Raw genomic sequence first — 70,530 nt, forward strand, 5'->3', positions numbered from 1 at the left:
CAATTTTTCCAGTCATAATGAACACTTACTGAATACTTAGAATTACTTAGATGCTGGTGGTAAGTATTCATGAAAAAGGTAACATTAGTGAATGGGCAGCATGAATTCTGGGAATAAACAACTAAAAATTTCACACAGTGTCCCTTTAAATGTATCTTTTTAGATTAATTAATTTGCTTTTTACACATTTACCAACAGTATAAGATTAAAATTATTGTATAAATTAATAATTAAAAAATATGTTTGTTTATAGGTTAAATAGGTTACAAGAGGCTACTAATAATTTTCAAAAAGTAAAAAAAATAATGATGATTTGAAGCTTGGAAGCACTATCATCATGTCTTCTGGATTGAATGGTAATACAACTTTGAAAGGTTGCATCACAATACTGCCTTCTTGTACCGCGATACATCTTGACTCTGCATTTCGCGATTTCTCGGTTCGATACAATATCGTTACAGCCCTAACACGACTATCAAAGAGAGACGAGACTTGGCACGGTGCACAGCACCCCCCACCCATCCACCTACACACCAGACGTTAGCACACAACACTGTCCCTCTGAACAAGACAAATTATTGCTTGAATGATAACATGCTACGAGTCGGAATACAAGGGGAAAGCAGGCATAGTGACAAAATCCCCTCCTGTTATTGTACCGGCATGTGGCTTACAAGGGAGTCTCACTACAGCCACACCAACTCAGACCACGGATGCAGACGACCCGAGCGCACAAAACCCACTACCCCGAGCTCAAACCGACGTTAACCACACCACACTGTCCAAATGTAAGAATGAATAAGAGATGTGCAAAATCCAAATGTTGAAACAAGCATTGATCAATCAATGCCCCGAGCTCAAACCAGACGTTAACCACACCACACTGTCCAAATGTAAGAATGAATAAGAGACGTGCAAAATCCAAATGTTGAAACAAGCATATTCTCAATATCACCCTATGATATAAGCCCTATAAGCCCTATGTTTTTGTGTGTTTTTCTAATTCTATCAATAAAATGAGGTCCTCACTACAGCCACACCACCTCATGGAGAGGACTTGCGCTCACAAAACCCACTGCCGCGATCTCAAACCGGACGTTAACCACACCACACTGTCCAAATGTAAAAATGAATAAGAGTGAGACATGCAAAATCCAAACGTTGAAACAAGCATAGTCACAATATCACCCCTAAGGCACTGAGTTTCTGTGCGTTTTTCTATTCTGTATGAGTAATTCTGTCAATAAAACGAGGCCCTGGTTATGGTAGGCCTACTGGCATGTGGATCACGAGTCTCACTACAGCCACACCACCTCAGAGCAGGGATGCAGACGACTCGAGCACACACAACCTGCCCCAAGCTCAAACCATACGTTCACCACACCACACTGCCCAGCAGAGCAAGACAAATGCTGTTTGATTGATGACATGCTCAGGGGTGATAGTGAAAAAAAATCCTGAGCCGGAACTTTTTTCCTTGCTTTAACGACGACGACAACAAGATACTGCATAGTGACGTAACGTAGGCCTATTTTGACACATTATTCAAACATTTAATAACCTGTGTTTGACCATTATTCAAACCTGATAGTAGAAGAAAACCCTAAACCTGTAACACTTTCTGAGATAAGAATAACTTAATGGCTAATTATTATCAATGTTTTTATTTTTGCAAACTCTGTCAAGCCTGAAATCAGGCATGGAGCCTGAATACTATCAGCCCTGCATGCTGGGTCAGGAGTCCAATGCAAAAGGGGAAACGGGCATAGTCACAGATATCACACCCCCATCATCGCTTATCGCATCGTATCGGCATGTTGAACACATGAGCTGAGGGAATTTCACTTCAGCAGCGCTGGATACACAGATGTTAGCCTACAGCCCTGCACAGCACCCTCACACCAGACATTAACACACCACATTGTCCAGATGTTTTTTTATGAATGATGTATTAAAAGTGCAGAAAATGTCGCAATGTCATCCCCAAGTCACTGGGTATGTGTGTGTTGAAACCCCCCTGATTTTTTCCTCTTGACATTTGTCAATATGAGTTGAGGGAGCCACACTGTGTTAAACTAGAGGGGGAAACGAGCATTCAAAACCCAGTGCACAACGTTCACACCAGATGTTACCCCACACCACACCGTCCAGCTGAACAAGACCAAGATTGTCTGATTGATAACATGCTAGTCCAATCCAAGGGGGAAAATTGGCATAGTCACAAAATCCCCCCCCACCACACACACACACACACACACACACACACACACACACACACACACACACACACACACACACACACACCCCTATCTTATCGCCATGTGGCTCACAAGATCAGAAAGTCTCACCACAGCCACACACAACAGCTCAGGCAAGAGGGGGAAGTCACGGGCGGTGCATGCACTGCAAGCCCATTAGCCTACTCTCTCACACCAGACGTTCCCAAACCGGTTCCCACTATTAAGCTATGGCCATGACAGTGTTGTTTGAATGAATGATAATATGTTAGGAGAACCAAAGGGAATACTTCAGTGATGCAATTGTATGTTGCATAACAGTTTTTTAATGTGTGGCCTACGTATCTGGTGTAATAAATAACAGAAATTGATAGAAAATGCACACAAAATCACCCCATCCCTCAGAAGTCATTGGGTTGTTCTGTTGAAACATTTTCCCCAAAAAAGTATAGTGTCAATAAATGATGTGTGATCTTAAGCTGGAAGCATTTAAAATAGTATTTCTTCATATACTGGTAATACAACTTAAAGTAATTATCTTAGTAGGCCTACCTGCAAGTACTGACCATTTTTCTTATGATCCCCTATGTAAAGCACCATATACACATGTCAAAGCCGAATATCAAGATTATATAACTTTTTAAACTGCATTAGCTATGTTGTAGGGCTGCACGATTATGGAAAAAAATCATAATCACGAATATTAATCAGGATTATTGAATTTCGCTGATTTTTTTGAAAATTATAACAAGATGAAATATAACCAAGAATGACATATCCCGGATGAGCAAAATAAATTGAATTGTAATAATTATGTAAAGGATTATTGAATTTCGCTGATTTTTTTGAAAATTATAACAAGATGAAATATAACCAAGAATGACATATCCCGGATGAGCAAAATAAATTGAATTGTAATAATTATGTAAAGGCAATAGCATGAAACTTAGGTGGACAGATTTCTGGCCAGAAACACCAGCCTGTCAATATGTTCTGGATTCAAGGACGCTCTCAAAGGTAGGTCACTATTGCCACGAATAAATCACGATTATAGTTTCGACTTCGATTTCACTAATTTATCACGATTATTATATCGATTATTTTCGATTAATTGTACAGCCCTACTATGTTGTGTGTCCTAAAAAACAGGTCTCCAATGAGATCTTAGCCGAATTGTTCAGCAGCCTGCTAGTGAGACTAAAACGCCACCAATCCAGACCCCTCCGAAGAAAAGGCTTCTGTATGAGTGGAATTCGGTTGGTATTTCACAGCGAGGTGAACTTAAGAATCGGCCACCATTTAATTGTAGTTAATTAAGGCAATTAAAACCACTTATTTCCCAGCAATTAGATTGACTGGAGAAAAAAAATCGTAGCAGGGTTTCTTTTTTTCCATGTCAGCCTGTTCAAAAATTTTCCTTTCAGTTATACATTTTCTTGTTCTTTCCAAAACCTCGAGTTTGCCCCGAGCAGCATCTCCCTAGTCTGGGCAGGAGAACACTGTAGATCACACAGCACAGCGCAGCGCTGGCATGTTTTTAACGACGCTTCCGTTTAATTAAAAAGGCAGCAAGCCGTATATTAATAGTATGTGTGCTTTCCGATTTCATGTGTGTGTGTGTGTGTGTGAGAGTGAGAGAGAGAGAGAGAGAGTGTGTGTGTGCATGTGAATGCGTGCACATCGGCTATGTGTGTGTGTGCGACGCTGTGCGTCCATCTATCTGTGAAGGGGGGCGAGGGGTGTGGGGGGGTGTTGCGTATTTACGAGGGGCGAAGGGAGATTGATGACTCCAGTGAGAGTGCGAGGAAGTGAGCCAAGGCCCCCCCTGGCCCAGCCAACAGCAGCAGCAGCATAACGCCTGGATGCGGACCCAAAAGCAATGTCATCTGGACAAACAGAAAATCCCTCTGTAAATAATACATGTACTAAAATTATTTTCATTGTCTTTCAAGTGAGATTTCTACTCTAGGTGTATTTCCGCAAAGCCAATCTTATGACAAATAAAAGTATCATCACTCGGACAACTCAGTGAGCGAACAAGAGGCCAGTGTGGCCAGTGAGTGAGGCCATTTTCTGCATTCGTCCATAGCGTCTTTTTTCGGACCCTGGAAACATTGGAATTTTGGCGAGTGGACCTTTTCAGTTTTTAGTTGAGCCCCTGCGCAGTGCAGTCGAGAGTGCCTCATCCCCACCTCTCCAGCCAAATGACCCCTTGCTGTCTCTCTGTCTCTCTCGCTGCTTCGATAACGCACCAAACCAAACCATACAATGCCGCTTGCTTAACACTGACCAGCCCTCCCTTCCAGTAACACTGTGGAGATTTCAGTACAGATGTGTTACTTGACATGCACCTTTTGAAACCCCAGGAGCTATGCCCTTGTTGGACTGCCTCATCTCCACCTCTCTGACCACTGTCTCTCTGGCTGCCTCCATAACACACCAAACCAAACCACACCATGCTGCATAGTTCTGAGGCGGCTTGTAAGACAGACCAGCCCCAAGGTGGAGATTTACAGACAGATGTGTTAGTTGACATGCAAGACAATGAGAAAAAGTATTTTTCTCTTCAAAATTCTTGGCAGGAAAACACCTTTTAAAAACTTTTTCTTCATGTGTCCAACCGACCACTGTCTCTCTCTCTCTGGCTGACTGTCACCACACCACACCACACCACTCGTTTCTCAGGTGCATCCACACCCACCAGCCACTCTAAAGACACTGTGTGGAGATTTCTGAAATATTACACGAAGGCAATGAGACAAAATATTTTTCTTCATAATTCATGGTATGTATACACCTTTTAAAACCTTTTCCCTCTCCAAACTGCCCACTCTCTCCCTCCATCAATAACACACACCACACCACACCACTCACTTCTCACAGGCCTCTTTTAACACTGACCAGCCCCTAAGGTGGAGATTTCAGGACAGATTGTGTTCCTTTTTGACTTGCAAGCTACAACGATGAGATCAAACAGTTTCTCTTTAAAAACAAAATCCTTTAAAATCCTGGTAGGAATACACAGGCCAACACCTTTTAAAAACTTTTTGGGGAAAACAAAGTCCTGTCACCTGTCCAACAGACCACTCTCTGTCTCTGGCTGACCAAACCACATCAAGCCTCTCTTGCTCAGATAGGTGTTTCTGAAATATCGCACGACAACAATATGGCAAAAGATTTTCTCTTCGATATTCTTGGTAGGATTACACCATTTAAAACCTCTTTGGAAAAAAAAGAAAGAAAATAAAACCAAAATCCTTTGTCCGACGAACTGCTCTCTTTGGCTTCCTCCACATTGCACCAACAAAAATCCTTCTGTTTACTGTAAGCGGCCATCTTGGCAATGCCTCACGACAGCTTTTTTCTCTACATTTTTCAACTGCACATGAGCAGTGTTTGCTTGCGAGATCATTGGATAAATTACAGCGCAGCTCATTATGGCTCTTTTTTGGTGGAAAGGTGGAAGATGTCCAAGCACATGCCATATTGGCATTACAAATTGCCCCCTGTTCATTTCTATGGACGTTTTCTTAAGTGTTTCGTCTCATGTGTCGTCTCTGTCAGATTCCTCTAAAGGCTCTTTTCCACTGCCGGTTTTCTGGTAGGCCTACAGCTCGACAGTGCGACTTGGCCGCCACTTTTTGCGTTTCGATTGGGCACGACACAGCTCAATTGAGAAGCAAAAAGTGGCGGTCGAGTCGCGCTGTCTTGCTGTAGGCCTACCAGAAAACCGGCAGCGGAAAAGAGCCTCTTAGTTTTAACACTGACCAGCCACTCCAGCAATACTGGAGATTTCAATTAAAATGTGTGGTGGTACTACTGGAAATAGACGACAAAAAGATGAAATTAAATACACCTTTTAGAACTATTTTGAAAAACAAAGTCTACTTTACCGCTCAAACCATCTCCGACTACTCTCCCTCTGGCTGCCTCTATAACAGGAGTGTTTTGAAGCTTGCGCATCCAAACAGGACCTGAGAGCAGGACAACCAAATGACCAGATGAAGAAAAGGAAAAAGTCTGCTTGCAAACCAGGATTTCTTTGCTCCCACTTTATTATTCAAGGGTGCTCACTGGAAATGTTACTTAAAAAAATAAAAAGTGCAAGCAACAAAATCCTGGTTTGAAGCAGACTTTTTCCCTTTTTCTTCATCTGCCTCTAGAACACACCAAACAATCATCATCATCATCATCACCGGTCACTTGAAACGAGTATGACTGTCCTCTCAGTAGGGTTTTCTATTTGTGGATCTTCAGGTGACTGTGGAGACCAATCCGTGATCCACATATCTTGGTGCAGTTTGGGCATGGGAAAGTAGAGGCGGTGGGTATTGCTGCAGCCTTTTCCATGTGATCCTTTCGGCGTTGTCGCTTTGCTTGTATGGCATGGAGGAGTTCGTTTTCATGGTGTGCTGCACCCTCAAAATCATAAGACCAAACCACACCACACCACTCAATCGTTCCTCACCGGTCTCTTTTAACACTGAGTAGCCGCTCCAACAGCACATGGAGAATTCAATACGAATGTGTTACTTGATGTGTCGACAACAATCAGACAAAACATTTTTCTCTTCAAAATTCTTGGTAGGAATAAAACACACACACACACCTTTTAAAACCTTTTGGGTTTTTTTTGGGGGGGAGGAACAAAAGATTCTTCTTGGCAAATTTCTTTTGCATCAAGGCTGACCTAACCAATGACTGACTAACGGATAGATCGACCCAAACCCAACGTTAAGAGAAAACCTGCGCTTTATTTAGTCAAGTCCCAGAACTTCAGGCGAGGGGCCCATAGCAGACAATGATGAAAAGTAGAATTTACGATCATCACTCAGTCCATAGCCTTGACTGTCTGCAGCCAAAATGGCATCAACTACCGAGGACGAGATCAAAACAACCAACTACACACGCACGCACGCACGCACACACACACACCATGGTGACATCTAAATGCTACAATGGTCTTCCTGTGAAGAGAATTTCACACGCTTAATTGGTAACGTGTTAAATGGGTGTGTGGATGACATTAATAGCACTACAAAAACAATCTGAAGCAGCATGAGGCGTTGTTACTGCTTCTAAACATCACTATGGTACGGGTCACAGAAAGGTTGTACGGTTTGGGAATTTGTAAACAAATTAAGAGATGTGGAAATGCAATGGTGTTGCTCGGAGCCTGTGTTGCCGTTTCATCGCTGCCCCCAAGTGGAGAGAAAAGTGTACTACTGATAGAACACTGAACATCACCCCCTCCAAATCAATGACATGGGTAAATTATACATTTTCTGAAGCCTTAGGATGATGCCAGTTTTGTAGTGTTTGGATTCTGTTTCTCTGATACTCCCTGTTGCCACAGGATTAAAAGACAAAAGCTGACTTTGGCGGAAATGGCAGGAAAATGCGTTTGATTTAAGGTTTTAAGAGCTCCAGGGTTGGCTGTATTTATCCAAAATGTTCATAAATGAAAGCCAAGGCAGTCTCCCATTTAAAACGATACCAAATATACCACCATAGAATATCCCCATATGTTCAATATAGATGATCATCTATGGCAGTGCTCTGTTGATTTGTTTTCCCTTTTCTTTTTCATAATTTTCTCAACTTTAGTTTACATTATGTGTAACAATTCAAAACAGCTACTCATGTCAAATTGCCATCATACATCATTGGAAAGCTTCCAGAAAAGGTATAGTAGCCTTCTTTGGTAACTTTTTAGTTTCCCTATTTAAAGGCCCTATCCAGCTGATCCTGCAGCATGTGGAAGGATGAAAACAGTAAACAAAAAGGCATAAGAAAAGGGTTTAGTTGTTCAGTTTCTTACTATAGTAAACACGTTCTGGATGAATAAGAATCTTCACAAAGTGAATTCCAAAAGGAGAAACTCCACATCATGCATGCAATTCATGAAAAAAAGATTTCAATTTAATGAACAATGATTTTTACAGTTTCCAGTGGTGCGTTGAGATTTCAAGACAAGTTCATTCGAAACACATTCTACACATCTTGTTTGTCTGCTCAGAAAAAAACATCAACTAATTCCCTGACAGAGAATAACTATGTGGGCCAGAAATAGCCCACTAACAGCAACAGGTACAACTCCAACCATACAACACTTTGAGTTTGTAAAATACCTATTCAAATCATTGTACGAACCAAAATCAATTATATTAGTCAATCACATAGTGCAGGAACGTGCTTAAGTGAAACCACCTTAAAATTGGGCAACCTGAGTTCACACAAGATTTGGTTAAGAACATGTTTGTTGACAAGAGACTACAACGAAATCAAGGTTTACAGCATGTCGAAAACACTGGGAAGGACCACTGATCTTTCATGATGGACCAATGAAAAAGATTCGACATCACAAGAAATTCAGATAGTATAAAAGATGCTGCTTTACAGTTTACAGTTTCACATCACTGGTATCGGACACATATTACCTGGTTGGGCCATACCTAAGTATGAGTGTAGTGTAACATTAAGGTCCTTGATCCAAATGATTTGTGAACAATTGTTTACAGTGGAATATCAAAAAGGGCACTTGTTATTTTGACCCTATGCTTTAAACCTTTTTTAAATAAACATTTGATATGCAGCACGACACAAGGCACCCAGCGCAGGAAAAAGACAAGTCACTGGCAGTGTTTTTGCACATTAGATTACTTCCTGCGTCTCCAAACTGTTGAACCTGGGAAGTACTGTACAGATCGCATAAGTGCACCTTAAAGCGACACTGCACCATTTGTGGCAACATGCTCATTTCACACGTCTCGAGTTAAATACGTTTTACATTTCTGTAGGAGGGAGGAGTCATTGAACCAGTTTGGATCAACTAGGCGTTTGGTCCGACTCAATAATCCTTCCTTCCCTGGAGCTACGAGTAAGGCCCTCGGCACATCGGCTCCGACAGCACTGCGGAGCACTTTTGCTTCCGACACAATTCCGACCCCCGCACACAATTTTACCCCAACAGAGCATGCATAGTCAATGGGCGGCTCCGACAAAATAGAACTTGTCTCTAATCGCTTGCCGACATCCGCGAATGTGCGAGAACATCGGCGCCGGTGTGCGCTGTTGTATTGACAACAATGGAATCGAACTTTGGCAGAGCAGTGCTCAGCACTGTCAGAGCCGATGTGCGGAGGCTTTTATATTGCCATACTCAGAGAACGGCACGACGAGAAATACAAAACTCAGTCGTTTAACTTGAGGGGATGTGGACAATTGGCTATATCCAAAAATGGTGGAGTGTTGCTTCAAACCATGACTAGGTAGGTAACAGTGTGGCAGTCAACGGCAGTACATTAGAGGTAGAAGTGAGCAGTGTGTGTGTGTGCGTAGTTCATCGTGTTTCCTTTCAGCTTTCATCTCATCAGCTGTCCTTTTAAAAATGTTGTTCCTTCCCATGAATAAAATAATCCAATGTATTCCCAAGTGGTCCATGGCTTGTGTCTTCACGAGCACCAAAGGCTTTTTTTCTCACGTCTGCTGACGTCCGTATGGAGTCATCAGGCAGGTAGAGAGGGGATGTGCGTGTAGGTGAGCAAGTGTGTGTGTGTGTGTGTGCGCGCGCGCGCGTGTGTGTAGCGGTCACCCGCCGCGTGTGTGACTGTGGCGACACATCAGGTGTGTGTGTGTTTTCATCGTCACTGTCAGTGATGCATCACACAGGCCAGAGGGAGGGAGTCTGGGGACGGGGGTAGTTGAGGACAGCGGGTGGCGTATTGTGTGCATGTGCATGCGTGCGTGTGTGTTTTCATCGTCACTGTCAGTGATGCATCACACAGGCCAGAGGGAGGGAGTCTGGGGGACAGTAGTAGTAGTAGTAGTAGTAGTAGGGGTAGTAGTTGAGGACAGAGGGTGGTGCCACATTGGGTACTTCTCAAAGTGAAGTGTCCTAGCCTTTCTAGGACGACGAACGCCCATTTCTCCAAGGTGTATCCAACTATTAATTACACTTAGAACTAGTTATTGGATACTCTTTGGTGGAATCCACAAAAAAATGGGTGTTGCTCCTCCTAGCAAGGCTAGAGCACTTCACTTTGAGAAATACCCCTTGAGTGCGCGCGTGCGTGCGTGTATGCGTGTGCGTGTGTGTCCCATGAGGCTGTTTAGTCATTGTGTGTGTGTGTGCTGCCTCATACAGGTTGTGGGGTGAGGAGAGGAGGTGAGCTGCTCTGTGCGGCGGCTGCTTGCCTCTGCTCCTTCTTCAGGTTGAGGATGTGCTCCTGGAGGTGCCTCACCCAGTCCTCCTGCACCGACAGCGGCCCGCGGAACTCACGCTCACAGAACCTGGACAGAAAACAAATGACATCTTTATTCACATTATTGACCACAGGTTTTGTTTGCAAAGCATGCTGCCCTACAAAGGCGAAGTGCAGTAAGTACATATTCACGCTCACAGAACATTACAAATAAATTACATCTTATTTCACTTTTTTTGCCCACAGGGTTTCTTTGCAAAGCATACAACACTTGAACACAACATTCAGTAAATACATTTTCTTTTAAAAGGAAGTGGGTGCTGTGGTGCAGTGTGCTAAGCTCCCTACAGTGCATATGGGCTTGCATGCCCATGGGGACTCCGGTTCGAATCCAGGCAGGGTCGTTTCCCAATGCTGATCCATCTCTCTCCCAAACGACTGGCAGTTAACCCATTGGCGCCTAAGCCAGTTTTTAAAAAAGGTACGCAATGCCTGAGGGTTTTTTGAGATAAGAAAAATTGGTTGAAAACTCCCATGGAAAATTCAATATATCTCAGCCTCTGGAACACTTAGGGACATGGGACAAATTGCATTCAAAAGGTAAAATCCTCTGCTGTCACGGGATTATGCTCATTCAGCATTAACACTAACACATGTTCCTTAAAAAAAAATCCTATCTCATAATCAAATTATTGAAAAAAGTTTCATGTGCTTTCAGGATCATGCTTGATGCTGCTATTTATTATAGGCCATTACCATCGCTACTGTTACAATAGCCGACTATGACCAAATCATAATATTCATCATCATAATTATCAGGCAGTCATTTCTGCCATAAATCGGGGGACATTTGTCTGATACAGCCACTTGCTGAAGGACATGCTTCCTCAGATATTGGCACCTTCGCCAATTGCCCCAAGTGTCGGAGTGAACTTTTGGTAACGTCGGGGACGAAATCTAGCTGACTGCTAGACTATTTGGAAGCCACTCGCCTACCTCTTCATGTGGCCGCGGCAAATCACACTCCTGCTCTCTATCTAAAGGGTCTTCAATCATATTTCCTTTCCTCGATTGAAATCTCTTCATTACCTTTCAGCCGAACATCACATTCACCACAGCCTTTTTTTTTTTTTACCAGTGTGTGAAATGACTAAACAACCCACGTCTGCAGAAGCGAGCATGGTTGATTTCGTTTGACATTTTTTTCGACGAATTAATTTTTTTTTGGCCACATGATCTTTAAAAAAATCGAGAAGGCCCACCTCTTGTGTATTTGAACAAAACATTGTAGCATTGTATCTCCCATGCGTCTTGAAAATATTGACAAATCAATAATGTTGCGTTTTGCAACAACCGGCGTCAGGGCCAATGCTACGTAATGCAAAAAACGGCGTCAATGGGTTAAAGCCCAAAAAGGGCAAAAAAATATATTTAAATAAAGGAAAAGGTAATATCATTAGCAAAAAAATGTACAAATGTTACATCACTCACAGGGTACCCACACCTTTTTCAAGCACTTTTCAAGCACCTTCAAGCACCAAATTATCAGTTTTCCAGCACCTTTAATAGGACGCAGGAAGGGGTGTGGGGGTCCTTCCCCAGAACATTTTGTGTTTTTAAGATAAAATTTCCTGCATTCTAATCAATTTTAGGGTGTCGAATGGCAAATCCCATCTGACATCTCACTCCCTCAGATTTTTGATGTACCTGAACAATTTATTTCTATTATTTGGCTTACTGAGTTTGACTTGACACAAATTTCAAGCATTTTCAAGCACTTCACCAAACATTCAAGCATTTTCACAACCTTGAAAACACTTAATTGAAATTCAAGCATTTTCAAGGAATTCAAGCACCAGTGGGAACCCTGCACTCAAATACAAAAAAGGTATTATCGGGAGACCTTTGGGTTTGTACATACCTGCATTTGAGGCAGTAGACCTTCCCGACCTGTTTGACCAGTGGGGATTCAGGCGGTCTGGGGACCAGGGAGGGGATGTTGCCTGAGCGGGAGGGCTTTGACTTCTCCTCCTGGGCCTTGTTTTCCGCCGCGGTCTTTGTACTGCGACGATCACCACCTGGGGCAAAAACACAAATTTTAGTTATTAGGTCTTGTGGTGTGTTTTTTTATTTTTTTAATTACATAATGTGTCTAAGGAACAGTCCACTCTTTTTTGATTTTCACATATTTGTAGTATTTCCAAGCATTATTCATGAATGTGCATATAATTTTCTTCTCAGTGTTTTCAGTACTTAGATTTATTAGCATCAGAATTATTAGCATAGCTTAGCATAATCAGTGGAAGTAAATGGGAGAGTTAGCATCAACCACAAGTGATCACAGGACGGGATTATTAAATAGCCATTTTGCACTCTGGGGAATTTTACATTTAATTTCTTGAAATGAAGTGGACTGTTCCTTTAACATCGGACACAAAAAGATGTGTGGAGTGGAGTAGATGCTTTAAACGAAAGAGCAGAGTGGGTGTTTCTCTTTAACCTTCATGAAAAAAGTCAAGGTGGCTCTGAAATTCTTCTACCTGACATTATTAAAGTTTACTAGATGGGAAGAATGAATACATCTGGCATTTGCCCGTCTGGCTCACAGGCCTGCCATGCACTTTTGTGGAGCAGGGACTACTTGTCCAGAAAATCCACACCCAGTTCCATCATCAGTGAAGGAAGTGACAGCCTCTGTCACTTAGCGTTAGCAACCCAGAAACGAAAAATTCTCTGCGAACCATGACAACAACGTGGACATCAGCAGGTTCATTTAGGTAATACATAGTCATGTGCAGAAAAGTTGGTTCGCAGGTAAGCACTTCAGTTTGCACCACCATTAGGGTTGCCACCCGTCCCTTGAAATACAGAATTGTCCCTTATTTGGAAGTCCCTTACTTTTTCCTAATTTATCCTTAAAGTTCCTTATTTTCATGAGTAGCTAAGGCTGAAACGGGACACAATTTGGTTAACATGCAGGAAATTGCATCTAAAACTTACATTTTTTTCTGGGGGGAGGTTCCCCAGACCCCCAAGGCAAACAAGTGTCCCTCATTTTCATTTCTCTGAAAGGTGGCAACTCTAACCACCCTTCCTCTGGTGGGTCTGAAAACAGTTTGAGTACCCCTGGTCCTCCTGCCTCACCTCTGAGTGATCGCGTGTGCTCTGCTGCCCCCTGGCTGTTCTTGTCTCCTTTACTGCCTGAGGAGCGCGAGGAGGATGAGGAGGACCCTGCAGACCTGGAGGAGGAGGAGGTGGTGAAGGAGGAGGTCTTCTGGAGACTCGCTTCCGAGTCGCTGGCCGTCGCCTCAGAGTCACTCCGATTCACCGAGCTCTTCTGCCGATGGAAACAGACCAAAGCAAGCGATCAGGGTATCAGCTGAAAGTAGCACATAATGATTGTCTCAGGATTCTCCTAAGGAAACCAAGGAGTGCCAGAGCAAGTGAGCCATCATGCACATTAGGTCTAACTACTTTCATGGCAGTGTTGAGAAATGTCACCTGTAAGTTAATGAACAGACTAGACCGCTGTACAAAACGAGCTTGCACAGTTAGCAGACCCTAGTCGTAGCTCTGTAAGGTACACGTCTAAAATCTGGGAACACTGGTATGAGCGCCTTCACTAGCTTCCATTTTTAACAATAAAATGTCTACAATATGCATGTGTGCTGTATTCTCTTTTTTATTGATGTATGCATTGTGATGTCTATAGATAGAGTGTCCTGCCCTCCACACGTTACGTCTTTTACATATGAAAGGACGGAGTAGCTGATCCGCTAGCTTGGCTTCAAAATGTACTAGTTTTGAAAGTAAAATAATCGGTTACCTAATTCTAAAAGTCCAAATAGATTTGTCCAAAACAGAAAACACCCAAGAGCAATACTATGCAATACTTTTTATAAACTTCTCATTGTAGTATTTTGTGGACACTGCAGGCAGTGAAACTGCATAGCATGCAAATGCCAACAGTCCATATGGTTTGTTTACAGAGGACCATTGTTGCTGATGACTGACGCAGACTGAATAAACATCTTTTACCGCTCTCAGATGACTACAATTTCCTGTTTTGCTGAGCACCACCAGTAGCATAGTGACTAGGTCACCACATCCTGACATGACCACTGCGGTTATGTACCTTTGCATTCAGTTGATGAGGTGAAGACTATAGGCTCTTTTCAACATACAACCTGGCTATGCCATACCGTGTCGAGCGGAGTGGGGCGGTCAAACCGTCCGTTCTAAAAAAAGGTTGAGAACCACTGATCTAGATCAGTGGTTCCCAACCTATGGGTCGCGACCCAACCTATGGGTCACCAAAGATCCACGGGGGGTCGCGAAGCCATCTTGATTTTAAGGGGTTTCATTTTAATACCATATGTATGTTGAAAAAATGACGAATGCATAGAAGCAACAAAATTGCATTAAACATTTATTCTGTTTTTGAACAAAGACGATTTGAGGAATAAAATGATAACTAAACTAAGTTTTTGCCGGAAACAGAGCGTATCACGTGACTCCCTTTCATGCGTGTGCTGGGTCACCAAAGCTTACAATGGTAAAAATATGGGTCCCTGAAGAAAAAGGTTGGGAACCACTGATCTAGATGATGAGGTGAAGAGTAATGAACGAAATGACATTAAGCAAGTGGTCATGTAATCGCCTGGCAGAGTAGAGGTCACATTTCAACAAGTCTCCAAAAACACTCAATACAATTACTTTCATGAGTTTTCCAGGCCTGGAATATGTCCCCGATAAATCAAATTCAAATGAATCAATAAATATTCCATTGCTTTTCCAGGCTTTGAGCATGTGGGAATCTTGATTCAACTCGACGTCTGACATGGGTATGACTATTTCATGTATAATGATGTTTCCAGCCACATTAGACCTGTGCGATCAATCTCCTAGCCATGTAATGTTACTGTGTGTCTGAGTGAGTGTGAGAGTGAGAGAGAGCTGCATAGAGGGCCTAAAGCATAGTTTTGTCTGTTTCAGATTGGTATTCATCATGTTGTACTGTGTAAACTTTAGACAGTACAACAAAAACACCAATCTGAAAATTTGGGACAAAACTATGCTGGCCCTCAACCCTTTTTGAACAAACGCCCCCTTGACCTCATCATAAGCCTCCCAACGCCCCTTCATTATCATAGGCCTGCCAATGCCCCCCTTAGCATTGAAAATTAAAATAGACTAATGCCCCCCAATGGTAACTAAGCCCCACCCCAACTCAGTTGAATCCTTCTCAACGCCCCCCCTAGGGCTCCCCAATGCCCCCTGGGGGGCTGTAGCGCCCCCGTTGAGAAACATTTGTCTAAAGATTCCACCCTTTGAACCACTAATTGCCTATTTAACTTGTTTGGGCTTTACTTGTAGTCGTATGGACTGTTAAAGGTAATTTCTGGGGGTCCTGCTGAGATGCAACGTCTCCCTCTGTTGTCCTCGTGGGGACTTGTGCTTGCAGACGACTCATGCTTAATGAATTGACTTGAGCGCAGGCAGGTCTACCATTATGTTTCTCAATCTGGCAACACTGTCTGCAACCCCCCCCCCCCCCCCCCCAAGCAAAATGGTTACGAAAATACCAATAAATAGGCCTTAGTAAAGTTTATTGAACGTATATAGCCTACCTTTGACGTTCTCTAAATATTAGTGAATAAATTAAGTAATATATTGTGAATGCGAAGTGAATGTGTTGACTTAATGGCAAAGCAGAAAAGTATTAAAACAGAAAAACCTTCTGACTCCCCCCCCCCCCCTCCAATACCTCCACGCCCCACTAGGGGGGCTTCTGCCCCACTTTGTGAAACACTCACACATGTAGCACATCATGTGCATGTGTATCATATTGCTTGAGTGTGTGTGTGTGTGTGTGTGTGTGTGTGTGTGTGTGTATTTGTGTTTGCATGAGTGTGTGTGCATACTGTATGTCTGTCTGTCTGTGTGTCTATGCATGTCTGTGTGTGTGGTGTGTCTGTGTATGTGTCTATGTGTGTGCTTGTGCCTCCATCTCCTTACCCTCCGGCTGACTTGCGGCAGGTCTCCCCTCATGTAGCGCTTGTGGAGCTCGGCCACCTTGGCGGGGTGCCGCTGCATCCAGGTGGAGAGGGTCTCGATGGGGGACACGTTGGCCGGCCACTCCACCCCCTGCTGCCGCAGGTGGGCCCGCGCGTGGCTCGCCAGCGCCTTGCGGTTCTCAAAGTCAAAGCCGCACAGCTCGCACGTGTACTCGAAGGCTGGGAAAAGGGGGAAAGGGAAAAGGAAGGAAGAGGAAGAGGAAGGGAGAGGGGGAGCGAGAGAGAGAGACAGAGAGAGAGAGAGAGAGCGAGAGAGCGAGAGAGAGAGAGAGAGCGAGAGAGAGAGAGAGAGAGAGAGAGAGAGAGAAGAGAGAGGAGAGGGAGAGAGAGAGAGAGAGAGAGAGAGAGAGAGAGAGAGAGAGAGAGAGAGAGAGAGAGAGAGAGAGAGAAAGTTGACACTACTGCATTTTTATCCTTCATATCTTGAGCTACTCATTCTTGGCTGTTCCCGCACCTAATCTTGAACCGCCTGGAGTGCTCACGTCGCAAGCCTGAGTGTTACGGAAGCACAAAGTTGGTTTGCGATACAAACCGAAAAACACTTTCTCTGTGCAAAACGTGACGTCAACGTGGAGGTCAGCAGGTTGATCAGGATTAAATGGTCACATACGGATACAGAAAAATTCAGAGCCCGGTATGTGGGTAGTTCGCAAGTAAGCAATGTAATTCCCAAAGTAACTGGTGCCAAAACAGGCACTTGCACCATTCTGGCCTGAAAAAAGTATGTGTATGAGAGAAATGTCGTGGATAATACTAATAGTCATATAAACGAAGGCCATTTCATTTGGATTTGGTGCCTGAAAACAAGGTTTTTCCATCGTTCGTTCAGGATGCTAAACATGCAGGAAGGCATCAACTTAACGCCTTTAGCACACACAAAAAGGTGTACAGTTTCTGTTACAGAACCTGCACAGCGAGTACTGCCGCTACGCTTTCCCTGAGGGTCTAGACGGAGCCTCGATTTGAGTAACTGACAGAGTACTGCAGCGAAACGCAAAACTTTACGGCATGCTTGATCAGTTTAGGAACTGGTACCCGACGTGTATATGATGTGTATGCTGGGAAGGGTGGCCCAAAGGCCCCCAAAAACATACAAAAAAAACACCTTCAAGATCACAAATTGCTGTTGGGACATCCTACCATCGGAGGATGCCTTCCCCCCCGCTGCGGGGGGCTGGGGTGGCGTGAAGGTGACTGGGGAGGCGCTCTGCCGCCGGACCGGGCTGACCGGCTCGGGCTTGTCGTCCGGGGAGCGTGCCGTGCCCTCTCGCTCCATCAGCTGGTGCAGGGTGTCGATGGGCGAGGCCTGGGCGGGCCACCGCACCCCCAGCTGCCGCAGGTGGGCACGGGCGTGGCACGAGAGGGCTTTGCGGCTGTCGAACATCTCCTGGCAGTAGGTGCACTCTACGGGCTGGTTGGGGTCCACGGGCTCAGTCTTGGGAACTGTTGGGGTGGGGGAGGAGAGGCAAGTATGCAATGAATTTGATGTCCGACGTTACACATCCAAAACAAGATTGCCACTGTAACAAACTAAGACATGACAAAATGAATGAGATGGCAGCCAAGTAGCCGATAAACAAGACAAGAATGGTACAGTACCATTTAAAAAAAAACAAAAAAAAACGACAGAAGTTTCTTTTTAGGTCAGGTATAAAAATATAAAGACTAAATCAACAAAGACGTACTTTTCAAAGGTGACCGAGAGGCAGCACCAGACTCGGTCCTGAGAGTCGCATATGGGGCCGCGATCACCTCACTCACGTCCACCTCCATGGGCTCGTCCTTGGGCTTGGTCACCAGGCGCATGCCCTTACGCGCCTTCTGCGGAACCGCAGCAGCAGAGGTGGAGGCTCTGGCAGTGTGTGTCTTGAGGGGGCTTGGCACCTTAGAGGAGTAGAGTAGAGTAGAGCAGAGTAGAGTCACTGTATTGATCCTGAAGGAAATTACAGTAGGATACAATACAAATACATGCCTGTCCAACACTTAAGATTTGTTATCGTGTTATCGTTTACCATGATACTGTATGTCTAAGTTCAGAAGATGACTGCCTCATGGCTTCCTACATGAAAATAAATCAGACTGGCTAAATACACCTTAAGAGCAATAGATGCACCAGGGAAAACAACAAATTAACTGGTGACACAGAAATGATTTTTTAAAGCATTGGTACGGTTGGCTGGTGCCAATGTCAAGCCCTGATACACAAATACACATTGCACGCACTTCAAAAGAAAGAAGTTTGCCGCACACATTCTTGACTTTTTCTATGCTCGTTTATTCAGAGCGAACAACGCGTTTCACATCTGTGCGTCATCAGGTTCGCTCAGGCATTTGAAATATTGAACACTCCTGCGTTAACCAGCACCTAGAAGCGGTGCATGGATCTTTTGAACTGTTGAAAATACACATTGCACGCACCTTGAGCGAGCCGACAGAGTGCGGGGGGATCTTGAGAGGGCTGCTGCTGCTGCTGCTGTTGCGAGGGGAGGCCTGGGGGGTGCCTGGCAGCTTCAGGATGCTGGTGACCCCACGCTGGGCCATGACCTAGGGGGTGGGACCAGCCAATAAGGAGCTCTCGTCAACCAAGGTGGATTTAACACAACACCACCGCAACTTATACCACACATACACAGCAAGTTACTAAGTCTTCTTTGTGGAATAACACTCAAAAGCAGGGGGTTTTGTTAAATAAATTAAATATTGCTAAAAAATATGTACACATTGCTACTTTAAGTGGAGGTTACACAGCCTAGGACACATGTGCATGGGCATCCCAAGATAATATGCAAGAGGAACTATCAATTGAGCATGTTTTAGTGAAATTTAGTGTACACATAATGTGCTTTCAGACCGACTGAACTGTGTCCAGCACCAGTACCATTCTAGTCAGCCTGAAAAGACAGTAGTAGTATCAAAAAGAGCAGAGCAGAGTATGATGATTCAAGCCCATGTGATATCATGTGAACGCCCCTTTAGGAGGCCTGCAGTTAGGACACCTTTGGGAGGTTTAGGTTGAGAAAAAATGAGAGTTCCCTTGGTCCCGTAGATGGCGGTAGCGCACATCTAATGCAAGCCGCCACCAAGTGCCACAGAAAGAGAAACAAAGAAGGCGGAGGGGACAACGCCCCCTAAGGAGACCAAACTTGAGCACAATCCGTCCTTTGCATTGGGTGGGCAGGGTTTGAATGATCTTACTCTACCAAGAAAATCATTGGTAGGAGTGCGCTGTGGCGCAGCGCGCTAAGCCCCCCACATTTGGGCTTACATTGCCCACGGGGACACCGTTTCGAATCCGGCCGGGGTCATTTCCCAGCCCTGCCCCATCTTTCTCTCCCAATCGTTTCCCATCTACTCTCACGCTGTCCTATAGAATGCAATAATAAAGGCCAAAAAGCCCCCCCCCAAAAAAAGAAGAAACGAAAAACGTTGGTAGTAGCATACCCGTCGCAGGGTGGCCATGGGTGAGCCCATGACGGTCCACTCGGTGATGCCCAGCTGGCGCAGGTGGCCGCGGGCGTGACTGGACAGACTCTGGGCGCGCACGAACAGCTCACCGCAAAACTCGCACACAACGCTCCCCCCCGGGGTGGAGTCTGTCAAGCGAAAGTTGGCTTTAACCTCAATTTATTCACATGTACTAATGTAGACAAAACAAGGAGTTGGAATGACGCTTCTCACCGCCAAAGACGGGACAAGCTGTATGATACAAGACATGACAATGTGTGGCAATTTAGACAATATGGTCATATCTAGGCATAACAAGGTAGAGTAGAGTACTTGTATAATCCCGAGGGAAATTAAGGTGTGTGACAGCTAGGGATGCACCGATACTACTTAAAAAAAAAAAAACGATTCAAGTACGAGTACATTAAAGCGATGGTTCGGAGTAGAATCACCCTAATGCCATTTGAACCGTGACACCCATCCACCTTTACACCCGAAGTGTTTTCTGCCGCAGGCTTACATCAACAGAGTTGCCGTGTTATTCGATGTTTATTCCGGATAGCTTGACTCAAGCGCATATGGATCCTGGGCACCGTCTCCAAACTTTCCCCACAAAAATAACATGTCATGACACCAAACTTCTACAGTATAACAAATGTGGTTTGTACTCACAAAAAGATGAATTTGAAACTTTGTACATAGTCCAGGAGTTTATTAGTAACAACACACGAGACGATTAGCTTTTCTGCTGCTAAACATCCGTCGACGTCACTTCCGTCGACGCCAGTTCCTCGTCCGTATATTCGGGTTCGAATAAATATGGATTTCCTTCAAAATCGCGAGAGTCATCCTCACGTTCCATGCTGGCAGTGTATTCTTCCATTCTTGTGTATTTTAATGGCAGCAAAAAATGGTCCAGTCCTTAGCTATCTGGCTATGTGTCGGCAATCGCTTCCGGCAATATTATGCCATGCTGTGGACAGTCCCAGCTGGAGGAAGTGACGTCGACGGATGTTTAGCAGCAGAAGGTGGATGGGTGTCACGGTTCAAATGGCATTAGGGTGATTCTACTCCGAACCATCGCTTTAATGTGTGTATTTGCTGATACCAAGTACCGATACCGATACCTTTTGCCACCAAAATACAATGAAAATAAATGCATGACCTTGTTTTTTCCACCAGTGATATTTTTATCCATTTCCATGTAGATTTAAGATGTTAGTAAATGTATGAGGTGGCACTTTTTTCACCATGCTGCTTTCAAGTCCACAGAACGTGACGAGATTTTGCATTGTTTCGTTTCAGTATCGGTGCATGGTATCGGCAAGTGCTTGACGAGTACGAGTACGAGTATACTGAGCAGTATCGGTGCCCATACCGATACCAGTATCGGTGCATCCCTACTGACACCTTACATAGATACATGGATACAAGACATACTGTAGATAGAAGACATACACAAAGACCTGATACACATTATTGCACTTTGCAGTAAACATATAGCAAAAATCTGAGCATAGCAAAATGCCTTACATCAGTGAACATACACCCACCCACACTCTCTCTTTTACTCATACACACACAAAAACATACGTACACTCAGACCTTCAGTACTAACTATATATTATTGCACATTGCTGTACTAAATATATGTTTATTGCAGTCAGCCTTCCATCAGCACACACACACGTACATGCAACTTTTATGTGGATCCAAGAGACAAGCAACAGGGTACAAGATCCAAATATTTTGGAAAAGGTATTTGACATGTTGATAGATCTTAGGGGCTACACACGTTTACATATAATACCAGTCCTCTTATTGTTGAAGTATTTTTTAAAAAAATGGATAAACAAAACATCTATGTCTCCATATCTGCATACTACCAATAATGACTGAAACAGAGCAAAACTGCCACAATTTTTGCTCCTCTTTTTTGCATTCCTCCCAACTGCAGTCATCTAACTACATTCTTGTGCACATGGCCTAAGCTTCCAAAGATCAATACTACTAGTCTGCAATCATACCCCAACTGGTAAATATGTTCCAATAATACGTTCCACACACACACACACGCACACACACACAAGTGCAGTGAAAGTGATTGTCCTGGATAAACAGTGTGGTAATAGAGAAATTTCAGCTTCACTAAAAGGCTGTATTAGTTCACATGCCTATTTTTTTCAATACGGACAAAAACAAGAAAACTTTAAAAACAAAAAAACAAAAAACTCACCACCACTTCTTGAGTAATTATCAAGAATCTTCAAATCTGAGGCTTTGAACCGCTTGACCCCCGAAGAATACGCTGCCGTCTTGACCGAGGGGGAGGTTGGAGCAGGGCGTTTGGCTGAGATGGCCGTGGCAGACTCCTCCTCCTTGACTTTGACGGCAGGAGCGTTGGCTAGGGACTTGATGCCTCGGCTAGCCATGAACGTGTGAAGAGTGTCGATAGGGGCGCCCTTGGCCTCGGCAGACTCGATCCCGAAACTGCGGAGGTGGGCACGGGCGTGACTGGACAGGCCCTTGCGCGCCTCGAACCAGGCGCCGCACAGCTCGCACACGTGGACGTTGTCGCGGCTAGAGGGGTCCCCCGTCGCTATGAGGAGATGGAAGGCCAAAGGTTAGAATGAAACAAAATCTACTAAAAACTAATAAGAAGACTGCAAGGTCGAAATGTCATCGCATGCCAAAAAAGTAAACAAACAGCAGAAACAAACATCAAAAAATGAAAAATCTAAGGAGCTTGCAATTTTTCCACCGAAATAATAATAAATAAATAAAAATGAAAAAAGCTATATTCGAGGTGGTCAAGGTGGTAGGGGTTTGTTGCCAACATGTGTTCCTTGACAATAAACTGCTGAGGGAAAGCCTGCATATTTTTTGCAGATGCAGAGTGTATTTAAAGCTAACAGCACTTCTGCCTGTGTGGCCTCTCAAGTCTTATTAGTGGACACACTACAAAACAGTCTGGGTCAAGCTACTATGGTACATATGTATGACTAACGACTTCGTACCCAGGTTAAGAGGGCCGTCTGAGTCCTGAGCCCCGATAGCCTTCTTCCTAAGTTTATAAATTACGATTATGCTGTTTTTAAGTTATTATCAAGTTTTCTTTGCCTTTTTTTGAGATTTGGAAACATTGCATCTTGTGTGTTATTTTAACCATTTCAGATTTTCTGAAAATAAATGATCCGAATTTCCTTTCGGAATGCAGAGGAAGTCTTGTCAGCAGCGGAATGAAACAACAATGTTTGTTTTACACATACCTGTCCATAACAAAATCAGAAAAACTGACAAATTTGAGGCGGTTTCTCAATTTTTGCCAGAGCTGTATATGACTAACGACTTCGTACCCAGGTTTAGAGGGCCGTCTGAGTCCTGAGCACCTCCACCAGCCTTCTCCCGTGTCGGCCGCGGTTGCTTGACCCCCAGGGGCGAGAGAGCGAAGGCCGAGGATGACGAGGAGGACGGCGAGATGGCGATCTTCTTCACCACTCCGGCGGACAGCGGCGACAGGGTCAGCTGCCGAGAGGCGGTGGCCATGGAGGCAGTGGCAGAGGGGACTGCCCCGGCGGTGGGGGTGGGGGGTTTTCGGTTGAAGTGGGCGGAGAAGAGGCTGTACTTCTTGCGCACCTGGTTGGAGGCCTTCATGTTCAGTGTGCCCTGTGCCTGGCCATTCCTCTTGAAACCTTGGTACGCAATAGGTCCTTTTAATAAAGAAACAAAACAGAAACAAATAACATGTACGGCATCGTTTCCAGCAGAAGATTTGTTAGTCAAGAAGGGTGGGCGGTGGGCACACAAGTAGCATGACCATCATGATACTTAAGATATAATATGAAACCCTGAGATAAATCATTTATACATTCTTGGAAAAGCAGAGAAATCCCATCTTTGCAATCTATTAAAGGGGCTGAATAAAAGTGCTCCAAGGTTGCAATAACTATGAAATGCTGGGGGAGAACCTCGGCTCCAACTCTGTCCCTGTGTCTCAATCCACACACTTGAGCCAAAGAAGGTGAATCTAACAAGAAGCGTCATTTTGTTTCTTTTCCGGTATCCACTTTATGTCAGGTGAACGCCCCTTTAGGAGATCTTTGGTTAGGAGACCTTCGGAGTCCTAAGGTTGAGAATCAATGAAGTCCCCTTAGTGCTGTAGATGGCGGTAACGCACGTTTTGCGCAAACACCTCAAAAAGAGAAGAAGTAGGGGACAACGCCCCCTTAGGAGACCTAACTTGAGCACATGCTTTTGCATTGAGTGGGTGTGTTTTGCGATATCTTGGTCTGATTCAGTATTTTTGCTTAAGCACTTCGGGCACTATGTTTCAGTACATAGGGCGCTCACGTCGAAAGTTTTGGTTGAGTCAGTGCACTGAAAGCGCCCGGATGACCCCCTAACAATGGCGGAAAACGCAGCGCTTGAATGGACACTGCACGCACTAAACGGCTGCCATATTGACAATGAAACAAAGGAGAAGTAATCTTGCTGAGACACCAACCTTTTCATGCCAAGCCAAGTATTGTACGTGATACAGTAGATGCCCTTTGGGGTGAAGGGAACGTAAATACAAGCACGAGACGCTGTGCAATGTAAACAGCCAACCGATATTTTGGCGAACTATGGCTATGCTCAGCCATCACTTCCAGCAAGTGCATAGTGCTCAAACTTTCCCAGGACACTGTGCACGGAAGACTGTGAATACTATGCACTAACCGTCAGTGCACTGACACAAATGCGTGGAATGAGACATAGGGAGTATCTTTGATGACAATCAGGCAAGTATCCTAACCTCCCGGCTTGTCATTCTGCTTTTTGGCCCGAGGCGGTGGTCTGGGCAGAGCACCATCCCGCTCCTCAATCAGCCGGTACAGCAGCTCGATGGGCGCCCCGCTACTGTCCGACACCGACACGCCCAGCTGCCGCAGGTGGCAGCGCGCGTGACTGGACAGGCCACGTCGCGTCTCAAAGACGAGGCCGCACAGCTCGCACTTGTGGTCCATACCTAACACACACAGAGAGAGAGAGAGAGAGAGAGAGAGAGAGAGAGAGAGAGAGAGAGAGAGAGAGAGAGAGAGAGAGAGAGAGAGAGAGAGAGAGAGAGAGAGAGAGAACAGGTGGTGATGGATGGGCAAAATCGATTCATTAGTTTACAATCCAGTGTCACACATATTCCAAATGACTTGGCATTACCCGTCCAATTCAGCCATGTGATTACCGAGACTGAATGATCTCCTCGTTGGATCGAAAAGGTAAAACAGGGTAATTTAGAAAATGTGGCCCTAGATTAGCGGTCTCCAAATGGCGGCCCGGGCATAGCAAAACATTTGATCAACCTTGAGGTTAGAACAAATAAAAACGTGTGTGCAATAGTGGCCATACAGTTGGTGATTTATTTGACCCCCAGACTCATTTGTGCAACATAACTTGGCCCTTAGGGAAAGAAATTGGAGACTACTGTAACTAGTTGAAAATAATGAATCCATTTTGCCCATCAGTGGATTTTGAGCTTAAAGACTCTCATCCAAAACGCGCTGGTTTATGTAATAACATTTGTACAAGATCAGAATAACTAAAGGGATATAATCGTGCTCAAAATGACATCCCATACTGAGATGGCATGGCATACTTACCGTCTTCACTTGGTGGTGCGGGTCCTGGAGCTCTAAAAACATTCGGGATCCTCTGGTCCTGTGCAGGTGGTTTCTCTACAATGAAAGAACAACATTCACAATCACAACCATCACACAACACAATTCATATCCATTGCAGACAGTCATGGCAGTTACACATAATAACAAAAGTACTTGTTTTATCACAGAGGTTGACATTTACTTCTGTGGAAGAATTTGCCGTGTTTCGCCTTCAACGCTGGGTTGTCTGAATGGGTCGACGTTACGCCCAGGTAGAGCTCTGGATACGGGTGAGCAGACGTCGGTTTCTTGTCGGCAAAATGGACGGAACACACAAAAGACCTTTGAGGCGCGTCTTTCAAATGCATAGCTCTCAACCACATATATCTCTCCATAACATCGGTCGGAAGTACATGAAAGTCGTAGCAAGGAGGGCAGGAGCATTCCGCCTTGATGCTGGGGCGATGCTCGAAGCACACCCGACCCAACCAGGACCTCAGAGCTTGCCCATTGTTTCTACAACCTCGGACGATGCAAGTAATGGAGCTTTCGTACGCCATTGCCACCAAGAAAGGGCAACACTAATATGAAATCGCAATGTATGTAGACAGAAACTCAAACCAAAACACTCAAAACAAAAACAAATCCGTAATATCCCATCACGTCGGAAAAATGCATACAACGTGGTGAAATTTCAAGCGCCAAAGCTGCAGGAAGTTTATTCTCTCCCAAACGGAAGTTTTGAAAAACGTATGTATGAGCAAGCCCAGCTAACCAATGATTGGATGTTGACTCTCGTCCCATTTACATCCTACTGGCTGTGTAGGTGCAGGCAGACAAAAACATTGTGCGGTTAACGATAGATATGTTCAACCGCTGTATTTATATTAATAAAGAAAGCATAATGACAGCAAATAGGTCTCGCAGTAGTGTCAACAACAAAGCAATTCGCGGGCGCCGCCATCTTGCCGAAACGCCGGTGGTAGTGCAAGCGGCGGAGCCCAAACGGTACGAGGCGTTTGCGATTTAGAATAGAAGAAATCATCCCTGCATTGTTGATATAGGCGTTCGAATCAAGGAACCATCAAGTTGAAAACCATTCCAAATTAGTTTTCATGTGATGAACTGTGAAATAAACAAACCACAGCGCGAGGTTGCGTTCTGAATGTGTGTAACCCTCATGAAAAGTGCACGTCGAATCCAATTAAAATATTATTAACAAACGGCCTGACGTGTAACAATGTTGTAGAAGGTAGCAGTATAAACAAAAATATAACATTACCTGTGCCTTCTGTCCTTGGTGTCTGAACTTACGCGTGCAATGAGAGCAATTGTCTTGGACTATGAACGAGAAAGGCATAACCAGCCATGTTTTTCTTTGTTTGCATGCTTGCACGAATGATATCAGACATTATATGCCGATGACAGAGTCACTGTGTGTTGCTAGGAATAGCTACACACTGCGGTATTAATTAGTTTTCAAAGTGATCACATTCGAGTGGTTTACATTTACATGAAATTGTTGTACCAATTGACCTTTGACCTCCTTGACATTAGTTGAAAATGCCTTTGTCATATCTGGTATGTTGGCCCTATGCTTTGAAAATCTTTACTCACAACACAGGTTGACGCAGATATTTAGATTGTGACCATAATGACAAACAATTGTAAAGAGAAAGACATTAAATACACCGGTAATTTGATAGATTTCTAGTTCTGAAGGCCAGGGGTGTGGTGGAGAACCAGTCGTGGGTTGGCTGGAGGCAGGCCTTTCTCTTCCTGCTCCCGGGATGTCTGCCTCTGAGTATGAAGCAATGTAAGTATAATGGGATATGCTAGCCTGGACTCATCCATACCTCCTGTGACATTGCACAGCTTGCAATATGAACTTTGTTGTTTTGATAATCAGGATAAACTGAGGTGTCCGACGTATTGATGGATAGGCCAAACTGGGATGTGGCCCAGCGGCTCCCAGCTTTCAAGACAGCTTGCCAGGCCCAGGACAAAGTCATCTGAGAGGGCCCCCATCCAATACAATGTACCTTGAGCCGTCTCTATCCCAGAGCCCAAGGTAGCTAGGGTGACCCCCAGGTAGCATAGTCCCTAGGCCTTTATTATAAATGTGCTTTGGTCCAACACAGGATTTCTTGTGGACAATCCTTTTTACTTTCTTCGCTCCTACATTTGTCCATTTGCAAATCTTGTTGGGTTTTTTTTGGTGGGGGGGTGTCTTTTCAAGCATGAGGATGAGTCATATCAGTAACATTTTGTCCTGATCATGACACTGTTGTTTTGAAATGTTTCAATTACAGTTTATATCAACCTAAGTTACCAGTCTCTATGTTGTCATGATGCCAACACTGAACGCATTTTCACAGCGATTTTATTTGTCATACATGTTTAAAAAAAAAAAAAAGAAAGAAAGAATGAAAAAGCACATTATATCTAATGAGTGCATTGTTTGTTTTAATGTTGAAGCCAGTCCAGGGGCCACCGCTGAAATCAGTTGATGTCCATTGGAGGCTGTTCTGCCTCTGCCATGCCACAGTGGAGTGCATTATTCACATTCTCCGAGTTTGGTCCTTTAATCTGATGCACGTTTTGCAGCAGGCCTGCAAACTGTTCCTCCTGTGAATACATGCATTTACCAACACACATTACAGTATATGCATTTACCAACACACATTACTGATGAATAGGCCAGTATTTTCTGTCAGTACTTGTATGGGTTAGTGATGCATATCAGGGTGGCACAACGACAGGCAGTGCTACTATTGTATGGATTTGTTTGTTTGTTTGTTTGTTTGTTTTTAGTGGACTATCCAAGAAGCATATTCATTGCAGTATACCAACCACTAATTACTAATTCATTTATGGGCATTAGATGCCATTGCGACACCTAACGTCTGAGCCCCAAAAACATCTTTGACCCATATATGAAGTATAAGGAGACCCTCCCTCTCTCAAATTTTTCTTACCAAGACATTCATTCGTTCAGCCGCTGCCATCGCAATACTTAATTTCCTTTCGTCCTCCTCCCTCTCCTCCTCTATAACGCCGAGCCTACATGCACGCACACAGACACACACACAGACACACACAGAGACAGACAGACACACACACACACACACACACACACACACACACACACACACACATAGAGTCAGAGCAGCGGCATGTTAGTAAGATGATAATCATGTAAGATAATAGTCATATAGCTGAGGTACTTGTCAGGTAGTCCTTTGGTGCAATGGGATCACCAACAATCCGACCTACTGTTTGCTGAAAAAGCTAACTTGACCATAATAACTGCTATGCCATTACTGTAAGAACAGTACAGCAAGTAACAGATTAAGAGTTGGTCAATGGCATTTTGGTAAAAACAGACTTATAATAGATTATCTGCATGAAAGGGTTAAAAATAAAAATAATTTAGTTGTATCCTTTCTTCACCTGAAGGTGGCACTAGCGAGCTGCTCCTCACGCGTCGCCAAGAGGCTCCGCAGGTCGTTGACCTCCGCCTGCAGCTGGGCGTTCTGGTCCTGGCTCTGGACGATGAAGTCCTCCAGGCGTTTAGCCATCTCCAGCTCTCGCTCCGTCACTTGCTCCACGCCGAGACGCAGGTCCGTCAGCTCCTGTGTGCAGACAACACAGACAAGCATGGATATGAAGAGTAGTACGAAACGACATGTAGAATAGAATGCAATACAATACAATAGTACAATAGGACATGTAGAATAGAATGAAATAGAATAGAATAGATTAGAATAGAACCGAACAAAAACCCAATGTCATCGTACAATGACATTTACAGTTAAGCCTCCCTTCAAGGTGCACTGCACACATAGCGCAAAGTATAAACGTATAAATAATGTAAAATTACAAAACTACTACCGGTATTCTACAGTATAAAGACACATCTGCAAAGTCAAAGTATGCCGACAAGAGAGACAACAGATAACTCAGCAGCACTCTGAGCAGCATTCTGAGTGGTGGTAGGGGCGTTGTCAAAGCAAAGTTGTGTTTCAACACCGGCGACCACATTGCATGTGTAAGAAATGTGGACCAAAAAACAGAAGTATCAGCGGTTGCAAGGCAGATGTTGAAACATGGGCCTAGGTAGCATGGTGGGTGGAACTCATGGTGTTCAAGAGATAATTTTGGCAAGCTAACCATGCTTCATTCCAAGTTCCATCTGGAATTGGAGTTGCCTACAACTACACTCTATTGACAGATGAGCTGGATGAATGTCTTCACAGACATCTACAGCAGTGATTCTCAAACTTTTTCAGATCAAGGACCACTTTGTTCCCCCAAAAATGTTCAGGCACCACCTGTCAACTGAATTGACAGTTGACGAGTGCTAATTCGACACTGTTCATTTTGATGCAGATCACTTACTTTTTATTCACATTTACAAGTCTGTCTTATTGTGGTGAAAATATGACCTCAGACATGTTTGACTTTGTAATAATGTTACAAATATACAAATATACAAACTTCTGCTAGGGGAAGAAAGGAATCACCGGAGCATCTTCAGATGTGGAAATTAACTTGGCAAGTGCCAAGACTCTGAAGATGACGTGTGAACGTCGAAACGTTAGTCTTGGCGCTTGCCCAATAAAACAAGTTAATTTCCACATCTGAGGATGCTCCGGTGATTCTCTTCCCCTGCACCAAGTACTTTCCCGAGACGCACCAGATTGTGAAGTGCAGGAGCGCGGAGGATATCTCTCTTTTCTACAAAGCCTTCTGCTAGCTTGTCTTGGAAAAGAAGAAATCCCCTTTCGGACCACCTGAGCTCTGTCGCTGACCACCAGTGGTCCCCGGACCACACTTTGAGAATCACTGATCTACAGTATGACACGTTTTAGGCCTTGTCCCAACTGGCGCTTACATTACCTTGTCCAGCAGGTTGATCTGTTCGTGTTCTGCCGGGATCTGATACGTTCCTTGTTCCTTGATCCAGGGCACGGGATTAGGATTATGTACTTTGCTGGGCTGAAAAGACAAAGAGTATCTTATCAAAAAAGGAGTCCAAGGCACTCTTCTTGTGCAAAAATATTAAAAAGCCTATTTTGAAACATGGCTATTAAATTTAAAAACATGAGGGCAGAGACCCACGCATAGCAGCGCAAGCCTTCTTCTCCAGACAAAGAGTATATTATTATTATTATGGTCGTCATCATTAGCAGCATCATCATCATCATAATCATTATACGTTTTAGTGTAATAGGCTGTTCAGATACCTAAGCATTCTTCTATGAAACTGTTCCTCAACAGGGACCCTACAACCCCCCCAGGGATGTTAGGGAGCCTTATGGGGGCGTTAAGAAGGTTACAGCAGTGTGTGTGTGTGTGTGTGTGTGTGTGTGTGGGGGGGGGGGGGGGGTTAGTCTATTTAATTTTTTTAATACTAATGGGACGTGGGCAGGCCCATGATGAAGTCAAGGGGGCATTGGGAGGCTTAAGATGAGTTCAAGGGGGCGGTTCAAAAAAGGTGGAGAACCACTGATGTTTTGTATTGCATGTATGTAATGAATTGCAAACCGCTTCTGGTTTCATAATCAGAGTCCTTCGCAACACTGATGACTGGTTTGTGAGCAACAAGACAGTGTGAACGTGGGTGGAGGCATGCAACCTGACTTTTAGCTTGATTATCATCGACTCTCTTTGAGACTTGGTCTGACCAAGAGCATGACAATTAGCATTTCCCAAACGGCATGGTTGACCCGCTTAACTTGGTTTGCTAGTGGTTGTTTGCTTCCCAACAAAGTGGGAGGAGTTCCTGAAAAATCGGGAACTCTTCCCACTTTGTTGGGAAGCAAACAACCATTAGCAAACCAAGTACTTGCATTGCTCTTAACCTGACCAGTAGCAACGCTGAAGGTGTTGCATCACTAGGAGGGAACGGCCTGGCTACCTGACTTTGGCCAAATGAATGGGTTCCGCCTTGCTCCACAAAACTGGGGTGCATTTCTCAAAAGAGAAGTTGTTGTTACCCTGCTAGCAACTTCTGTAGTTGCCAATGGGAAAATGCATTGAAAACAACAAAGTAGCTAATGTAGTAAGCGACTTTGGTTTTGAGAAATGCACCCCTGAGCGGAAATGCACAATGCCCTAGTGGTGAGAGTGTGGCTAGGAGACATGTCCCCCACCCCAACTTTTCTGAAAATCTTCAATTGCTGCCCCCCACCGACATTATCTGAACACTGCATCGAAGGGTCTGAACTTGTCAGAGCACTGAAAGATACCAGTATTTTTTGGGCATTCCTGTCTTTATTTGATAGGACAGTTTGAAAGTGTGTCAGGAAGGAAGAGGGAGAGAGAGGTGGGGAAGGATTGGCAAAGTACCTTGGGCCTGGAATCGAACCCGGGTTGCTGCTGTAATCGTTTGACTAATTAGTGATTGATTAAGGATTTTAGCTAATTGAGCCACCGCATCCCCATGTCAGGACACTTAATATGAACTCACTGTTTCAGGGTGTGAGATCTTCAGTTGCTGTTGCTGCTGCTGCTGGGAGTTTTGGGGGGCTATCTTGTCCACGTTGAGGCTCTCGCTGCTGGCCTGCCTCTTGGGCTGCTTGTGCATGGCGTGCGGCCTGCTGGGGACGCTTCTGGTCCGGGCCACCCCTCTCCGGGGCCGGTCTGAGCCGGGGGGCTGCTGCTTGGCCGCGTCGCTCAGTTGCTGCATGGAGTTGTGGTGGGGGCTGTACTTGCTCAGATCCTTTGGGGGCACGTACACAGGCTTTGATATCTCAACGCTGTGGGGAGAAGGTGTCAGAAAAAAACAAAGCAGCATTATACACATCCCCTTTATTTCAAGATTTAAAGACGTACACAGGCTTTGATTTCTCAACACTGTGGGAGAAAGTGTAGAAGGGGAGAAGAGTTGCAGCAGCATTATACACATGCCATTTTATTTTCAAGTTGTAGCCCCTTAATGCACGCCGTACCTCCTGTGGCACGCTGTAAAAGGCATTGAAGTTAACTACTTTAGTACTACACTACTATGACGGGGCACTGGGCCTTTAGTAACACATTACGACTTGGTCATTGCCATTTTGGTAACAGCTAATTTATAATGCTGTGTCTTAAGGGGTTAAAGAGTTTTGATGGCATTGTGTAGTTTAGCAGGCTGTATAATTAAACGATACTACAGCAAGACCACACAAGTACAAACATATACACTGTAAGCATCAAAACAGTCATGTGGTACAGTGGGTAAAGAAAAATTGTATAATGTTAATAATGATGCAAATGCAAAAAAATAAGTGAAGATTGTGATGGATGTGAGGTTCAAACCCAATACTGCAATATTAAATCTTAGGTATTGCTCAAATCTTAGGTATTGCTCATTGCTGTGGGAAGAACGACACTGTTTTAACTGCTGCAGTAGTGGAAGTCCTTGCATTGTCTTTTCAACACTTTGAGTCAAATTTAACACTCAAGGTGTTGGTCGTACTCGCCAAGTGTTGAATAAGTCTGTTGTTCATTATTCAGCGGCGTAGTGATTAGTCATACCTATTTACAGTGATCCGAGGAGCGTTCGGGCCCAGGTGGTCAGTGATCTGGTTGAGGATCGAAGGGAGGGGCTCCAAGTGGTCAATGGTGTCCTATAGAGCAAACATGTCATGGAGGAAGACCTGGCTTTTATAGAGTTTGACTTTCAGCTAAAGGAAAATGGATTATAATGTACCACATCAATCATCTTATCGAGCCCAACTGATCTAGTACCTACATCTGAGTGCCCATGAGTAATCAGTGTCACAGTAAATTTAAATGTGGGATTTTCAGGTATTACTATAGTAAGACATAAAAAGGTTTGAGTACAAGTAAATTCTGGAAATTGTAACTTTTAATTTCATCAACTTACATTTTTTTGGTAATTTATTACCGGTACGTCAATTTTTTGAGTACTGCTAACTTATTCAGGTTTAGAGTGTATATCTTACCTGTTTCATGACTCTGATAATGTCCACCAGCAGGCCGTGCAGCACGGCCAGCCGCAGGGGCAGGTCCACGTAGCCGTCGAAGCGTGCCATGTCCAGCTCGCTGTCCGGGTTGGACACCATCTGCAGGAAGTCCTTCATGCGCTCCCAGTGCTGCTCCAGGAAGTCGTTCATGAAGAGCATGTACTCCTCCTTCTCTCCAAATCTACACAGAAGCAAACGAAGACACATGATACAGTAAGTACATATGTAAGACATTGTAGTGTCCTAAGTCCTTCACTGCTAAATACTTGTCTAAAATGGAAGAGAAGCCTTTTATCATCAGTCACTTCACACATGTGCAATGTAAACTGAAAATAGCCTCAAATAGTCCTCAAAAACAAAATTGAAGACATGTACATGTACACATGTCTCAAATACTTTGGTCGCTGAATGTATGTCTAAAATAGAATAGAGTTACAATAGAAAAACCTTTGATTGTCACTGTACACATGTGCAATGTTATGAATTGTAAACCTACATAAACTATACGTAGAATGAGATTGACGCAGCTCAGACATTACTCTTTTACTACTATAATACTACAGCACAATGGAGTACATTAAATGTCTTTAATAAGACATTGCAACTTCTTCGTTGCCAGTCTGGTAACAGCAAATTTACAACTGGGCCAGGTCTTCAAGAGTTAAAAATAGGATGTAATGGTTTAGGGAGCTGGTCTTCAGATCAGAGGGTTGTGGGTTCATATCCCACCCTGAGCTGTCCCTGCACCTCCATCCATGACTGAAGTGCCCTTGAGCAAGGCACCTAACCCCACATTGCTCCAACACTGTAATACCCTGTAAATAACTCACGTCAGCTAAGCGTAATGTAATGTAATATAATGTTGTAATGTAAAAAATCAGATGTAATGTATTTACGAGGTGAAGTTGGCCAGGTTCTGGACGACTTTGGCGGTGAGCGTGAGCGTGCGCTGGGTGGGGCCCTCCGGGTACGGCTGGATGAGGCCGAAGAGGGAGGGGCTGAGGATGGCGGGACACAGGAAGCGCAGGAAGAGCGAGGCGGAGATGAGGCGCTGGCCAATCTCGGGGCGGCCCTGCCCCCGGCACTCCTCCACCCAGTTGGAAAAGATTTCATTCAGCTCCACTGGGAACGAGCTGTTAGATGGAAAGACAAGGGAGAGGACAAGAGAGAGAGGAAATGAAGAGTTTATTTGCAAAACAGTGTATCCACCGTATTTGACTTTTGCATTTAATTATTGAAAATGACTGTTCAGAGGTTCTATCACCTATGTGTAAATTCTTGGCATTCAAATATTTTGAGAACATACTTTTTCAACCTATATAAAATGCATTTTGCAATGCAATGCAATGGAATGCCCAATACAAAAATGTAAATTTCCCAACATTCTACAAAATGGAATTTTGCAATAAACTCTTCAAATATTTTTAGTTTAGTTTACTTTAGTTGGAAAGAGTTTTAGTTGGATGCAATTGAACTTCTTGAACAAGGGAACGAGCTGTGAGATGAAAAGACAAGGGAGAGGACGAGAGAGAGAGGAAATATTTTGGGTGAAAATTCTCATTCATCCTGGTCAAAGAGTTTTAGTTGGACAAAATTGAACTTCTTCTTGAGCATGATAGATACAGTAGATGTTTGGTTCTTGGATGAGGAATGAAATATCTATGAAGCTGAAGAAGTGTAGTTCCTTGCATTAAAGCTCTTTGGACAAATTGAATTGGTTGGAACAAAACAGAAGAAGAGACGAACAGCTTCAAAATAAATAAAAGAAGGAAACACACAGACGTAAACACTGTCCGATAGCATACAGACACGTTCAATTGCAATGCAAATCAAACAGTATACTGTGCGGTCAATATTATTTTCAATTTCATGTTTCTTCCACTCACACGAGGAGTTTGTATATTTGGGCACATTTCTGAATCAAGTGCAGGGTCGTAAATCCCACATTTGCTCAGGAATGATCGCACGCACCCTTCTGTGCTTATGAACGCATGATAAACGAGCCTCCTGGGTTTCAGTTCCGGTGGGGCAAATCTACTCCCCTTTGTACAATCTGCTCTTCTGTCTGAATTCTTCATTTCTGATTCTGATGTGGGAATAAGAGGTATTTGACTCTGGAGAGAGAGGACCTATGTTGTACTTTTCCCAGCCTTTCTTATGACAGGATATAGTGAAGATTGAGACTGCAAAACCATTGGAAGAGAGAAAAAGAGAGGGAAGGGGGTAAGGTTGGGATACGACCCTGGCCGAACTTGAGCCTTGGTCCCTGTAGGCCACTGGCCTTGTATGACATGAGTACATCAGCACAGTGCGCCACAACACTCCTGTGTCACTCGCATAACTGAATTGGTTCCAAACAATTTACCCATACGTGGGTTCTCAAATTTTTTTTCCCCCTGGCTGCGCGAACCTGGCTGCGCACAACTCAACTCAACCCAACCTGTCAGTCAAAAAAATAGCTCACATTGTTGGCTGCCAGTGTCTTGCCCCTCCTAACAACACAACAAAAATCCATATATAAGCAAGTGGACGTCTTCTTTTAGAGAACATCTCAAAGAAGTTACCCAGTTACTTATAGCTAGACTCTCTGATTAACATGAATTAGAATTCTGCCTGAATTAGAATAATCTACACATATTGAACTGGTGAATGTGGCAGGTCCCTCACTTCTGCATCACTACCTGTGGTAAATGCACACAATGTTCACATATGTCTACTTAGTGTATTTCTAGTAGTAGTGTATACATAACCTTTCGTTTACAAACATTCCTGTTGTGAGGAGGGGCAAGATGCTAAGCAGCCAACCGTGTCAGCTCATTTTTTGACTGACAGCAGTTTCCAACAATCAGAGGTTGAACAGTGTGCAGCCAGGGTCGCGCAGCCAGGGATTGTTTACAAACGGTAGAGCCATGTTATATAAGGTCCTCTGACCTGTGCATCTCCGTAATCCTCTGTACCACCCTCTCGCAGCAGTGTCGTAGGTGTCTCTGATTGTTGGCCAGATCGGACGACGGGCATTTCCGTGGGTCCACCTCGCAGCTCTCGGCCGACTCGTACAGCTGAGCTGTGAAGTCTCCTACAGAAGGACATTGGTATTATAAATCAATCAATCAATCAAAAATATTGATATAGCACAGTATCATCGTAAATATCATTCATGTGCTAAAGAATAGAGTTCAGTTCATGTCAGACTTGATCACACAAAGAAATGAATGGGTTAGTTGCAATTGAGTTGCTTTAGTCTATTTTATTTTTTACTACTAAGGGGGGCATTGGTAGGCTAATAGCTCATGATGAGGTCAAGGGGGGCGTTGGGAAGCTTATGATGAGGTTAAGGGGTTATTTGCTCAAAAAATGTTGAGAACCACTAAATTAGAGCATCAAATGTAACAATGCAACAGTGTGCATTTGGTCACCCAGTATAAGTGTTGAATTAGCACAGTAGACCTGACCATGTGTGGAAGATCACTTACTTAATGTGTCAATGAGGAACTTTTGGCCCACGAGCTTCATGTACTCATCGATGGCCTTGGTCGCCAGGGTGTTCTCGCGGAATATTAGAGCCTCTTTCTCACCCAGACGCTGGACTTCTGCACTTCCGAGATCAATTAGAAAATCCTAAAGAAGAAAGTCTTTAAGTCAACACCATTGAAGTCAATTTGTGGCAGAGCCCTAGCCAGGCTGTGCCCTCCTAGGCCTATATGGCTTTCAGGCCGACCAGAACGGAGCCGGTGTCGGTGCTCGCACCAGTTACGTTCGGCACTAAAGTGCTTATCTGCGAACCGCCCGTGTTCATACCGGGCTCTGAACTTTTTCCGCACGTGACAGTGTTACCCGGATGAACCTGCTGACGACCACGCTGTCGTCACGGTTCGCAGAGAAAAACCTAGTATTTTGCGGTTCGCATTGCGAACCAATTTTCCGGTTCGCGAACGCAAATATCTGTGGCGTGAACACGACGGTCGGTTCACGATTAGGTGCGGGAACGGGCTCCAGCACGGTTCTCAGTCGGCCTGAATGCGCCTCAAGTGACGCAACACCTTCGGCGGCGTTGCTTCAGATCGAATCGCGAAGTCTAATATAATGATAATCAGGCAAGCAGAGCCCTACTTTTAGGTCTGCAACTGTGAAGATTATCATTCATCTTTCAACAATTCACCATTCCCTGTATTCCTGACATCCAGCAGGAGTGAAGAGCAGTCTTGGAAAGATGTGTGACACGCCAAACAAATTCTGTCTCGAAGAAGAATTGCAATTGCTTACATCAGTACTTTTTGAATAGTCCTTCTTCTACACATCATGTATGACTTACCTTAGCCTTCCCGATGCTCTGAAGTACGTGCACCAACGCCCCAGCCAGCTCCTCCTTGTCCCTCACATTCAGCAGGGGCTCCAGGCTGCCGCACATGTCCAGATAGTTCAGGGTGAGGTGCTCCGCAAACTCCTTGTACCTCTCGATGGGCAGCACCTGTAGGTACAGTAGGGCGTAGGGGTGGGCGAGATTTTACATAAAATCTCGATTCCGATTTTTTTTTCCATCACAATTTTCCATCGAAAAAATAAAAGCAATAAAAAAAACCCAGGCATTTTATATAATTTCATTAATTTCTAGGGGTGGGCATAGATTAATTTTTTTAATCTAGATTAATCTCACTGTAATTATGAAATTAATCTAGATTAATCTAGATTAATCTATATCAAAATGGCTCATTCAGAATAGGCACGCTAGCGAAATAATGACGAAAAAAAACCTAGGGGGGTTTCTTAAGATGGCACATTAGACCAGAGCTCATCTCTTTTTTCCAAAATGCATCTCATCATCAAAGAAATGGTTGATATTTGGCGATGAAAAAAAAGCAATATTTGAAAAGTGTTTCGAGTATGTTAGGAAGCATTTACAGTCATAATATACTGACATTTCAAAATGAACATTGCTATACATTGTAGAGGCAAATACAGATAAATCTATATCAAACATTTAGACTATTTAAACAAAATGACAAACAATTCAGGATTTCTAATGGGCAGAGAGAGAGAGAGAGAGAGAGAGAGAGAGAGAGAGAGAGAGAGAGAGAGAGAGAGATAGAGAGAGAGAGAGAATGAATCTGCCACTGACTGTAAAAAGGGCAGCGGCTCTTTCAGAGAGGGAGGAGCTGCGCAGTAGGTACAGCAAAGTCAGAGCCAGGCTACTAGATTTCTAGAGCTAGTTCTAGACCCTAAAGCACTGGCCCACATCGATTTGGCCTAAACCTGACAGTTGTTCTCTGCGTTAGAATGCCAGCGGAGTTACAACTCCAAATGAATTCAGTTTGCAAAAAAAAAAAGCGCGACGACCGCGAGATTGGCTTTATCACGCGCAACAACCGCGAGGTGTATTAGAATACTGTCTGACAAACATGAGTGGCAAATGCGCGATCATAACACAAACATTCAGCGACAGTAGATATTGACAGTTTCAGTTTGACAATCTTCAAAATGTATATCAAACGGAATGTTTTGCAATTATGGCACAGGCAAGATTTCTGGAACAGGACTGTTGTTTGTGTTCCATGCAATGCGTGAGGAAATGTAGGCTATGTCGGGCTGGTAGGCTACACAATGTCTGCTTCACCTCAAACAATAACGTCTCTCTTGTCTACCACTTATGAAAAAGCACTAAAACAACACCTACCACGGCAGAGAGATTAATGTTTACAGCATGCAAACACAGTTCATATTTAGTAGGTCTGCTGAGCAACAGCTGGAGAGGCGAAGCGACTGGAGGGCAGTCTGAAAGCGTCTGTCAATCGAACGCTATGGTGACGCGCATCCCCAAACCTCAAATCCATATTTTGAAAATAGATTAACGTGCAATATTTTCTTTGTCGCGCGACAAGAGTCTCACATTATTGCAGCACGTTAACGCCGATAACGGCCCACCACTATTAATTTCATAATTTTTATATAATTAGCAATTTATTAAATATAAACATACTGATGACACTCTCATAAAGTGCACAATTGGAATGCAATAATGTAAAGAATAAAAGTGAAGACAAGAACACTAAGTAAGTAGACATCACTCTGATCCTGATAGTAAACATCCTCACTGCAAGACAATCTATATGATTTCTCCATTTTGACTGATTCGAGACGATCTTGTACTCGATTTTACGATTCACGATTTAATATCCCCTTAAAACAAAGCATTATAAATTAGCTGTTACCCGAATGGCAATGACCAAGCTGTAATGTATTACTAAAGGCCCTGCGCACTGTCATAGTAGTGTAGTACTATAGTAGTTAATGTTCAATGTCTATTACAGCGTGCCACAGGAGGTACGACGTGCAGCAAGGGGCTACAGTCATATCGCCCAGCCCTACCTGTAGGTTCTGGAAGCGGGCCTTGATTCTCAAGGATGCTTGGGGCCCCAGCTGGTCCTTGCCGTTCCCAGAGCCAGAGGGCGGTTTGAAGGGGATGATGGGATACCACTTCTCCTGGAAGGCACGACCCTGGATGTCAGCCAGGGGCAAGGTCACGCTGCCCAGCGGGTACAGGTAGGACTCGTCTCTGGAGTGCCGCTTCTTCTTGGCGTCCTCGTCGCGGAACAGGTGCAGGGTGACTTTAGCGACGGGAGGGAGGTTGTCCAGCTCAAACAGTTCGCCCCAGAAGATCTGTCCGCCGGGTGGCGCCAGCCCCGAGGTGGCACCGCCGCCGTCGCTAGTCTGCGTGGACTGCGGGGTGGTGGGCTTGCCCACGTCGCGGCTCGTGGTGCGAGCGAACAAGGTGCCGTCCAGGTGCAGCTCGCAGTAGTAGCGCCGCTTTGGAGGCAGGGCTTTGCCCTCCGTTACCCACAAGCTGAGAGAGTGCTCCGTACGTTCACAGTTGTCCTGGAGAAGAAAAAAATCAATTGATAATAGGTCTGTAACGATACACTCAACTCACGATTCGGTTCGCAACATGATTTCTGTCCTACAGTTCGATACACCCAACGAGTTTCGAAATGTATCGGTAACACTTTCAATTAAGGGGCCATAATTAACAGTAAAGTAGCTACAACCTAATACTTAAGTAAGGGTTAATAATCATTACTTAATGCCACATTAGACACATATTAATTGTTATTAATGCATATGTTGAGCATGGTTCATAGCATATATATATTTAACTAATAGATAAGTAAGGGTACAGTTAATAGTTAAGTAGCTATTAGGTCATACTTGACTAAGGACCTAAATTAACACTTAATACAAAAGCAAGGCATATCTAATGAATAAATAATACCGAAGTATTGTTGTCTGTAGATTGCGTACCCATCATGCACTGCACTTCTTGGAGCTAATATTCTCAAACATTAACTTAATTATCACAAAGGAATGGTTTAGTTTCGCTTCAACACTATTACTCTTCACAATGTTCTGCATTTATTGTAGGGTTTTTACCATTAAAACTAATAAGTGGTATATGAAAAAATTACATCTCATCATCCCATCATTATTGAGAAGTGTACGTCCAATCCTTGCTATATAATGGCTCCTGTTGCCACCATAGGCGTAGCCAAGGGTGGGCCTGGGTGGGCCTGGGCGCGCCCACTTGACATCCAGGCCCTCCCCATTCACACTTGACAGTCAACTTTTGCCATAATGAATGGCATAGTAATGAGTGATTATTAATCATTTTGTCAAAAGTCTGGTTAATCTTCTGTGATTTCTGTGATTTCAATTTCAAAGTATCATTTTGAGCGCGGTTTTATAATATCTACCTACACGCTTTTGGGTTGGGCCCGTCCGATTTTTCCTGGGCCCACCTGTTTTATTATTTCTGCCTACGCCCCTGGTTGCCACTATGACAGTGATTTGAACGAGTGAAAACTAGATGTCAGAGTAGATTAATTACTTAACTATTAGGTATGCTCAGCCAACTCTATCATAAGGGTCCCAAACACCAATGTCTATCGATTAATTAACCATCAGTTATCCGCAGCCAACTCTAATATAAGGGTCCCAAACACCAATATCTATATATTAATTAACCATTAGTTATCTTCAGCCAACTCTAATATAAGGGTCCCAAACCCCAATATTTATGTATTAATTAACCATTAGTTATGCCTTACTTTTGTATTAAGTAAGTTTTGGTCCTTAGTTAAGTATGACCTGATAGCTACTTAAAGCGATGGTTCGGAGTAGAATCACCCTAATGCCATTTGAACCGTGACACCCATCCACCTTTACACCCGAAGTGTTTTCTGCCGCAGGCTTACATCAACAGAGTTGCCGTGTTATTCGATGTTTATTCCGGATAGCTTGACTCAAGCGCATATGGATACTGGGCACCGTCTCCAAACTTTCCCCACAAAAATAACATGTCATGACACCAAACTTCTACAGTATAACAAATGTGGTTTGTACTCACAAAAAGATGAATTTGAAACTTTGTACATAGTCCAGGAGTTTATTACTAACAACACACGAGACGATTAGCTTTTCTGCTGCTAAACATCCGTCGACGTCACTTCCTCCAGCTGGGACTTTGTTGATGGAAACAAATACACGTGAGTCCGGAAGGCGGAAAACTCAAAAAGATAGCTTGCGCTACAACTAGAAATTAACCACTTCGGATTTAAATTTTTACCACGTTTACGATGCCACACTCGTGCATATATCCTGGCTGTGGACTAAAACACAAACCTTACAATAAGTGGACAGTCCCAGCTGGAGGAAGTGACGTCGACGGATGTTTAGCAGCAGAAAAGCTAATCGTCTCGTGTGTTGTTACTAATAAACTCCTGGACTATGTACAAAGTTTCAAATTCATCTTTTTGTGAGTACAAACCACATTTGTTATACTGTAGAAGTTTGGTGTCATGACATGTTATTTTTGTGGGGAAAGTTTGGAGACGGTGCCCAGTATCCATATGCGCTTGAGTCAAGCTATCCGGAATAAACATCGAATAACACGGCAACTCTGTTGATGTAAGCCTGCGGCAGAAAACACTTCGGGTGTAAAGGTGGATGGGTGTCACGGTTCAAATGGCATTAGGGTGATTCTACTCCGAACCATCGCTTTAACAATTAATATGTGTCTAATGTGGCACTAAGTAATGATTATTAACCCTTACTTAAGTATTAGGTTGTAGCTACTTTACTGTTAATTATGGCCCCTTATTGGGAAGTGTTACCAATGTATCTTTTAAACTTAATTAATTTGCTTTTTGTTTTTGTTTTCTGAACAGAAGGGTAACAGAACTTTGAAAGGGCGTATCATGATACTGCCTTCTTGCACCACGATACAGTATCATGACTCTGCGTATCACAATTTCTCGGTTCGATACAATATTGTTACAGCCCTAATTGATAAGGATGTGTTTAGAGGAAGACGTAATCTTTGGTTCTGTGTGCATGGGAACATTGTACACAGAATTACCAATGGAGAATTGTAAGGAAGGGCACTATACCTTGTTTGGCTGGACCGTGCGTCGCAAGTTCTCAATCCATCTGTCTCTCTCGGCTGCTGAGCTGCACCCGAAGCAGTGGTTGTTTTCCGAGTTGATGACCTAGAGGGCAGACCATGGTTTTTTGTGAAGGTTTGACTTTCATGCAAATAAAGGTTAGGTTAGGCCCACTTAATATGCAGTCAGCCCCTAACCAAGTCACACAGAAATTACGAGACACTAACTGTAATGTCAAACACATAGACAACAAGGACATTATGACAAAATCAGACCGGTATGAATTTGACATGTACAGTAGGACTATGAAACCTCTTATAGGTTTTATCGGGTACCTCGAAGCAGTACTTCTCCCCCAGGATGGAGCTGTGGACGGGTCTGATGATAGTGCTCTGGTCCGCACTCAGGTCCAGATTCTCCGCCGCAGTCACAGGCACTGACAGAGACTCTGCAGAACCTAACTGTCTGTGGAGGAGTAAGTTTGGTATCATTAGTGTTGTTAGAATTATTAGTATAAGGATAACGTTTAATGCAATGTCTTTAGATGCTCTGATTGAATAGTCATGGTTGACCACTGTGGGTTTTGATCATCAGTACAGCATACGTACTTGCTACGTGTTAATCCAGCGCTGTCCAATTGTGTGTTGCTTTTTCGCAGACCAGTCGCCTGGATGCGGCGCATGATCATTCCCTGAAGGATGAGATAGGATAGATGGATGATGGAGTGATAGCCATAATTGAAAAAAAACAAGAACAAGGCACAGAAACAAAACAAAAATGTTGAGGCAGAAATGTTGGCGGTGGGTGGAGATATAGATATGAACATCATGGACAGCAGGAAATTAAGGGGTCATTATCAGGGCCGCTGACAGCTTCTGCTGGAACCGGGACAAAGCCATCAGAAAGGGCCCCGCACTCAATACATTCAATGTAATGAAGACCGAATTGTGGGCCCCATCTCTGGGCCCAGGACAGCTGACCCTTTTGTCCTCCCCTGTCAGCTTCCCTGGTCATTATGGTGGTAACAACCATAGATCTATGGTAACAACAACAGAGCTTATCTAGCGGGCGCGTGCTGCTGACCTTGACTCCAACATTTTGGCCCTTCTTCTGATTGGTCGTTGAGGGGGTCACATGATCCGGGGTGCATTCTGGAACACGAGAGGGGAGAGAGAGAGAAGGAACCAAAAAGAGAGTTTTAAACTGGTATTCTGGCATACAAGGCATTTCCCGGTGGGTTGACAGTCCTAATTGGATAAATGGTGTTTTTAGTGGGGTTTTTTTGTGTGTTTTCTTAGATTGCACAGGTGCACAAAAAAATCTGGGTCTTTTTTGTTCACGGTCCAGTGCTGCAGATTGTCAGGCTGACTGTGAAAGTTCTGGTTCATCCATGACGGTAGTCAAAGCAGTTAAGTTTTTGAGCAACTGGACTTTTTTGGTAGTTGAAGATGTCTTAGACTAGCGGCCATTCAAATGGACTCTTCAATTCTGTTCTGATGTCAGGCCCTGGGTTCTCTAACATCAGGCCAGAATTGAACTGAAGAGGCCTTAGATTTCAACAATGCAATGAATATTTGTCTTTTTTCATTTGTGTTAACTCAATAAAAACTTGGTCACAAAAAAAGAGGCCTTCGATTTAAGATGAAACATCGGCATGCTCCAGTAAGCTTTGCTTGCTCACGACTTAATTCTTTCTTTTGACTGCTATGACAAGGAGATGCTAAGAGAAAGATCTGGGTGAGCTATTACACAAACGTCAGTGACATACAGTACAATCCATCAAGAAAAAGCAAGTCATTTCCCTTGTACATTTCCGTTCTCTGTGTGAAATGTGTTTTGAAAATATTCAGGCCTGATGCTTTAGTGTAAACGTCGCACAGACTTTTGTTTATTTGGTCAGGCACAGCTCACCCAACACACCACAGCAAAAAATAACCGTGTTGATCAGGAACTTCAGATTCCTGTTTTGTTTTTGGCGTAGTGAACAGTTTAGAGACAACTCAACCACAAAAGCTTTGAGAGCCATCAGACAGGATGTGGTTGTTAATCTGATGGGTTCCAGTTAAAAAGACTGCAAACTTTAAACGACTGCAAACTTCAGAGAAGTCAAGTGTTCTACTCCATTAGGTCATGGCAGGGTTTTCAAAGTGAGGGCTGGGGACCCCTGGGAGCGTCGAGAGGGGGTGCGAGGGGGTCCGCGCCAAGTTGGAAGAAAAAGTATCGCAAAACAAAATATATAATGGAATTAATGTACACCAAAACAAACAAAAATAAGCTATTCCTATCAGTTAAGAACTATGCTATAATAATTGATTAGGCTACATCTCTGAACATGTCTATTATTATCGTTATTTTATACAGTATATCCCAATGGGTCACTGACACACAGGCAGACTATGGTTGTGAAAGGGGGTGCACAGTGCACAGAAACAGTGTGGCACGACCCATGTATGGTGGGCCTTGTCATGGTAAAGTTTGGGAATCCCTGGTATAAGTCACATAATCACGGTTTCACCTGCAACTGCTTTTACGTTTTTCCCTGTTGCTGTTGACGCACCTGAAACACCTTTCATATGAACCTCTAACATCATGTCCATATGGAAGCCGAGAGCGGCCCTTGTGTCATACTTTTTAAACGTGAATAACTCTAACAAGATGACAAGAGTTTTTACCAGAATTTTCTGTCCACATTTACACAACTACTGTACATGCTGCTGAGTTATGACATTAATGAATCACAAACAAATGGAATAAAACACACATGAAGCACTTTGATTTTGTAGATCCTCTAGAATCCAGTTCCACATATGCTTAGCAATTTTCAAAATATTAAGCATCAGCATTGCCTCAAATAAACCCTGGCACTCGGTTCATATGATGGTGACAAGTTAAAGAACACACGCAACAAGATATAATCACATTCACAACAAGAACTCACCACACCACAAAAGATGACCAATTCTATAGCACTTACCCAATGCTCCCCCACAAACAATCCAACGCCGGAAACCCATAGTTTAAAATATTTGGATTGAATTAAAATAAAAATAAAAAAAACATAAAAGTTTAGGTCTAGTTTGACAGATTAGTGTGTTAAGTATGCCCAGTCAGAGCAGCAGCCTGTTACTTGCATGGTGACTTGCCAGTATGCTTAGCCCCGGAACACCCTGACAGAGAGATGCAATCTCCACCTCAGAAGGAGGAAATTATTTTACAGTCAGAGACATGCACGTATAATCACGTCAGCCATTTCCTCTACAACCACCCAGAAATGGATGTTTTGTAGTAAGTGGGTGGCTGTTGGTCGTGTGTTTTTGATGTTTAGTACAATATCCACAGCCTGAACATAAACAACAGGATATTTCAAACGGCAGCAAATCTGACATGGCTCATAGTGTATGAATTACAACAAGTTCCAAAACAAAATAAATAAAGTGAGTTTTTTGTGCTATATGTCGGAAATACAACTTCCCAAAACTTCAGTTATTGTTTATACACAACACACCCAAATGAATCCAAACCAGAGAGATATCCAATTGACATCTCGCAAACAGTATTTACAGTACAAACACAGAGCAGGAAGAGTGTGTGTGTGTGTGTGTGTGTGTGTGTGTGTGTGTGTGTGTGTGTGTGTGTGTGTGTGTGTGTGTGTGTGTGTGTGTGTGTGTGTGTGTGTGTGTGTGTGTTTGTGTGTGTGTGTGCGCGCGTGTGTGTGTGTGTCTGTGCGTGCGTGCGTGCGTGAGCATGTGTGTGCGCGTGCGTGCGCATGTGTCTGTGCATGCATGTGTGTGTGTGTGTGTGTGTGTGTGTGTGTGTGTGTGTGTGTGTGTGTGTGTGTGTGTGTGTGTGTGTGTGTGTGTGTGTGTGTGTGTGTGTGTGTGTGTGTGTGTGTGTGTACCCACCTAGGTTTGTGTGGCTCTCTGCGAGGTTCTGTAGACTCAGTGAGCCCCCAGACAGGAGACTGCTGGCTCGGTTCCGCGTTCGCAAGAGGGGCTGGAGAAGAAATGAAATGGAATTACTATGGGATAACCAATAAAGCACACTTAATCACTCAGCATGTCAGTATTTCATCCAGTGTAGTGTGTGTGTGTGTGTGTGTGTGTGTGTGTGTGTGTGTGTGTGTGTGTGTGTGTGTGTGTGTGTGTGTGTGTGTGTGTGTGTGTGTGTGTGTGTGTGTGTGTGTGTGTGCGCGCACACTTTTTTATTAGGTTTGTGAGAACAGTAGTGTTTGCGCGGTCATTTTGTTGTTAGTGCTGTTAGGCGATTAAAAAAATAATGACAGGTTGTGGTGGTTAACTGTAGCATGGTAGTGTATCCTGGCCACAGTTTGGCATTCCTTTTTCAGTTTTTTTTATTTTTATTTTTATTTTTTTGGGGGGGAGGGGGGAATGTAGACAGGATAGCGAAGAGATGACAGGAAGTTAGTGGGAGAGAGAGACGGGACAGGTCCAGGAAAGGTACCAGGCCTGACTCAAATGAACTCTGATCTCCTTGGAGTGTATTGAAGTAGGTTGGACGTCCTCACAGACAAAGGGAAAATATATGTGTGTGTGCACGCGTTTGTGTGTTTTGTGTGTGTTTGTCCATTAGGGGTGTAAATCACAGCCTCCATGACAATTCAATATCGATATCTTCGATGCAATGCGATTCGATTATTTTCGATACTTAAGAATGCCCCACGATACGATACAATACGATTTGACAAAAAGTCTTTGTTGTTGGATTTTTTCTTCTTTTTCAACAATACGATTTGAATAGACTTTTTTTTAATTACTTTTCCTCTTCTATTATGTTATGGAGCTAGGGCATTTGGCAGGGGCCAACGATTAGATTATTTTCGATACTTAAGAATGCCCCACGATACGATGCGATTCCATTCCATCGTCAGATTATATCGCGATATATCGATACATTTCGATTATTATTTACACCCCTAGTGCACATGATGTGTGTTCCTCTGTTACCTCGTCCTCTCGGATGATGATGAGTCCGTCCTGCAGCAGGCAGCTGTTGATGTCCCAGACGGGCACGTCCTGCGGGGGCACCCAGGACAACCTCAGGTCCTCTGGGGACACCGGCTCAGCATCCACCACAGAGCCCGTCTCGCCACCTGCTGGCAGACAAAACACATTTCATATAGTTTACAAACTCTATCCACATTCAGAAATGCGATATATGGCCCTGCCGTGGCCAGACGGTTGGGCACTCGTCTACCATGCGGCTGACCCGGGTTCGATTCCCGGCCCGGGTCCTTTGCCAGCCCTTCCCCGTCTCTCTCTCCCCACTCTCTTCCTGTCACCACCTTCACTGTCCTATCATAAATAATGTAAAAAAAAGACCACAAAAAAGAAAGAAATGCGATATATGACCGTAGGCCTACTGTATGTAGGCTACTCATAGGTGTGCACAGATAGGGACGAGGTGGTGCTGAAGCACCTGCCCCTTTGCCCTACTGAGCAAAAAATACCCCTTTGAAAGGTATTTTTTTAAAGAAGTTTTTTTTTCATAATGCATTGTGGTCCATATTGATATGATCATCTCAAGTAAAGGCGTGTGATAATAATCCCCTACAGTGTATAGCCTAGTAAGGCAGCCAGATGTTACACATGCCCCCCCACCACCACACCTTGAGCACTTGACCCTCAAAATGTTTGTGCACGCCACTGGCTACTTTTATGTTGAATATGTATATAACCTTCTATCCACATTCAGAAATATACTGTATGCACCAGGCCCAGGGGCCCAAGAGCCAAGGGGGCCCTGAAGCCCAAGCCTCTGTATCTCCATTCTCATATTGCGTTAAAAACAATACTATACTTTTTAAATGTGAAAGTGCTATTTTAACTGAGAATAGCACTTTTAACAAATGTATTTTCAAACATTCTCAGGGTAGAAATCCCCAAAAACCCCAACAACTTACATAGAGTCCCTAAAACACATTTTTGGAAAGTAGCAACACCCATTGAGGGGGGCTTTCTTGTTGTCTGGCCCAGGGGACCATGGAAGGATAGCCTGTCCCTGTATATGTATATTATGCTAAATAGTGGAACTTCTGTATCACTGCATTGCAATTTCTAGCAGAGCTTGCACATTTCATATTGTCACTTTATGTGTTTAACCGGATCCCACCGCACTCTTGATTAAAAGGTGCCAAACAAACAAACACTGTGTAAAATTGAAAGAAATAAAAAGAACACCAAGGGGATTTAAGTGTGCAGACATTTTTCTTTCAATTTTACATTGTCACTTTATAACTCTTTTAATACTCTGCATGGGTTCACCATGGTTTTGCGTGCTATATGATGCATTTTTGATCATTTAGTGACATGCCTCACAAAGGACAAAATATTATTTCCAAGTGTGCAGACAGAAGTCCCATCTATAAAGTAAAGAAGGCCAAACTATGCCCAGAAAGAACGTGTGAGTAAAGAAATGTTTTTGCCCTTTTAGCTTCATCATCAACGACAGATGAAAATTGTCATGCTGTATAGGTCTATTTTACAGACTCTTTGCAGATGATGGTTTCACTTCCTAGACAATACTTAAGTTTCAGCTCCTAACTCAAGACAAGTATGACCCCCTAATGGAAAGTACAACAACCTTTATAACCTCAGAGGACACAGAGTCAGCTCCCAACCGAAAAACACACACCGGATGACAGCTTCTTGTGCAACATTTGCCTACTGTATGTATTCTGGTGCAGTGAACATGTGTGCTGTTAATTTGATACAGTTATTTCATCACTAGAATTATGAGAGAGAGCGAGAGAGAGAGAGAAAGAGTGTATGTGTGTGTGTGTGTGTGTGTGTGTGTGTGTGTGTGTGTGTGTGTGTGTGTGTGTGTGTGTGTGTGTGTGTGTGTGTGTGTGTGTGTGTGTGTGTGTGTGTGTGTGTGTGTGTGTGTGTGTGTGTGTGTCATATGTATGAGTGGTTTTACAGTGATTACATTGCATTACTACAGTTTTTACACCCTGAATCATCTCAATTTTCAGGATTTAAACGTTGAGTCCTACAGTTTATCTAAATCATTTCTTATGCTTCATCGTATACTTTCCCTACAGGCCCTTGCTTCTGGATAGTAAGATGCTCTAAATTAACTTTTTTGGTCAACAGCCAAAATGGTTTGTAGAGTACTAGCCAAGCGCACACTCTCAAAGTGGCTAGTAAGTTGTTTTTTCTACCAGCCAAACCACAATTTCACCTGTATTTGGCCGGTTGGCTGGTGTTAATTTAGAGCCCTGGTAAGATGTTAGGAATGTTTATCATTTGCTCATGTTCATTGTTGATTCATTTCATTCAAACCAATGGTTCAGATGGTTTTATCTACACACAGCCACTCCTGTTTCCAGAATTCAAACACACTGACTGTGCAGTTGTTTTGATGTTATCTGTCTTTCAAACAGTCAGCGCTGCTTTCTCCTCTACTCTATTTCCTGACATGCACATCCAGGCCCACCGACATAGGGGGACAAAGGGGTATGTTTTCCCCGGGCCCATGCAGATAGGCGGCCCAGAATTCTGCCCCCAGTACATTGCATTTATTGGGTAGGGGGCCCTTTCAGATAACTTTGTCCTGGGCCCAGCGAAAGCTACCGGCGGCTCTGTGCACAGCACATCCTGTTGTGCTGCTTACTTCTCTCTTTCTGTCTATCGCTTTCTATGTGGCGTTTTTATGCACGTGAATTGGTGTAATTAGATTATTTAATGTTGGGAAACCTTGACCAAGTATGTCCACTGTTTTAACATGCAATACAATAGTGATGTGCCTAAACTTCAACTAGTTGCTGCAGTTTGTGAATGGTTCAAAGTCTTTCTCAGCATCAGGACAGCTTTCAGTAAAAAAAGGCTCAAAAACAATTCGTTCTATTATATGTAGGCTATATCAACAAAATACATAGTATTTTTTAACCATTTTTTTGTCTAAGTGTAATGATAAACATTTTGAGATGTGGCCACAGGGTGGCAGTCTTTTCCACTTAGTTTCAACTCATCATGGGGCATCACAAAGCTCTCTTTGATCCGCTGTGTAGCTATATGCACCTTTGAATCGTGTTGAATCTCATCCCTTTTACTTATTAAATAGATAGGGTAACTCTTACGTACACAGTTTCTGTTATTGGTGTATCTACATGTATATTAACATGTACCCTAGTAACTTAACCCTAACCCGAGTCATATTATATAGCTAATATTGTAAATGCCAGACCCTAACCCTAACCGTAAATCAGTGTTTCCCAACCTTTTTTGACTCGCGTACCCCCTAAGCCTTTTTGTTGTACCATGAGTACCCCCTCTCATGCTCTCTATATATTCCTTTATCCCAGTATGACTATACTCTATTCAGTTGTCATTATCACTTTTTTTCGCGTACCCCCTGAGGTGTGCTCGCGTACCCCTAGTGGTACACGTACCCCTGGTTGGGAATCACTGCCGTAAATGGTGCAGTGAAAAAAACATGTTGAAGACTGTTACATAGGCCTACTTGTACTTGTACCTAAATAATACAGTAGTAGCCTAGTGAAACATAGTTGTACAACCAACAAGACCGGTGTACCAATAAAGCATCCTCACCCACAAGACAGGTGCAAGAGTAAAACTTCCTCACCATGGGGGTCAATGTGGGACTGGCTGGGGCGGCTTTGCAGTCGAGGCCTCTTGATCTTGCGAGAGACGTTCTGGAGGTACTTCATGAACTTGCCCCTCTGCGCTGAATCCTGTCCATTGGAACCAGACGCCTCACCTGAGGCCCCACCAGTGGTGGTGGTCGTGGAAGAAGACGCAGAGGCCCCTTGCCCCGACATGCCCCGCATCGTGGACAACAGGGACCCGGGGGGCTCCGACAGGGCCCTGCGAAACGGGTTCTTCTTCAGCCCCCCGGCCGGCTTCTCCTGCTTGGATTTCTCCTCACCACGGGCACCCCCGCCTCCACCGGTCACGGCTCTGTCAGCATTGTGGTCCTCGCTGTGGGCTTTGCGCCAGTTCATCTTGCCCCACTTGTTGGAGGTGCTCTTCTCGGTTCTCTCCATGCTGTTCCCCTGCTGACCTCCTCCTCCTCCGCCCTGGGGAGAGGGCCTCTGTGAGTTGGTGTCGGCCGTGGCGGCAGCGGGCGGTGATGGCTTGGATCCCGTGTGCCACACGTACGTGTTGAGGAGGTTCACATCCTCCTGAGCTGACACGGCAGCAGCAGGTTGTTGCTTCACTGGCGCGTCTTTCTCCACCGCCACCGCTGCACTTTTCTCCACCTCTTCCTCTTTCTTTAGCTGCTGCTGCTGCGGAGGAGAAGAGCGGGGCTCTGCTTCAGCCTCCTCGTTCGTGCCCATCTCTAAAACGTTTTTTAAACGCCGCAATCCCTCTTTGGTGTTAGATGGCTCCTATCACACCTTGAAAGAGGGTGGTGAAAATCAACAACTCACTCACCAACCGCTAGGCAGAGGAAGGCAGCTGCAGTTCTCACTGGCAGGGTTGTTGGTTGTTTTGTTTTTTTCCTCTCTCTTTTTTTCTGTCTCTTCTTCCTGCTGTGAGATAGACGTGCAACACTGACAGCCTTTTTCTAATGCCTACTTCCCCTCGTGCTCTCTTTTTTTTCTGTACCCACGCAGTGATGTGGTGTGGTGTGGTTTCATGTATGTTTACAACGCCCTTTGAGAACTTCAGGTCTCTCTTCATGCACTTTCTGATCTCTCTATCATAGGTTGATACAGTTCCACTTTGTTGTTGTTTAATACAACCGATTTCTGTTCCTGCTTTTGATTCCTGTTGTGCATTATAAATGACTCACTTCAGAGAAGTGTCAGCAGATTTAGCACTGTCCCTCAGCAGAAATAAATATGCTTTTGTAATAACTATTCATAAATACACTAATAATAGGCCCAACTATTACTACACTAATAATAACTGATAATAAATACACTAATAATAGCTGTTATTTTATTAAAATGGGGTCAACTTACAAATCCACAGAGATCCTCAAATCTCTCGACTTTCTCAAGACTCAACCTGTGGTTTTACAAAACATCACAGGAAGTTGGTTGATGTGTGATCCAATCAAGTATGTAAGAAGCATGTAAGAATGGATCTAAAAGAACGCAAAGGGTCCGGTAATAATCAATAAGTGCTTTCTATTCCTCTTTTATAACATTGCATGGTATGTGTACATGTGAAATTACTGATGGGGTCGATAAAATTAGAAAGTAATCTGTTACCGAACCACAGGTGGCAGTTTTCAAGGGCCATTTGCGTTGCATTTGAAAACTTTGAGCACCTTTGTCAATGTGTGTGTGTGAGAGAAAGAGAGAGAGAGAGAGCGAGAGAGAGAGTGAGTAAGTGGGAGAGGGGGGGGGGAGAGACTGTGTCTGACTTTGTGCGTGTGTGTGTGTGTGTGTGTGTGTGTGTGTGTGTGTGTGTGTGTGTGTGTGTGTGTGTGGGTGTGTGTGTGAGAGAGAGAGAGAGAGACAGAGACAGAGAGAGAGAGAGAGAGAGAGAGAGAGAGAGAGAGAGAGAGAGAGAGAGAGAGAGAGAGAGAGAGGGAGAGAGAGAGAGACCGTGTCTGACTTTGTGTGTGTGTGTTAGAGAGGGAGAGAGAGAGAGAGAGAGAGAGAGGGTTGGTGTTCAGAGGCTGTTGGCTTTAGTTTCCTGTCTAAGTAACGATGCTTCCTCTCACAATGACTGCTCTCAGCTTCGACAGCCCTTTGAATATACCACTTCCTGCGCTCTTCACTCTTCCCTTGCCGTTTACTAAAACCTGTCTGTCACTTAAAGGATGTTTACTGTTACTGTGAACTTAACCGCTGATTTTTGACCAGCATTTCCCCCCTGGGGTGGGGATTGGGAACCTATGTCTCAAGGGCCGTTTGCGGTATAGTTTTGATGTTGTGCAGTTTCACATGAAATATGACATATTTTGTAATGGAAACTTTGGAAATACATTTGCAATACAATTAAGTTACATTCAGGGGACCTACGTAGAGAAGGTGTGGTCTGTTTTAAAGGTGGCTGCCTTCAATATAGGTCTAAAGTGCAGGGGGAAATCCTGGTTTGTGTTCATAATACGGCCCTCGGAGGACTTTTACAGCCCTCAGATGAATTTGAAGTGGCCCTTCGAATGAAAAAGGTTCCCCACCCCTGATTTACACTGTACAGGTTATACTTCAATGTAATGATTCACAGAAAAGTTTCACAGAGATTGTCATGTTTTATTATACGAAGTGATGTGGTGTTGGCGTGCACCAACACTACATGTAATATTTTACTTTTTTTGCCATGTGCCATGGTGTAATCTTGACATCAGGAAGTTGGCAGTTTTCTTAAAGCCATTTGTGTTGGCCATTTGTATCCTTGCAATTACAATTTTACTCCTTAGTTGCCTTGGAAGGTTTGGTGTCCTGTAAAACAAAGCAGAATGAGAAACAGGAGAATCAATGTATCATGAACGACTTGGTTAGACCATGAAACTGATTAAGTGCCCTTCGATTACATTAGTTTTTTATGCTTTTTTATGCTTCCCACTTTACCCCTGCCCACTTTCCCAATTTCATTATGTACTGTTACTTCAACTCATAAGTCATGGCCCCTGTTATGAATTTGTTGTTAATAGCATGATGGCCAAGTCGTAAAAGGCTGTGTAATGTCATAGAAGTGTAGTACTATGTAGCAAAGTCCTTTCTATGAGTAGTATGGTATTCCACAGGTGGAACAGTGCGCACCTGAACGCTGTGTTATAAAAGTAGGAGCAGAATCAGTGTGCTGTGATTCTTCTTTCAGTTTGTTTTATGCGTCTTTGATGACTTGGATGTGTACGCGCACACACACACACACACACACACACACACACACACACACACACACACACACACACACACACACACACACACACACACACACACACACACACACACACACACACACACACACACACAGACACCTAACTCAACTTTAGGATTTGTTTGTTTGTAATTGTTTTTGTTTGCTTCCAGAATTTATGCTACCCTTTCACTAATGTTATCTTTTTTTAAGTATTCGTTCTGACTGGGTAAATTGCACTTTTCATACATAGAAAGTTGGGTCTTCTCTGTGTCTGCCATTTTGAATTTCTAGGAACAGACAATCTTTAGCTGCAAACCTGGGCATGGGCAGCATAGTCCTACAAACTCTACATTTAACCCGGACACGCCGTTGTCAATTTGCTGTTACCAGAGTGGCAATGACGAAGTCATAATGCATTAGTAAAGGCCCTATTTTGTCATAGGATTGTAGAAGTTAACTTTTCAAAGACTAGGCCTATTACAGCATACCACTGGAGGTACGGTGTGCATTAAGGGGCTAAGTGGTGCCCTGGGGAATAGTGTACAGTATGCCTTGCAAGGCTATTGATAACAGCAGTGTATCGACTTATGTCACTATTAGGGCTGGGTATCACAGCCATGTTCCTGGATCGATTCGATTTCGATTCTTAGGGCTTTAAATCAATTAATCACGATTCAATTAAATTCGATTCAATTCGATTCAATCCGTATCGATTTCAATCTGTTCCTCTCTTGGTGCCAGAATTTGCTCTAAAATATTTTGCACATCAAAATTTCAGTGTTAAAATTACACTGTGTTAACAGACTGCTATTTTTTTTATTATTAGGCCTAGGCCTAATATAACATAGGCTATTGGGTATTTTCCATAGGCCTAAATTAAACAAAAAGAACAAAAAAGAAAAAGAACAAAAAAAAAAAAGATTTTGTGCCCTGTGAATTGATATTGTGAATTTTAAATTAAATCGATCCAAAATCGACTCGATCGATTTTTTTTACCCAGCCCTAGTCACTATATTACCTCAAAGTGCTCCCAGGTGCTGATGTGTGAGTAGAGAGCATCTCCGGGACACGTGGTGTAGTTTACCGCCTGCCTGTGTCCCCAGACCGTGTAGTTGGCGTGGAGGAATCGGCTGGTGACGGCACATGTTGTCAGACGATGCCTCACCAGACCCAGGCTGTGCTGCGTGGGTAGTGAGGTCGCGTAGTTGCCGATGAAGGCCACCCCGTAGCCCAGGCTGTTGTGGCCCTTGGTGTGGGAGCCTGTCCTGCCCCAGCCGCGGCCCTCGTACATGTAGCCATCGGAGCCCATCACAAAGCTGGACACAAATATTACAACAGTACAAAAGGTATACCGTATGAAAACATTAAAACATTTTGTTATTGAAATATTTAAACAGACATCGTACATGTAGAAATCGGAGCCCATCACAAAGCTGGACATAAAAAAGTACAAGAGCAATCCATTTTGTGATGGAAATAGGCCTGTTTAGAGTATGGAAAGGCGCAACAATGCTACAATTGCTGTCAAACCAAACTATTTCCTTCCGAAATAGCTGCACCTGCAAAGAAAAGCTTTTCCAGGTGTGCAGGTTACCAACCATCTCTATCCGTGATTGAAATATTATATAAAAAAACTATATTGTAATTGAAATATGTAAAACTCGACCGCAACAAAGGTCGAAAAGGATTACAAGAAGATTACAGCATCTATGTGAGATAATGACTCGGCAGAATAAAATTGCGTGACAATTCACAAATGAATATCTTAGCGAATTGGTGCCCCTTCATCTTTCAATTTGCATCTCTTGGAAGAGGACCACTGTTTATGGACATGTTAGACATAGAGAGACTACGGCAAACTTCACAGGTCGGGCAAGTCAGGCAAGGTAGTGTGCGGTGTTCCCACACAGTTTGTCCCCCTTGGGGCTGCGAACCTGCCACCTCGTCAACTACATGGGTTCGGGAATGGGAGGCACAGTACGAGACCGCTGTGCTAAAGGGCAGGTCCGATAGCCCGCTACCGCACTGTATTGAAGCTTTGGGAGGGAGGTTTACTAACGTTCCATGCCACACTCTGCTAGTTACACTCCGTTACACTAGCACTGACCTGTTAGCCAGGCCACGCCCTCCTAGTGACGCAACACCTCCGACGTTGCTTCTAGTCAGGCCAAGAGCATTGTAAATAACGTTTCTGATCTCCCGAAAAATCGGGAACTCCCGATACACTTTGTCGGAAACCAGTCAACCAGTAGCAAACCTAGGGAGGCGGGTCAACCATGCCGTTTGGGAAACGTTAATTGTTATGCTCCTGGTCAGACCAAGTCTCGAAGAGATTTGAAAGCCGACGATAATCAGGCTACTGACCTGTAGCCGATATCTTGCCAGCCTTTCTCCTCCTGGTGGTAACGCTGCATAGCTCTCATGTTCTTGGAGCACTGCTGGAAGGTCAGGCAGGGTCCACTGGGCATCTCTGTGTGGTGGATATAGAGGAACTGGAGGGGAGGTGAGAGCCTTGCAGCGATGCCCTTTGGAATTTTAGCTCCCCACTGACAGCGAGGGATCATTGCTGGGCAATCTGTGCAAAACAAAAAAGGAGCAATCAGAGAGGGCCCCCTAGCCAATGCTCTTGGTCAGTGTTGTCAATGGGTCAAACTATGACATTAATTCTAATCAGTAGCACCTTAATGTGCACTGTTCCACCAGTGGAACACTGTAATAGTCACTGAAAAACCTTTACTACTACTACAACACTATGACAGTTCAGGGCCTTTGGTAAAATATTATGACTTGGTCATCACCATTATGGTAACAGCTAATTTATACCAGGGACCGTGTCTTACAGGGTTAACCCCTTTGCACAGATGTATGGATGTATGGAGATGTATGAAGAATCGAGATGACTGGAAGCAACGATGGAAGGCTCGTCTGAGGACGACATAGAGAGACAGACCCTATGTTATAACCCGACTTCCACCAAAATTGTAATTAACAAGTCTTAATCTGTCACTGTAAACAGGCCCGCCGGCGGGTCCATTGGCACAAAGAGGCTACAAGGGGCTGGGTGCTGGGACAGTGACTGTTCATAGTGATTCCTCATTTTGGCATTCATAATTGGTACCTAATAAATAACTAGAAAAGTGCTCAGAGAGCGCTCACCTCCGCCATCTGGTGGACAGAAACACACATTCACGGCTAAGATATAAACAAACTAATGAACGAACACACAAATCGGACGATCACATAACCTCCTTGGCAGAGGTAATGATAATACGCAGTGGTAGATATCTCATAGCTAGTCAACATTCAAGCATTATGTAACAGTTGTATGCAAATCTCCACAACCACCCCCCACCCCACCCCTCGTGCACACACCCCTACACACACACACACATCATACATAGACCTTACCCAGATAGCGGAGTGTAAAGTCACGCATGCCCTCCTTCACCGCTTCTATCAGACGCGCCGATGGTTTCCTATCCGCCAAGAACTCCAGCACAGTCTTCTCCAGAACATTGGGAGGCACTAGTGTCCTGTAATTCTCCCTGCGCTTGGCGCTTATCAGCTGGGGAGCTCCGTCCAAACCAGCCTCCCCCAGCTGGAAGTTGTAGTAGGACTCCAGCAGAGTGCTCAGCTTGAGCTGGAGAGGAGAAGATCCTCCATCCGCAGTGAGGTGCGCCCCCAGAATGGCCCCGTCCATGCCCCCGTTGATCAGGGCATCAGTGGCCAGAGACGGGGCCCCCTGAAGCGTGAACACCATAGGGGCCGTGACGTTGTCCCAACATCCGTCCGGGCCCAAGCGGTCGACCGACGACGAGTCGTTGTACGCGTTCAGGAAAGACAGGCCTAAGGTGCGGCCCAGGGTGAGGAAGTGCAGACCCTGCGGAGGTTGGCTGAGTCCGACAGAGCGGGGGGCCTTCAGTCCAGCCTCGATGCCCTGCAGGAGGGGAGCCAGGGCGATGGTGGTCCCATCAGGGGTGAGCACCACTCCCCTCTCCTCACGGGCGTCGGTCACAAAGTTGTGGATGGCCTTGTCGAAGAACCTCAGGAAGTCCAAGCTCCACGACTCGATGTTCTTGCTGCTGTGGTTTGCCGTTAGAATGTTTGTGCCACTGTCGTCGTCCTGCGTGGTCCCTAAGAAGGTCTGTGTGTAGGCGTCGTCATGGCCTGCTGCCTTCCGTAAGCTTCTGACGATAGACAGAGGACTGGCTTCTAGACCAGAGTTCTCAATCTTCTTGATGGCCTGGATGAAATGCTCCGTATTCCTTAGGTACACTGTTGTGTAGGGAACAAAAGACAATGATTAACTTTAAATTTGCCTGTAGATATAAAACTCAAACATGCCACCTGTTTTTTTCCAAGCAAATAGTAGCCTCATAATGCACGCTGTTCCACTAGTGGAAAGCTGTAGTAATAGTCATTGAAATGTTAACTGCCATAGTACTACACTACAATGACATAACACAGGGCCTTTAGTAAGTAACTTCCTGAGGTGCACACACAGCACCTTGGTCATTGCAATTCTGGTAACCGCAGATTTGAAATGCTTTTGTCTTAATGGATTAAGCAAGTCATGTACAGAATAGAATCAAATTAGTTAGGCTTATTGCTTTATGAAACAACAGGTATATTATTCGAAAATCTACATTTCACTTGATTATTTGATATAGTGAAATCCTTTTTGCTAAAAAAATGTATGGACTGGTTATGCAAGTCTCAAAAACAAAATCCCTGACCCAAACCAAACACATTCATTAGACTCTAATATAATGTTTTCTTTCTTACCGGTGCTCTGTGCTCTGAGGCAGGTTATCCATACCAGGCATATTGTGATCCGGGTAACTGCAGTCGAAGTTGTCATTGTGGAGAAGAGAGGAGAAGAGAGGAGGAGAGAGTAAGCTCACCCCTGTGCCACTCAGAGAACTTCTCAGCGAGGTCACAGACGAGGAGCAGAGATATCAGTCGTCCAACAACAACGACGAGGTTACCAAGGGCCGTGCATAATATTAGCTCAAAGCCAGAACTGACGTTATGTTCTAGTGCTCATGGCCTCTTTTTGTTCACGGCAGCGTACTTCCTCTCAACAGAACAGAAGTTGGAAAATACGGAGGGAGATAATATTCAGCCGCTGTCAGCACCCACACTATAAAGGTTGCTTTATTCGCTCGGATTTGTTTGCCTCACCTGCTTTGCGCAACCTGTTTGTCTGTCTGAAGGAGTACACACATGACTTGGTATGCGTGCGTCGTGAGTGCCTCAAATGTGCACAGTGAAGCAACCGCAGTTACTCAACAGATGTTTATTATGTATCTAAGTGCTGCATTCATTCACGTCTCGTGACATCTGTTAGATTATTTGCTGTCTGTATTCACACAATATTCACTCGGGAATCCCAAGTTGAATTTGTTTAAACTTGAGTTGAGCCTATTGATCAGTAGGTGAAGTTAATCAGTGACCATTTGTTTGAGAGATGGGAAGAATTTGGCCTATTTACTGAATGGGTCATGGGTTAGTATTTAGGCCTACAGGTTGAGTCACGGAATGCAAATGTTTTATTTATTTATTTATTTATTTTAACTTTTTCCTTTTTTTGGAATAGGACAGTGACGAGAGTCAGGAAAATATTGGGAGAGAGAGATGGGGTAGGGCTGGGACATGACTCAGGCCGGACTTGAACTCTAGTCCCCATGGGCAACCTTGCCCACAGCAGTGGTTCTACCCATTTTGGGCCCCTCTCTAGGCAAAAGATTTGAATTACTTTCAATAGAAAATATTGAATTTGTTTCGTTGGTATTTACTATGGCGGGGCCCCCCTGCAATGAGCACATTTGGTGGGGCCCTAGGCAACTGCCAATCTGCTTATTGGAAAAACCAGGGGTGAATTTCTCAAAACCAAAGTTGCTAACTACAGTAGCTACTTTGCTGTTTTCAATGCATTTTCCCATTGGCAACTACCGAAGTTGCTAACAGGCTAACAACTTCTCTTTTGAGAAACTCACCCCAGCTCTGCTTGCAAGTATAGTGTATATATGTGAATATTAGCGCGCTGTGCCACAACACGCCTAAATGTCAAAGTTAACAGGGAGAGAGGAACATATTGTCCATCTATACCATATTACAGGTGGTCCCAAAGTGTCAACAATGTTATCAGGGTCAGACAAAATGATAACAAAGAAACTCTGTGTACTTTACTATGTAGCTTCACTTGATTCAGATTCCATGACACTCAATGACACAGGAAGTGTTTGTCTTTGCATTTTCAACAATGTAAATAGTGTCTAGTCCAGTGACCAGGGGCGGAGCTGTAGGGGGAGCGAGCAGGGTATTTGCCCCCAGGCCCAGGGCCTTGCTGTATTGGTGGTGGGGGGCCTATTATGACCTTTGTAGACCATTCGGGGGGCCCTATCAGTGTTTTGCCCTGGGGCTTTGTGCGTGATTGTTCCGCCACTGCTAGTGACATCCAATACAGCCAGGGCCGGTTCTAGTCAGTTTGGAGCTGTAGAGGAGCACCCCCATTTCTCTGAGTTCATTTTGAAATTGGCAGCTGTAAACATAGTGCAGTCATGGGTAAGCGGTTAGGACGTCAGACTTGTAGCCCAAGGTTGCTGGTTCGATTCCCGACCTGCGAGGTTGCTGGGGGGAGTAATTAACCAGAGCTCTCCCCTATCCTCCTCCATGACTGAGGTACCCTGAGCACGGTACGGCCTTGGGGCGCCATTGAGGGCTGCCCCCTTGCATGGTTGAGGCATAAATCCAAATTCGTTGTGTGCAGTGTGCAGTGTGCAGTGTTCACTTGTGTGCTGTGGAGTGCTGTGTCACAGTGACAATGGGAGTTGGGGTTTCCTAATGGGTCTGACCTGGGCCCAGGGAGATGGGGACCCAGAATTGGGGTCCTCATCACATTATGTATGGACTGGGGGGCCCTTTCAGATTACTTTGTCCCAGTCCCAGCCAATGCTATCCGCAGCCCTGTGTATAGCTGTATAAAGTTGAAGTATAAATTAATTTATGATATATTCACGATGCAACGCTATCATGATATTACATAGTTGCTACTACACCAGTTTAGCCCCCCGCCCTGTACCTAATGAGGGTTTTTTGTTTCTTTTACTTACACTTCTACTTTAGACAACTCTGCCCATCAGTGATAAGCCTAAGTGTTTGACATGGTCTGTGATGTGAAGGAACACTTCATGATGCTGAAAGATGTGATCATGTAGTTATACGTATATATGATTATCACAACACCCAGCGCAAAATCCCCTGGGAATCTGTCATGAAAGTGTGAGCCTGTCTTCAATGGTCTAGGCTATACTGCCACTAGGGATTTCTTTAAAACAACTGCAACCTGTTTAAACAATGAAATGGGTATTCCCAGCAAAAGTGCAGACAATTCTGTCTACAGTTCTATTTAAAAGATATCCCCCACATTTCTGAAAGCAGAATCTTACCTTTGCGCTAGTGTGTGCATGCGCATACAGCTGATAAACTACTACTACTACATGCGCGCGTACACACACATACACACACACACACACACACACACACACACACACACACACACACACACACACACACACACACACACACACACACACACACACACACACACACACACACACACACACACACTCGCTGATGCAGAAGCAAAGCTGATTTTTTTGTACACTGAGTGCCCAGAAACTATCTAACTTTAAACTGTTGTAAGTGTTTTTTTTTTTTTTAACATAGGCCTACTCTCTACAATCAATGTTGATCTACAAACTTGCCAGACAAACGTGCACAAAACTTCACTCTATTGTGATTGGCGTGTGACCCTACCCTACGTCATACGCATTAGCCAATGGTTGCGTACTCGTGTGTTGGTTTGGATTTGAGTGCCTGCTGATTTTGTAATGAACGAGGGGTGTTGCTGTCGTTAATTATCGGTATTATTATTTGGAACAGAAACGTGTGTGTATATATTAGTTTTCAAGAGGTATGTCCTTGCTTCTCTTTCATCAATCAAACCATTTAACGTCAGCACTTGTATACAATCCACCGGACTACAGTTTTTCCAATCTGTTGGGTTAGTCGGCTAGTTAGCATAACATGCTTCTGAAAAGTGTTTTTAGCCTTGTCGGTGTTGCATGTTAGCTGAAGTTGAAAGTGACTTTACTTATCACAATGTGTGCATTATACATCAGTGTTATTGAAGAATCAGAGGCGTTGAGCATACCCTGATCGTTCGAAGTTATTGCTTGAAATGACTTGGTCTGGCTGGTATTATTAGTTAGCTTTGTAGCTATTTGACTAGCTGCAGCTTATCCTCTGCCAGTGAAAGTAAGCGACATTGTTCGTTTGCTTGCACTGTAGGGTCCTATGCATTTTCTTGATTAGGTTCTGCCTTTCTCTATTGTCTTCAAGACGGTACGTTATGGGTGAGCCTTCAGCGTCGTCGTTCGCATCACTGAAGGAAGAAGTCACATATTGGAAAGAAGTGGCTGCCAAACATCAACAGAGGTATGCACCAACAAGTGAATCTACAGTTGTTTATCGCATATGCGTGCCCGTGGCATTTAGTAACCGTGGAAGGCGACTACCATGATGCAATTTTAATACTAACCATGCAGCATTTTAATACTAGCTCATAACACAACCGATGTTCCTCTACTCTAGTGCTCAAGACGCACAGGACGAGCTGCAGGAGTTCCAGCAGATGAGCCGAGATTACGAGACGGAGCTCGAGACTGAGCTAAAACAGTGCGAAGCCCGCAACAGGGAACTGCAATCCAACAATGAACGCCTGCGCTCTGAACTTGACACCATCAAGGTAAACTACTATTGACTGTGTTTGTATCAAAGTTTAAACTGCATATCAGGTTGACAGAAGAAACACGGGGTTGGCAGATTTCGAGACATGTCAGTGTCAACAGTGTAAGCAGGGCCTAGCCTATTAGTGGGGTCGTATTAGGCTCAGTCATTTCAAATTGGTGTTAAAGTTTTGTTTTCACTTCCAAGTTGAAGTTTATGGTCTATAGAACAATTTGAGTTCGAGTGTCAAACACACAGATAACAAAATGGCCTGCGGGGGGCGCTCTAAAATATATAAACAGCTATAACTTTTGATTAGTTAAGCCAAATTTAACATATGAGATATGTATGGATTCAGCATGAAGAGGAGAAACCGGTGAGCTAAGTATTTGGTTACCAGATTAACAACACACTATGTAATAAACACACTTTTAGCCAATGGACAGCTAAATCCGGGCTTTTTTAAGATAAAGGGTGGAAATGCCCTCAAAGTTGCAATGAAACATAACTTATTGTTACAAGTTATTGTAAATAAAGCCTGGGTTATCACTTAACTTGATTTGTTCAGAATATCCCTGAAGCACACAGATACTTAGGATACCTATACACAAATATGGCTGCATAAAGCCTATGTGATATTTAGCACTCAACTTGCAACTTTGAGTTTATGAATTTAGGATCATGAGTACCAGCTTTTTTTCAATCAAGCCATATTCTGTTCACACATAAAATCACAAAAAAAGTTATTTCTGGAAGAAAATAAATCAATAATAATAATAATAATAATAATAATAATAATAATAATAATAATAATAATAATGATAATGATGATTTTTCCTGCATTCAAAAAGCAAACAGAAGGGCTAACATTTAATAATCCACTCTACAATAACTATGACAGAGAATAGATGCAAAAGCAATCAGTGGTCAGTCTTAGAAATTGCATGTGCACTTGCACAGACGTGTGCACTTTCACTCTGCCTCCATGCACTTGCACCGAGATCTGGCAGGTCTATTTGTACAAGTACTAGTACAGCTGCACTTCACCTCTAGTTGGAATACATCTTTGGACACTGCATCTTTGGTAGTGTAGTCCAAATCTGGGAACTGTTCATTTGTTACCAGTTTGGCAGGCATTTCTGGCAAATGCAGATAACTACGCTGGTAACAAATGGACAGTTCCCAGATAACAGAGATGTCCTCATAACAGCAGATGATTGTGTCTACCATGTATGAAATAGTCCTATAGTATTATTTAGTATGCTTGCCAAAGGCCTCTGCTTGCCCCAAGCAAGCATACTAATTGTTCTCCAACAGTTTATTTAGTATGCTTGCGGGAAAGCATACTAATTGTTCATCAAGAGTTTATTATTATTCTACATTTTTCCATTCACCTCGGCCTATGGGAATCGCCATTCATTAGTATGGCGGCTTTGAATCGTTGCAGCGTTTGAGATAGAGACACGGTTCGAGTGCCAAAAGCACGGCTCGAAAAGGGACCAGGGTGGTGTATTTTTCGCTGGCCTACCCCCTTTCATTTGTTCACCAGACTTGTTTTTCCTCAGTTTTCTCTCTGTTGTCCCCCTCATTGAAATGAATGGTAGAATGGTCAAGATGATGTCACAAACTGTGGCAGTTAGAGTGAGAGGTGACCTGTCCTGGGGTTTTAACTAGGTATCAACTAGGTAAAGGCATTGTCAGAGAGGTCTTGGCTCTGAATACAAACTGTGTGAAGATCATAAGCCAACTCTTAAAAATGTTTCAGAGAGAACAGTTTTAAAATCTCTATGATGTGACCTCATTCACTTAGAAAAAAATGTGTGAACAGCTCAGCGCATAGGCCTGAATATGTCATTTTTTTTGACTGAACCATTTGGCCTAGGGATGAGTATTGGCAAAGGGCTCATGATTCAATGTGCATCACGAGACACATGCCAAGATGTGATTCTATCGCGATGCATTGCGATTCATGTATTATTGTAATGCATTACAATATTTACTTCAGTAAGTGTGTAAAAATACAGCTTATTTGTCAGTTGCTGTATAGCATTCATAAGTCAGTTCATTCTATTTAAGCATTTTATCATCTGGGAGAGAGCTTACATCACAACAGAAATATTACCTACTCTCTACTGAACAAAATCAACCCGTGGCAAATAGAATTTTATTGTTATCAAATAATCAATTGTCATGAATCCATGCAGTATATTGAGAAAATAAGTATCACGATACCTTTTCGTGAATCGATGCATTGTATCGTGAAAGTAAGTATTGCGATGCATCGATATGACGATTATTTTGCACACCCCTAATTTGGCCTAGAAAAGTGATCTCAGCTTTGACATGAAGAGCAGGGTTGTGCCATTTGTGTGTCAATATCATCTGACAACTTGCAAAACTTTTGGAGATATGACAGCGTAAAAATATGGCTGCACATATTACTCATCTATTGACTGCCAAACTGTCACCTTTAGAATCTTCATTCATACACACACACACACACACACACACACACACACACACACACACACACACACACACACACACACATGCAGCCTTGTAGAACTTTAGACATCTGCTGTCACCTGGGCAACCGTGGCCTAATATGCTGCTGTGGCCACTCTATACAGTAAGTGGCAGTGGCCTACTGGGTAGGGTGTTGGTCTGTCAGAGAGTTGCAGGTTCGAATCCCACCCTTACCTCTCCCTACCCACCCATTGCTGAAAGGCACCTGAAGCATATCCATACACGCACAAACACCTCTCTCTCTCACACACACACACACACACACACACACACACACACACACACACACACACACACACACACACACACACACACACACACACACACACACCCACACACACACACACACACACACACACACACACACACACCTCTCTCTCTCTCTCTCTCTCTCTCTCTCTCTCTCTCGCACAGACACACACACACAAACAGACAGACAGACACACACACACACACTCAGACCTCTCTTTCCCTCGTGTTTCTGTGTGTGTATACAACAGCTCTGTGTGTGTGTGTGTGTGCATAAGCCGCAAGCATACTAATAGCATTGTCTCTCCGGAAATGCAGTCTTATTATTATTATTATTATTATTATTATTGATTTATTTTCTTCCAGAAATAACTTTTTTTGTGATTTTATGTGTGAACAGAATATGGCTTGATTGAAAAAAGGCTGGTACTCATGATCCTAAATTCATAAACTCAAAGTTGCAAGTTGGGTGCTAAATATCACATAGGCTTAATGCAGCCATATTTGTGTATAGGTATCCTAGGTTTCTTTGTGCTTCAGGGATATTCTGAACAAATCAAGTTGAATGATATCCCAGGCTTTATTTACAATAACTTGTAACAATAAATGATGTTTCGTTGCAACTTGAAGGGCATTTCCACCCTTTATCTTAAAAAAACCCTGAATTTTGCTGTCCATTGGCTAAAAGTGTGTTTATTACATAGTGTGTATTTACTCCGGTAACCAAAAATTTAGCTCACCGGTTTCTCCTCTTCATGCTGAATCCATACATACCTCATATGTTAAATTTGGTTTAACTAATCAAAAGTTATAGCAGTTTATATATTTTAGAGCGCCCCCCACAGGCCATTTTGTTATCTGTGTGTTTGACACTCGAACTCAAATTGTTCTATAGACCCTAAACTTCAACTTGGAAGTGAAAACCAAACTTTAACACCAATTTGAAATGACTGAGAAAAATTGCATATGCCTACGACCCCACTATATTGCTTGTCTTGTCTATTGCTTTTCGGTATCTCTCTGTTCTAACAACATACGTGGTTGGGGGTAATTCAGCATGTTTCATTCAGGATGTAACTTTCATATATTATACCCTTTGTGGTGCCGTGTGCATTAACTCCAAAATTTTGTGTTCTTACTGTGTTGTGTGCAGGAAAAGTTTGAGGTTCAGCATTCGGATTCATTTCGGCAAATGTCGAGGTTGGAGGATGAGCTTGCAGAGACCACAGCTGTACGGGACCACCTGCAGAAGTACATAAGAGAGCTGGAGCAGTCTAATGACGACTTGGAGCGAGCCAAGAGGTGATTTGCCGTCTCTCAGTTATGCCAGACAAGTTCTGTTTTGACGCAAAGCAGTATAAAGAACTACCACTGTGAGGCTTCTCTACGACAACAAAAAAAGTCGTCCATGTACAATATGTCTGTTAGATTAGTAAGTCAGCGGCCAAAACTATTTTTTGCCTGCGAGTGGGTCTAGCCTTGGACAATGCCCCATGCCCTGAAACTGGCAGACCAATCACAACGCAGGAGATTTGTTTTGAATCTTTGGATGCAAAGCAGACAGGGTTTTGAAGGAGTGACGACAAAGCGTTGGCCAATAGGCACAGACACAGTTTGAAAAACATCAGGTTGTTACCATCAACAGTCTTCCGCATTGATCGGGGCCAGACTAAATATTCACATTTAATCTCACATTTAGTCTGGCTTGCCAGGCTATATGTCTGTGCCATTCGCGGACATAACCGGCCGTAGCTAAACCCGCTTTGAAGGCTTTGAATTGTTCAGTGTTGGAAGAAATCCCACTCATACCAGTATCAAGACTGTTTGATCTCCCTAAAAGGCCTTCATCCCTTGAGCAAGGCACATTGCTCCACGGACTGTAACAGTGCAGTTCCCTGTATCTAATAGCTGTAAGACGCTTTTGGATAAAAGTGGCAGCTCGGTGTAATGTAGTAATTATATCATGCAATTATGTCTTTTTGGAGATGAACCAGCAAGGTCTGTTGACTGCAGGCCCTGATGAATACGAGTGTTGTCTTGAGTGGCCAACGACTTAACTCATTTTGTCCTAAGCTCTTTTTGGGAAAGGCCTATTAAATCCTAAATATCTCAGCCTCCGAAGCACATACAAACATGAAATGGGTTGCATTTAAAAGCTCGGACCCTTGTTTTGCCTTAGAATGTGTTCATTCAGCATTAACTTCGTCACATGTTTAATAAAACAGCTCAAATTTCAAGAGCCTGAATGCAGCATATATGTGTCTCCAGGACACAATGGGTTAAGTCGTAAGCATCTGAACTTCATAGTGTGACCTGGATGAATCAGAATCATCAGACATGTTGCGAGTGTCCAAATAAGTGACCTACTTTTCTTTTCCTTTATTCTTTTCATCATTCTCAATCATCTTATTTCTCTACAGGGCCACGATCATGTCTTTGGAGGACTTTGAGCTGCGGATGAACCATGTGATCGAGAGGAACGCCTTCCTGGAGAGCGAGCTGGACGAGAAGGAGAATCTGCTCGAGTCGGTACAGAGGCTAAAAGACGAAGCCAGAGGTGAGACGCGTGTTACATTACTGCTCATGACACTGCAAGCCTGATTATCATCGACTTTAAAATCTCTTCGAGACTTGGTCTGGCCAAGAGCATAACAATTAACGTGTCCCTCACGGCATGGTTGGCCCACCTCCCTAGCTTTGCAACTGGTAGACTGGTTTCCTGAAAAGTGGCGCGAGTTCCTGATTTTTCTGGAGATCAGAAAGGACATTTACATTGCTCTTGGCCTGACTAGAGGCAACGCTGAAGGTGTTGCATCTCTAGGAGGGCGTGGCCTGGCTAACACACTTGCATGCATGGGCAGTAGGTAAAACCTGTCCGAATGCATCAGTGATCAGTCAAAAAAATGTTAGAAAATATGAAAACGGATTATTCCTTTCACACCAAAGCGTGTTGTCTGCTTGGCACATGGATGGGCCCGTACGGCGGTAGCCCGGACAAGTGCGTCTTGCAACTTGAAAACAGAACTTGAGTGTATTTTCTGCACCGGTGTGCACATGCTATGAACGGGCTCCCATTGAAATGCATGGCCTGGAAAGGGTGGGGCGGGATCCCGATTCCCACCGATAGAACTTGCGTGCAGACCGTCCAGTGTGAAAAGGACAACTGAACAGCCCGAGAATGTCTCGTGCTCGAGCGGCTCCCGTCCCCTTGCACCCAAACCTCGTATGTGAATGTACCGTGAAGCGTTGAGGTTGAATATTCTGCATTGTGAACGGCCAAAATGGAGATGGAGGTGTTGCCTGGACTCCTAATGACACGGGCCTTATTGTTAGAGAGTCCGTCTTGCTCTTGGGATCAGAGGGTTGAAGTTCTAATCCTTCCATGACCATTAGGAATAGTGTGTTCTTTGGTCCCGTTACATCTTCACACGGTGAAATATCGCACATATCCAAGTTAAAAATGGATGCAGGGTCGAGTAAAGGCAAGGATGAACCTCACCTGTAAATGGCCATAGTGACGGTAGAGGTGTTTGCCTGGAAGCCTATTGGCTGTGGCCTCATTAGTTAGGGAGATGGTCTTGGGATCAGTGTTTCTCAACAAGGGTTTTACAGCTCCCTTTAACCCAGGGGTGGGGAACCTTTTTCATTTGAAGGGCCACTTCAAATTCATCTAAGGGCCGTAAAAGTCCCCCGAGGGCTGTACTATGAACACAAACCAGGATTTTCCCCTTCTCTTTAGGCCTATATTGAAGGCAGCCAGCCACCTTTTGAACAGACCCAACCTTCTCTAAGTCCCCTGAATATAACTTAATTGTATTGCAAATGCATTTTCTAAGATTCCTTTACAAAATATGTCATATTTCATGTGAAGCTGCATAACATTCAAATCATATCGGGGGCCGGGTAAAACAGCTTCAAGAGCCGCAAACGGCCCTCGAGACATAGGTTTCCACCCCTGCTTCAACCCATTGATGCCTAAAACACCTGTAAAAAAGGCTGCTCAAAAGTTGCCCTCAGCATATAACACCTAAAATATCTCAGCCTCCGTAAAAACATGCAATAAGTTGCATTTAAATGCTTAGACCCTCATCTTGCATTAGAATGTGTACATTCAGCTCTATCTTACCAAGATTTTTAATAAAATTGTCTCAAATCT

General features: G+C 43.9%; 4 protein-coding genes across 7 annotated transcripts in view; 1 reads left to right on the forward strand and 3 right to left on the reverse strand.

Annotated features, from left to right (window-relative positions):
* Positions 1–10,328: 10,328 nt before the first annotated feature.
* Positions 10,329–28,050, reverse strand: wiza (WIZ zinc finger a). Of its 2 annotated transcripts, none has more exons than XM_063202174.1 (13): positions 26,881–28,050; positions 25,599–25,673; positions 24,758–24,970; positions 23,319–23,672; positions 22,199–22,561; positions 19,960–20,111; positions 18,937–19,062; positions 18,204–18,402; positions 17,659–17,961; positions 16,460–16,677; positions 13,586–13,778; positions 12,363–12,519; positions 10,329–10,529 (listed from the first exon to the last, which is right to left on the reverse strand). In XM_063202174.1, the coding sequence occupies exons 3-13, from the start codon at positions 24,966–24,968 to the stop codon at positions 10,376–10,378; spliced, it is 2,430 nt and encodes an 809-aa protein (XP_063058244.1). In that variant the 5' UTR covers positions 24,969–24,970; positions 25,599–25,673; positions 26,881–28,050; the 3' UTR covers positions 10,329–10,375. The 2 variants fall into 2 exon arrangements, with proteins under 2 accessions (XP_063058244.1, XP_063058237.1); XM_063202167.1 differs by lacking the exon at positions 26,881–28,050 and adding an exon at positions 25,801–26,863.
* Positions 28,051–28,053: 3 nt separating this feature from the next.
* rasal3 (RAS protein activator like 3) lies at positions 28,054–52,493 on the reverse strand. Of its 2 annotated transcripts, none has more exons than XM_063202156.1 (19): positions 51,610–52,493; positions 47,970–48,115; positions 46,908–46,998; positions 44,089–44,156; positions 43,614–43,696; positions 43,341–43,470; positions 43,012–43,110; positions 39,938–40,444; positions 37,887–38,042; positions 37,048–37,192; positions 36,506–36,650; positions 34,471–34,707; positions 33,554–33,755; positions 33,123–33,214; positions 32,074–32,362; positions 30,501–30,599; positions 29,052–29,233; positions 28,577–28,661; positions 28,054–28,226 (listed from the first exon to the last, which is right to left on the reverse strand). In XM_063202156.1, the coding sequence occupies exons 1-19, from the start codon at positions 52,322–52,324 to the stop codon at positions 28,101–28,103; spliced, it is 3,597 nt and encodes a 1,198-aa protein (XP_063058226.1). In that variant the 5' UTR covers positions 52,325–52,493; the 3' UTR covers positions 28,054–28,100. The 2 variants fall into 2 exon arrangements, with proteins under 2 accessions (XP_063058226.1, XP_063058219.1); XM_063202149.1 differs by having other exon boundaries at positions 47,970–48,118.
* Positions 52,494–54,162: 1,669 nt separating this feature from the next.
* pglyrp2 (peptidoglycan recognition protein 2) lies at positions 54,163–60,024 on the reverse strand. The gene is made up of 5 exons (XM_063202186.1): positions 59,592–60,024; positions 58,215–59,081; positions 57,171–57,381; positions 55,825–56,122; positions 54,163–54,385 (listed from the first exon to the last, which is right to left on the reverse strand). The coding sequence occupies exons 1-5, from the start codon at positions 59,665–59,667 to the stop codon at positions 54,353–54,355; spliced, it is 1,485 nt and encodes a 494-aa protein (XP_063058256.1). The 5' UTR covers positions 59,668–60,024; the 3' UTR covers positions 54,163–54,352.
* Positions 60,025–62,660: 2,636 nt separating this feature from the next.
* Positions 62,661–70,530, forward strand: part of LOC134451814 (nuclear distribution protein nudE homolog 1-A-like) — a 22,328-nt gene continuing 14,458 nt past the window's right edge. The window contains exons 1-5 of one of the 2 annotated variants that reach the window (XM_063202222.1): positions 62,661–62,784; positions 63,186–63,308; positions 63,465–63,618; positions 67,528–67,676; positions 68,795–68,931. In XM_063202222.1, the coding sequence (XP_063058292.1) occupies positions 63,223–63,308; positions 63,465–63,618; positions 67,528–67,676; positions 68,795–68,931 (526 nt within the window). In that variant the 5' untranslated portion in view covers positions 62,661–62,784; positions 63,186–63,222. The remainder of the gene's footprint in view (positions 62,785–63,185; positions 63,309–63,464; positions 63,619–67,527; positions 67,677–68,794; positions 68,932–70,530) is intronic. The other variant, XM_063202215.1, reaches the window with a different exon arrangement.

The sequence above is a fragment of the Engraulis encrasicolus genome, chromosome 1 (assembly GCF_034702125.1).
Source record: "Engraulis encrasicolus isolate BLACKSEA-1 chromosome 1, IST_EnEncr_1.0, whole genome shotgun sequence".
NCBI classification, from domain to species: domain Eukaryota; kingdom Metazoa; phylum Chordata; class Actinopteri; order Clupeiformes; family Engraulidae; genus Engraulis; species Engraulis encrasicolus.

Coding starts and splice junctions, on each gene's coding strand:
- pglyrp2 (XM_063202186.1), bottom strand. CDS start 59,667: ATGACAACTTCGACTGCAGTTACCCGGATCACAATATGCCTGGTATGG. Junction 59,082..59,591: donor CCTCAGAGCACAGAGCACCG/GTAAGAAAGAAA, acceptor CCTACACAACAG/TGTACCTAAGGAATACGGAG. Junction 56,123..57,170: donor TGGCAAGATATCGGCTACAG/GTCAGTAGCCTG, acceptor ATTTGTGTCCAG/CTTTGTGATGGGCTCCGATG.
- rasal3 (XM_063202149.1), bottom strand. CDS start 52,324: ATGGGCACGAACGAGGAGGCTGAAGCAGAGCCCCGCTCTTCTCCTCCG. Junction 38,043..39,937: donor CCCGCTTCCAGAACCTACAG/GTAGGGCTGGGC, acceptor CTGTACCTACAG/GTGCTGCCCATCGAGAGGTA. Junction 32,363..33,122: donor CCTCGGATCACTGTAAATAG/GTATGACTAATC, acceptor TTCTCCCCACAG/CGTTGAGATATCAAAGCCTG.
- wiza (XM_063202167.1), bottom strand. CDS start 26,158: ATGGCGTACGAAAGCTCCATTACTTGCATCGTCCGAGGTTGTAGAAAC. Junction 20,112..22,198: donor TAATTACTCAAGAAGTGGTG/GTGAGTTTTTTG, acceptor TTCGCTTGACAG/ACTCCACCCCGGGGGGGAGC. Junction 19,063..19,959: donor CCATGGCCACCCTGCGACGG/GTATGCTACTAC, acceptor CCCACCCCCTAG/GTCATGGCCCAGCGTGGGGT.